Source organism: Lepisma saccharinum, chromosome 7 (genome assembly GCF_977018435.1).
Source record: "Lepisma saccharinum chromosome 7, izLepSacc3.1, whole genome shotgun sequence".
Lineage (NCBI taxonomy): Eukaryota > Metazoa > Arthropoda > Insecta > Zygentoma > Lepismatidae > Lepisma > Lepisma saccharinum.
In genome coordinates this window covers 29213377-29285465 of record NC_139235.1, presented here as the reverse complement: position 1 = coordinate 29285465, position 72089 = coordinate 29213377, and the positions used below count along the sequence as shown (strand labels likewise).

General features: G+C 37.4%; 2 protein-coding genes and 1 pseudogene across 3 annotated transcripts; 2 read left to right on the top strand and 1 right to left on the bottom strand.

Moving 5' to 3' along the window:
* Nucleotides 1-12987: 12987 nt before the first annotated feature.
* LOC145990406 (26S proteasome non-ATPase regulatory subunit 11 pseudogene) lies at nucleotides 12988-14706 on the bottom strand (annotated as a pseudogene).
* A 4335-nt stretch (nucleotides 14707-19041) lies between these two features.
* LOC145990167 (kelch domain-containing protein 3-like) lies at nucleotides 19042-65667 on the top strand. Of its 2 annotated transcripts, none has more exons than XM_083125830.1 (10): nucleotides 19042-19428; nucleotides 21589-21753; nucleotides 32939-33109; nucleotides 40770-40957; nucleotides 42932-43145; nucleotides 49575-49661; nucleotides 50570-50678; nucleotides 60339-60445; nucleotides 62387-62465; nucleotides 64484-65667. In XM_083125830.1, the coding sequence occupies exons 2-10, from the start codon at nucleotides 21603-21605 to the stop codon at nucleotides 64545-64547; spliced, it is 1170 nt and encodes a 389-aa protein (XP_082981956.1). In that variant the 5' UTR covers nucleotides 19042-19428; nucleotides 21589-21602; the 3' UTR covers nucleotides 64548-65667. The 2 variants fall into 2 exon arrangements, with proteins under 2 accessions (XP_082981956.1, XP_082981957.1); XM_083125831.1 differs by lacking the exon at nucleotides 19042-19428 and adding an exon at nucleotides 19690-19787.
* LOC145990069 (uncharacterized) lies at nucleotides 29250-32732 on the top strand. The gene is made up of 3 exons (XM_083125724.1): nucleotides 29250-30028; nucleotides 30095-30273; nucleotides 32727-32732. The coding sequence occupies exons 1-3, from the start codon at nucleotides 29311-29313 to the stop codon at nucleotides 32730-32732; spliced, it is 903 nt and encodes a 300-aa protein (XP_082981850.1). The 5' UTR covers nucleotides 29250-29310.
* Nucleotides 65668-72089: the final 6422 nt, after the last annotated feature.

The following is a 72089-nucleotide window of genomic DNA, read 5'->3' as shown; positions in this document are numbered from 1 at the left end:
ACTATTCTGGAACTGGTTAAGCTTTCAGACCAGGAAAAGTTCCTTCCAGCAGCGCGTGTTTTTAATTTTGTTTGTGCAGGGGCACGTGAACGGAGGGGAACGGCGAGCCCAGCGTTGTCGACTGCTTTCCACCCCACCCCCTCAGCCAGTACCGCGGTAGACAAAATTTCACGCAAGGAGAGGGTGACTGACCGTTGGTTTCGACGAGTAATGACTGTGGCGGATCTGTGCGTTGGGTTGTGTTGTGTTGTGTTGTGCTGTAAAAAACCGTTGGTTTTAATACTGAAATATGAGCGAAAGTAATGTAAAGAACAGAAGGCGTGGTGAGGTTCTCAAAAGTAAAGAAAGGCAAATAGTAATGAATATTTTTGTTTATTTAAAACAGAAAAACCCGGATCGCAGTGTAAGTTGTTTAGCCAGCGAGACGGCGAAAGCAACTGGAGTTTCTCGGGCTACTGTGTATAAAATTCGAGGCGAGGTTCCTCAAGGTCCTCTTGAAACACCAGGTAAGGAACGACCCAGGAAAAGATCGCCAATTACAAGTAGAAATGTAAAATATCATGATTTTGTCAGAAGTGCTGTGCGACGTAAAGTTCACGAATTCTTTTTTAAAAACAAACCCCAACACTTAATTCTGTTCTTGTTGCTGTTAATTCTGACTCCACATTACCGAATTTTAAAAGATCAACGTTTCATGTCTTTCTCAAAGAACTTGGCTTTTCGTATGAGAAAAGGGGCAACAAATCCATGTTAATGGAAAGAGAAGATTTAATTTCTCTTCGCCATAAATATTTAAGAGAGATTAGGAAGTTTGGGCGTGAAAATAGAAATATTGTTTACACTGATGAATCCTGGGTGAACACCGGAACCTCAGTCAATTATGAATGGAAAGACAAGACAATTACAACTGCAAAACAAGCGTTTCTGGCAGGTCTTTCCACTGGTTTAAAAAATCCAACATCTCGCGGAGCGCGATACGCTTTAGTGCATGCGGGTAACGAACGCGGTTTTCTGCAAAACGCCCAACCTGTGTTTCAGTGCAAAAAGAATACAGCAGATGCCCATGATGAAATGGATGGAGAAACGTATGAGATGTATTTTCGGGAACAGTTGCTCGTCAATCTCCCTCCGGGATCTGTTATTGTTGTTGACAATGCCTCTTATCATAGCCGCAAGCAAGAGCCAATGCCGACAACCTCGTGGAAGAAGAATGATTTAAGAGAATGGTTGAAATCTCATGGCATACGTTATGATGACGACATGTTACGGAGAGATCTTCTGGAACTTACAAATATTCATAAAATTAAGTACGATAAGTATAAGATCGATGAGATGGCAAAACAGATGGGACATACGGTGCTTCGTTTGCCCCCATATCATTGCGAACTGAACCCGATTGAACTTGTGTGGTCACAGGTTAAGCATTATGTGCGGTGTAACAACACTACATTCAAAACTAAAGACATTGAAAATTTAATCACTGAATCATTTAAGACAGTAACAGTTGAAAACTGGCAAAATTACGTAAAACATGTCATGGACATAGAGAAGGAAATGTGGAATGCAGATGAATTGCAGGATGACGTTGATCAGATAATAATCCACTTGGGTGAAGATTCCAGCGAGAGTGATGATCTGACAGATGAAAATGATTCTGGTGATGATTCTGCAATGGAAGGAATTAACCCCCTGGAGTGACATGTGAGAGAAAAGTATGTTCATTAAGAATTATTCTTTCAGTTTATGTAATTTTGTGAATTTGTTTCTTGTTTTTAATAATAGCTCACCGTGAACTTATTTCTTCAATTTGTACGTACCCGCGATTCAAGCGCCACGCACGTTTGTTTGGTATTGTACTTTCACTGCCAGCAGATCTGTTACTCGCCCCTGCGGCAAGCGGCAACGCTGTTCTCATATACCCAACAGTCTATTCTTTTCGCTGGACAACCAATAGTAAATACAGTGCGCCCATTTCGATCTTCAGCCAAGAGATCGGGAGAAGCGTGGCGGGCGGCGCTGACGGAGATGCCGACATTTGCGGCCTGTAATGCTCGCTTATTTTTATGAACATATCCAGACATTTATATAAATATTGCAAAACGAGGACTAACATGTATTATAATTCATCATCTGTAATTCATCTAAGTTTTGCCCTTATATACACAAAAAAATACGCTTTAGAAACGATGTTAAGAGCAACAGAAATAAACATTTTAACCATAGTTTTGACCAGTAACGTCCTGCTTAAGTTTATATCCTTGAAAGAGTTTTGTGTTGATGGGGATCGTTTGGAGGTTTCGAATGTGCAACACTGTATCAAGATTACGCTGCAGACGAAACCGTTAAAAGTCAATGGTTTTCATGAGCTTCCTTGTAATCCGAAATCTCCGAGCTCGAGTTTTTTGTTCCTTCGCGATTAGACGAAGACAGAGCTGTGAATATAGTGGCGAGCAGATGTAAACCAAGAGGGTGTTAATTTCGTACTGTGCGCAAGAGTGTTATTCTTGGTTACTTGCTTTTACTTGTTTGTGTTATTGCAGTGTGTATGTGTGTTGTGTCAGTGAGACGATTGGAATGCCAGCTGCAAGGTTGACGTTACAAGGGGGGGGGGGGGGCTGATAAGTTCTCGGCCCGACCCAGAAGGACTTTAGCTACAGGCACGAAAGTTTCAGGCTATTCAACGTATTCTTCCCGAAGGTCTACACACTTGGCACTTTGTTGCTCCAACTTCTCTAACCCCTCCAAAAAAACACACAAAAAACGACTTCTCCTGGTCTGCAAAAAACTGTTCGGCAGCTGCTATAACCTCGTTATCACTTCTAAATTTCTGTCCTTTTAGAACTTTTTTCAGTCTAGGGAAGAGATAATAATCATAGGGCGCAAGGTCTGGTGAGTAAGGTGAGTGGTCAATTCACTGAAACCCTAGGTCCTTCAGAAAATTCATTGTTCTTCCAGAGCATTGTGAACTGGAGCATTGTCCTGTAGAAACAACACACTACTTCTTAATTTTCCCCGGCGCTTTTCTTTAATAGCGTCCTTTAACTTAGCCACAAGACTGCAGTAATCCTCTGATGTTATTGTTTGTCCCTTTGGAAGGTAGTCTGATAACAAAACACCATCCTTTTTCAAGAATATTGAGGCAAGCAGACCTGCGGACCTCTGTGCTTTGAATTTCTTTGGCCTGGGAGATCCTGAGTGGCGCCACTCGCACGATTGCTGTTTGGTCTTAGGATCAAAGTAGTGGAACCAACTTTCATTCTGGGTAACAAGCCGATTCAAAAAATCATCCTTAGAGTTCGCAAAATACCGCAAAATCACCTGAGAAGATGCCACACGTTTGCGTTTCTCATCGGCGTTCAAACGTTTAAGCACCCATTTCGCGGAAAGCTTGTGCATGTCCAAGTGATCATGGATTATTGACCAGACACGTTCTTTGGATATGTGCAAGGTCTCAGCTATTGCTTGAAGACAAATTCGTTTGTTACTCAAAATCAGGTCATGAACCTCATCCACTTTTTCCAGAGTTGACACTGACACTGGCTCCCCACACCTTTCACCATCTTCTGTGGAAAAATCACCTCGCTTAAAGTTTGAGCACCATTTCTTCACAGTGGAGTGTGAAGGGCAATGTACACCCAATGTGTAGGGACATTGAATTTTCGCGATGCGCGAAATCGCGAAAAGTGAAAAAAGATGCAATTTGGAACATTCTGCACGTAACTACACCCCAATGATGAAATATGCATGAGTTTCATTCGCGAAGTAATGCGAAATGTGTGCTTTTCCACGAAATGAACGCTTTTTCGCGAAATGACCGTGAAATATCATCAAATTAAGTAGAAAACACGCAAAAACCAACAATCGAGGTTGTGCGCGCAAAGTGTCGATTTGTAACGAAACGTTTGCTTAAAGTTTCCTACCACTTGCAGCTGAAGAACGTTTTATCTTCGATCACATCAGGAAGACCCTGCAAATTTGGATTTCCCATGCACATAATCTCAGTTCGAAAACTTCGCTCCCTGTCAAGCTGCATTTCTTTCTTCCCCCGAATGTCTACTCAAATTAAAGTTTCATTGAACTTGCTAGCTGTAGCAGCGATAAGATTAGTCTGTTCCCGCACATCAAGGGAAACAATGGTGTCATTTGTGTTCAGTCATGAATGAATTTTGTTTATCATCATGTGATTTTCAACGTGTGTTTGTATATGTGCAGTAGTGATTATTTTATTTGTTGGACAGCAATGATATCCTTTAAATACATACAATGAATAAATCACTTGAGATATGCAATTTAGAAATGAAGTGATTTTGTGTTGATGTTTTCTTTTTGGTTGGACAGCTAAGTACAGTAGAGCAGTGTTCCGCAACCTTTTTTTACTCACGGCACACCCCAGACGGGCCTAGACTCAACACGGCACACCAAAATGTCTGTCGCCTCAAAATCATATGAATCTTAATATAATTACGAAATATTACGTCGTTATGTAATCAATTATTATTATTATTATAAAACATGAATAGACTTATGCATTTATTAAAAAATTATTAACTTTAATTCACTGTAGAAAATACACATTTCTAATACGAATTTTAAAGTAAAAAAACTCTACTCATACCTTCAATGTGATACTGGAGCCTGCTTAGCTGCACACAGACGGCTGATTCGTGGCGGAATCGTTGACAAAGCAAGCCTCATTTCTTCATCGATGGATTTGAGTCTCTCTCTCTTTGATGTTTTAATTGCAGTCAACGTCGAGAAGCCCAGTTCACACAAATAAGTAGTTGAAAATGGTAATAACACATTAACTGCCATCTCGGAGATAGCCGGGTATTCACTGCTTATTGACAACCAAAATGTATCCAAAGGCACTTCGAAAAATTTTAATTTCAATGTTCTGTCTGCTTTCAAATCTGCCAGTTCCTCTTGTAAGCGTAAATTTTTCGGAAGATACGTATTTCGAATCCATACTGAATGGATCACGAACCCATTCAAAATCTTCAACGCTCTCTCCAAAATATTTTTTGAAAGTCTGCTGCAAGAGTACTAAATGTTTTTCTTTAATTAAGTCCATCAACACCTTGTTATCGTCAGCAAGGGGCCATACAGTTTGGAACATCTCACACGATCCATTTTCAATTGTCTGTATCCACAAGTTCAACTTATTAATAAATCCTTGAATCTTATCCATACTAGTCAGAATATTTTCGTTTCTACCTTGCATTTTTCTGTTTAGTTCATTCAAGTGTACGAAAATATCGGAAAGATATGCCAACTTAGATACCCATTCATCATCTGCAAATAAATCCGCATAATTATGCCCCTCAATAGTCAAAAATGAAAGTACCTCCTCTTTAAGTTCAAACATTCGCGTTAACACTTTACCTCGAGATAACCATCGTACTTCTGTATGTAGCAGAAGTGTAGTGTGCTCTGATCCCATTTCTTGACACAAAACGTTAAAAAGCCGCATATTTAGGGGCCGCGATTTGATGAAGTTCACGACTTTTACTTCTTCGTCCATCACAATTTTCAGAGGAGATGGCAAAGACTTAGCAACAATGGCTTCGCGGTGAATGAGACAATGGTCGGTTCGTAAGTTAGGATTTACTTCGCGTACTTTACCCACGAACCCTTTCACTCGGCCTGTCATAGAAGCGGCTCCGTCTGTACAAACACTAACGCAGTCCTCCCACGTTAATTCATTACGGACCACATATTCATTAGTCGTACGAAATATTTCTTCACCGGTTGCTCGCTCGGGTAGTTCTTTGCAAAAAAAGAAATTATTTGCAATTACATCCCCATCAACATACCTTATGTAGGAAAGAAGTTGTGTGTGACCGCCAATATCGGTGGACACGTCGATCTGAAGTGAGAACTTTCTACTGCTCTTTATTTTCTCCTTCATAATGTCTTCGATGTCACTGGACATGTCACTAACTCGGCGGCTGATCGTGTCAGCAAAGAGAGGAAATTTTGAAATTTCACTAGCAGCTTCTGAACCCAGGACTATTTTTACCATTTCTTTACACGCGGGCATTAACAACGTTTTTGCTATTGTGTGTGGTTTTTTGGCCTTTACGATAAGTTCGGCTACCTTATTGCTAGCTTCGTGTACTTTTTGCGAAACACGTACCGACGTAGTCATGAGCGTAACTTGTTTTTTTTATTTTGTTCCAACAACCGACGAAAATAATTCACATCTTTACTTAACAGAGAGGAATGTTTTGTTGACAAATGTCGTTTTAATTTACTGGGAACCATAGTAGCATTACTGAGTTTTTCACCACACACAACACACTCAGGGATTGGGCATGTTTTGTCACCACACCTAAAAAACCAGTAAGATAAATAGTTATCACTATATTGCCGGTGAACTAGCTACTTTCTGTTTCTTTTTTCGGGCTCGATGGTTTCACTACTTGCACTCGAGGACGGACGACTCCGTACAAGGAACTTATCCATATCGAAAAAAGAAAATAGTAAAACTGGGGTAGCAATCCAATATTCGCACTACTGCAGAGCACAGCTGAGATAGAACTGAACTGAAATACTGTAATTGTTGTCTGACAATGTGTGGGTCCTTCGGCGAAGGAAAAGAGCAATAAAGTTTAAGAAGCGCCGACAAACAGGCACAAAACAGCCAGCCTTAAAAAATACACAAAAGATGCAGTGTTACAAACAAAGAACTCGCTTGAATAGCTCTATTGTATGATTGGTGCGGGCCGCTAAAAGACTTGCTAAAAGTCTTACGCGGCTTTCTTTGCGGTAAACACAAAGCTTGCGGCCTATAACTCATCAAACCGGCCCAATATTACAGGCGAAAATACATATAAGATGAGCAAACTATAACAATATTGAGTAAATAAATTACATTTAATTTCTATGAAAATATAACAGTTATCAGCAAGAATAAACAAGCACCTTCTTACTTAAAATCGACAATTCATTTCTTACAATATTACAATAGTAGGTAAAAGTTCGCGTCACACCTTTCACCTTGTGACGGCACACTAGTGTGCCGCGGCACACCGGTTGCGGAACACTGCAGTAGAGCGTCGATTATCCGAAGTAATTGGGGGACATGGGTGTTCGGAAAACTGGTTTGTTCGGATAATCGAACTGTACATGTTTATTTGCCAAAAAGAAGTACTGTACAGTAAATTTATTCATAAAAACAGGCATCTCTTTAAGTATGTATTACAAAGTAACGTACAAAGGCAACTTTAGTAGGAATATATAGTATGTGGTACAGTTTATTAAACAAAAATATGTACATATTACATACGCATTTTGCATGAACAATACACACAGTACACAAAATTAACGTTTAAAAAAATCCTTTATTTTGGTCTGTCTAAGCAAGCCTACACGCTTACGAGCAGCTAAGTCACGTACTTTTTTCATTACAGATATCTGAAAGTGAGCGAGTACACAGTTCGGTTAAGCGGTCGTTCGGTTGACCGACGTTCGGATAATCGACGCTCTACTGTACTTGTATGTGTACAGCATATAAAAATGAAGTAGTTTATCAATTTATAGCTCTTTTGTATGTTGTTTCCTCTCATAATGAAAAAGTGTGTGCCATTTTTTTTATTCACCGCTATTATATACCGCTGATCTAACATTTTATTTACCGCTCTCCTCAGTTTTTATTTACCATAAATTTGTCTCCCTACCAATGTGTCTAGCATGCAACCATGGATTTCCTTCGGCGACTTCTATTACAGGAAAAATAACTTCATGACACGTCGCAACTCCTCCTTGGTAAATCCCACATTTGGCTGCACCATGCTTCAATCAATGGCCTGTAAAGGAAAAACCGTTAGCGATACGATCATCCCAGCTGGCACTTAAACTTCCAAAAGATCAATGGTTCAAATGCAATGCATGATTTCGGGATAACATGTGCGGAAGGGGGTCAGGCCGAGAACTTATCAGCCCTCTCCCCTTTCGTAGAACAAAAATTTTTTATGTATGACACTTGCGTGAAAACAGACTCGTGTCGAGACGTGTGTAGGCAATTTGTACAGAAATTCCCAGGCGTTTCACCTCCACATAGAGATATGGTTAGACATCTTGTCCTTAAATTACGAGAAACTGGATCGTTAAATTGTAAAACACCTAAGCAAAAACGACGGATTCTAACCGAAGCAAAATTCGATGAAATTGGTGCAGCGTTAGAACGTTCTCCAAACAAACCTCTACGCAGTGTTTCACAGGAGAGGAGCGTGTCAAAATAATCAGCACATTCAGCCACTAAGCTACTAAAATTAAAACCGTACAGAGTTTCTATAGTGCAAGAATTACGGCCCCCTGACAACGTAAGTAGAGTAAATTTCTGTAATTGGGTTTTGCAGAATATTGTAGATGGTATTGTTGATAAACAGTTAATATTTTTTTTCGGATGAGGCATGGTTTCACTTGCGTGGTCATGTTTGTTCACAGAACAATAGATACTGGAGCACTGAAAATCTCCGAATAATACACGAAGTTCAGTTACATGATGCAAAAATTGGTGTGTGGTGTGCTGTAAGTGCAAAAAGAATAATAAGGCCTATATTTTTTGAAGACGCAATAAATTCAGAGAGGTACCGCACACAAATACTCGCGCCGTTTTTCAGTTGTTATCAGATAATGTAACAACTTTGTCAGTATATTTTAAACTCAGTATTGGCACAATAGGTAACTATGGTGCTATGTTGAAAAGGAAATTTAAATTTACATATACTGATAACTTTATAATTATTATATTGATAAAAATGAAAAGAAAGAAAAAAAACAACAACTAGAAACAACAAAAATTACAATAGCATCAAATTATGTAATTATTTGAAAGAACATTTATATGAAGAAAACACTTCTTTACTGTCTCCTTGCTAGGCAGAGCAAGTCCTCCTCTAAATATTTGGGCATGTGTCAGTTCTACATCTGAGCACACTCAACATGTCAGATTCCTCAATCAGGTCCACAAGATGGCTTCCTTCAATTTTCAAAACTTCACATTTGGCTTGTTCACATTCAAAATGCAGAAAATATTACACTCACTTAGTCTTATTTCTCATAACATTTCATTTTAGATAATGCAATATTAATTTACTAGCTAGTTAATGCTGATGCCAGCAGATAATAATTTCCTGCTCACAATTATTAAACTAGGCACTTTACACCAGTTCCAAATCTTTTCTTTTTCGTTATACAGATTATTCCATTATAAAAGCATTTCCAAGCTTCTGTTATCAACAAAATGTCTCTATATAGTTTAAACAAACTATTAAAGATTAACTTATCAAGTATAATCTCTCAAAATATCCAGATTTTTAATGATATCAAACCTTCACCAATCGTCACATTTTTACTTATGTCCCATCCATCCATCATCCTTCAAAGTCACAGACAACTAGTATTAGAGCAACTAGTTCAAGCCAGATTTTTTAGTATGTGTTATCTTCAATTGTTTTATATTTTTGTTCATAAGTGCTTAACAGCTTGAATGTTTGTGTTGTAAATGTACATATTTGCTCTGTTACAGCTATTTTACTATGTATATCACAATATACTTATCTAATGATTACAATTACCATTTTTTGAATGTTGATATAAAATACCAAGTATGACATCATATAAGACATTGAACAATTTTAAAGAGTTGACCTTTGTATATAAACCTTGATGTCAATGCAAATGTACATAATTTCAATAAATTTAATTATAAATTTGAATGTAACTTATCTTGCTTGCCTGAAATAACACATATGATTGAAGATATTTGTTTTTTCATATTGTCAGTCAAAAATAACTGTTATGAATATGAATTCAGAATATTGCACAATTTGATAATTTTGTCATGATATACAAATTGGCTTTTTTAAACATCATATTTAATGAAATTAGTTTAAATAGTAATTTCAGACACTTAATTGCATTATATGAATAAAATTTTGAGCAATCATATGACTAAATTATTATAAATATTGCACAAATGTGGAACTTTGGACTTGGCCTAACCATTTTCAAATGTAGTTATGACAATGTATTATATTTATTGTCATACTGGCGCTCAACAAGGGACGAACCCACAACAGATCTGAGCCCTACTGAGACATTTAATATATAATAATTAATATAATGCCTCTATATTTACAATTTGTTTACATGTTCAGCATTATAATCAATTGAGTGTGACTGAATATTTGTTTTCCAACAATACAACCAGAACTTGTTCATCATGAACCAATACATTTCAACTACCCATAATGAACATTTAGTACATAATAATATTGAAAAACAAAAAACATCAAGTTCGACATACCAACAATTATTATCCAGTAAAGTAACCATTTTTACATAAACAATGTACCTACATAACATTATTATTTATTATCAAACAATGAAGCACCATTCAGAACTTCATTCTCAACCTGGAAGCATAATTTCTATATTAATTTTTATTTAGCCAAAAAATATATTAATAATAATTTTCTACATGTAGAGTAAGTTACCTCTGATCTAAATTTCCCTAAATTTCCCTTAGGAATTGATCCATTCATCTAGCAACATCAGCTAACAAGACAAAAATGTAAGTCCCTGCATCGAAAAGCAAACATCCTCAGATTTACGGAGTGCTGAATATAAGATTTTTTACATCGCAAATGAATTCATGCAAGAACTGTATAAATTATGATGTGCACACAAAAATTATAAATCATAAATAATTATTGTTCCCGAACTCCCAGCGTCACAGCACGAACTTACTATTCAGCCCTGTGTGAACACATTTTGGAGCCATAATACATTCTAGCATTTTAAAGGAAACAACTACTTGACTGAAGCTTGGATCAACACGTGAATCTCTTTGCTCTTTGTCAAGTTCATTCCTATTTGAGCCTACGATTCAACTCTTGGAATCTTTGTGCTCTAGTAAATATTTTTCAAGCCAAAGCCAAATCTTAGCATTCAAAATTATTATGCACATGCCATCACATTATATTATACATTTTTTGCACTCCAAAATACACATAACAAAGAATATTTGTTATATTGAATTTTTCCACCGTTCAACACAACTAAGGATCAAGAAATATGAATGAGGACCGATATTGGATCATGAAGATCAACTTAAAGCAAACTCTACAGAAGAAGACTTCATATCTGAACTAATGTTTCTGACTCAAGAAAAGAAGCACGAAAAAGAGAAAATTTTTACATTGACAGCCGACCAGCCGACAAAAGAAAAATTCTGCACAAAGTACTGTGACTCACAGTACCACCTTTAACCAACATTCTAAGAAGAAGAACTCAACCAACCAACCCTCATGGGTATGGTTGTGAAATGAAGCAGTATCTTTTTTCCTTCAAACCAACAAAATAAACAACAAGTTAGCATAAGCAATTTCATAATGCCAAAATTAATATACGAAGAATGAAAAAATAAAGAACTGAGGTCTTATATACCACCCTTGACACTCAGTCAATAAGAAACTCCCAACCAACCAACCCTTATGGGTATGGTTGTGAAATGAAGCAGTATCTTTTGTCCTTCAAACCAACAAAATAAACAACAAGTTAGCATAAGCAATTTCATAATGCCAAAATTAATATACGAAGAATGAAAAAATAAAGAACTCAGGTCTCATATACCACCCTTGACACTCAGTCAATAAGAAACTCCCAACCAACCAACCCTTATGGGTATGGTTGTTAAATGAAGCAGTATCTTTTTTCCTTCAAACCAACAAAATAAACAACAAGTTAGCATAAGCAATTTCATAATGACAAAATTAATATACGAAGAATGAAAAAATAAAGAACTGAGGTCTTATATACCACCCTTGACACTCAGTCAATAAGAAACTCCCAACCAACCAACCCTTATGGTTACTTTACTCTGTGGATGGTAAGTATAGATTAAATTATCCTGCAACAATATTTCAGGAAGTATAGCAAATCAATCTTTGTTAAAATTAAAAAGCTTTGAAAGTCAGATGGGTATACAATCATAATAAGTTGTCACCTTACATGTGGTCAAATGTTAACACGTGTGCCCAAATTACCGCACCTTTATTGCTAACAGTGTATTCCAACAGAAGAATCAGACTGCTGAACAAAGTGAATAAATATGCATGAACCCCTTTATTAATATTCTACTACTCCACCTAGACAACAGGTTACCATCGGGTGTGAGTGTTCTAACTACTCCCCTACCATCACCTTGTAATCTGAGATAAAGGATATTAAATTCCAAATCATTATATTGAACCATTTAAGGCTTGATGCTCCGAGACTTTTCTGTGTTTGGATGAAACCTGTCTTCGGTTTCTTCAACATCCCCTTATAACACTTCGAAGTCGACATGTCTTTACTTCACATGATATCGGAAGCATGTGAACCTATCCTTAGGTCACAAAGTTATACTTTATGTTCACACAGAACAAAGTAAAGTGTAATTCTTTCTTTAAACAAAGAATCTTTGATAATATTTTTCAATTTTAGGGTTTGCATATGTGATTGATTCATTTCAGCATTGAAACAGAACTATATTCATGACTCAACATGTCAAGCTATGTAACCACTGACCTTACTCCATCGACAATATCCAAACTAAAACATATACTGACACTGTCATAGTGAAAGTATTCAAGATAACTCTTAGTATCAGATGTTACATGTACACAATAAAGTTATTTCGCTAAACTGTATGTTTCAAATTCACATACTAATAAAACTATGTATGTTTCATAACATACTTTTTCCAAATATATGCAACCACTTAAGAATGTTACAACAGTCATAGTTCATATTACTGTAATTCTAAACTTAATCATAAATGATAAGCATTATAAGTATGTAACAATCTTTACCGATCAAGTAATTTTCAGTCACATATCTGATATAATATAGTAAGACATGTCTGCGCACTGCAACAATGCCTTTGAAAAGGTACATTACAAGTAAGTAATCAAATGATTGAAATGTAAGTCTACGACATTACAACTTTGAAGTTAACTTTAACTTCATGACATCATCGTGACATCTTCTGCGTACATGTGTACGATGCATGATCAAGCATGCTATCACAATCAAAATACAATTATGAGAGGAGTATGCATGGAATGCTTCTAGACAAAATTTTCTCCTCCATAATTTCAAACATCGCTGCCTGAATGTTCTTTTACGAACATGTTTAGGATGAGTTGTTACTTTTCTCCTTGCACCTGGGCAATTGGTGAAAACAGTCTTATTAATTTCTTTCAATTTAAATTTGGTGCCTTTCCTTATTCTATCCTTCCACTGGACATTTGGAACACTTTGGGGAAACACCCCTTCACCTTGGTCTAGAATACCGTGAAACTCCTTGTCCAAATTCATTTGTGAAAGTTTCTTCTCTACTTGGTTTACAGGTATGTTAATGCATTTTGAAACATAACCCACCTGAACACGAGAATAAGGTTCGATGATTTGACAAAGGTTTTGTTCCAACACTGTGTCATACAGGCTGTCTAAATGTGCTCGAACAATTGGATCATTTTCCAGTTCTTCTTTAAACTTATCCACAGCCTCGTGAAAGTCTACCAGAGATCTTTTATGACTTGCTTGAGCAACACACTTCAAAGCTTCAATTGCACTTCCGGCATACTCCAGAGCCAGTTTCTCGCTTATGATCTTTTGCACATCTTCTGGTGTGTTCAACGTTATTTTCGACAGCAGCATGTACTTCAATGCAGTCCTGGCCTTTGAGCTTTCCACACTATCATAGCCTTCAAATGCTTCATAGAAGTAAGAGTATGCTGTTTTGAAGTCTCTCTCGTTATCAGCATGAAGAATGCCTGACTGCATATCAAGCGATGCTTGTAGTTTTGGAGGGCAATAAATTGAATTAGCTGTAGTCCGAGCTGAGGTAAGTGCTGCACATGCTTTTGGAAGATTACTCAAGGCATGGTAAGTTTTACTTTCTAGAAGTTGAACCTCTAGCAATAACTTTTTGTCACCTAATTTATTCAGTTCTCTTAATAAGGTCGATTCCAAGTGAAGAGCTTCAGTAAACATTCCAGTGTCAAAATACAAAGCTATTAGGCAGGCTTCCAAATACTGCCGGAGGATAGTCTTTTTATCTTGTTTTGAACACTCAATGCACTCCTTGCACAACTGAACTTTGCTGCCAATGGTGGCTTCCAGATCCAAGAACATGCCAACCAAAGCACAAACCAATTTGGCAGCCTTCGCCTTACTAATGGTGCAGAGGTAGGGTCTCGTCTGCTTAATAAGTTCAGCCATTTCTTTTGCTTTGCCATCTTTCTTGTAAGTCTCTCCTAGTTTCAAGATACTTTGTTCTTTGAGAGGAATTGCATCTTCTTCACTTTCATCTCCCTGTTCTTGCAGAAGCCTGGACAGATCATCTATTTCGTCCAACTTATTCGCGACTGACGTTGACTGGGCTCTTACCACACATATAACTGCCGCCATTTTTGTCTTTTTGCCCACCTCGAGTTCATCTTTGATCTCTTCTCTAAGCTCTGTACAAGTAGCTTTGATTTCATCTCTGAACACTCTGACTTCTGAGATACTAGTTTTAATAATATCATTCAGCTCTGTCAATTGAGCATTAGTCTTGTCCTGATTAGCTTTGAGCTCTGTTTGGCCATCCTTGATAGCATTGAGAGCAGCCATAACATCTGCCAAGCAGAAATCACCCTTTGGATCTGTCATATTTAAAGAAATAAACACCTAACCTCAGAAACAAGAACAAGAAGCAAAACAATACAAAGATTATTATAAGCTTGAACCTTTTCAACTAATCACCTGACGTCTCATAATCTTAAATATGTAACAACTTTGTCAGTATATTTTAAACTCAGTATTGGCACAATAGGTAACTATGGTGCTATGTTGAAAAGGAAATTTAAATTTACATATACTGATAACTTTATAATTATTATATTGATAAAAATGAAAAGAAAGAAAAAAAAACAACAACTAGAAACAACAAAAATTACAATAGCATCAAATTATGTAATTATTTGAAAGAACATTTATATGAAGAAAACACTTCTTTACTGTCTCCTTGCTAGGCAGAGCAAGTCCTCCTCTAAATATTTGGGCATGCGTCAGTTCTACATCTGAGCACACTCAACATGTCAGATTCCTCAATCAGGTCCACAAGATGGCTTCCTTCAATTTTCAAAACTTCACATTTGGCTTGTTCACATTCAAAATGCAGAAAATATTACACTCACTTAGTCTTATTTCTCATAACATTTCATTTTAGATAATGCAATATTAATTTACTAGCTAGTTAATGCTGATGCCAGCAGATAATAATTTCCTGCTCACAATTATTAAACTAGGCACTTTACACCAGTTCCAAATCTTTTCTTTTTCGTTATACAGATTATTCCATTATAAAAGCATTTCCAAGCTTCTGTTATCAACAAAATGTCTCTATATAGTTTAAACAAACTATTAAAGATTAACTTATCAAGTATAATCTCTCAAAATATCCAGATTTTTAATGATATCAAACCTTCACCAATCGTCACATTTTTACTTATGTCCCATCCATCCATCATCCTTCAAAGTCACAGACAACTAGTATTAGAGCAACTAGTTCAAGCCAGATTTTTTAGTATGTGTTATCTTCAATTGTTTTATATTTTTGTTCATAAGTGCTTAACAGCTTGAATGTTTGTGTTGTAAATGTACATATTTGCTCTGTTACAGCTATTTTACTATGTATATCACAATATACTTATCTAATGATTACAATTACCATTTTTTGAATGTTGATATAAAATACCAAGTATGACATCATATAAGACATTGAACAATTTTAAAGAGTTGACCTTTGTATATAAACCTTGATGTCAATGCAAATGTACATAATTTCAATAAATTTAATTATAAATTTGAATGTAACTTATCTTGCTTGCCTGAAATAACACATATGATTGAAGATATTTGTTTTTTCATATTGTCAGTCAAAAATAACTGTTATGAATATGAATTCAGAATATTGCACAAATTGATAATTTTGTCATGATATACAAATTGGCTTTTTTAAACATCATATTTAATGAAATTAGTTTAAATAGTAATTTCAGACACTTAATTGCATTATATGAATAAAATTTTGAGCAATCATATGACTAAATTATTATAAATATTGCACAAATGTGGAACTTTGGACTTGGCCTAACCATTTTCAAATGTAGTTATGACAATGTATTATATTTATTGTCATAATAATGAGAGACAATATGGCTATTTTCAACAAGATTCGGCCACAGCCCATACCGCCGCTGATTCTCTGGACGCTATAAGGGAGGTGTTTGATAACAGAATAATTTCTAGAGGTTTATGGCCTTCACGTTCGCCAGATCTTACCGTATGTGACTTTTATTTGGGGGAAACTTCAAAAATAGAGTCTACCGAAATAACCCTCATAGCATCGACGAACTAAAAGACAATATAAGGGCAGAACTTGGAAGAATTACGGAAGAAGAACTTTTGCGTGTGTATCAAAATTTCATCAAACGATGCCAGGAATGTGTGAATGTAGGTGGACATCACTTTGAACAACTCTTATAACACAGGTTAGTGCTCGTTTTGCAATATTTATATAAATGTCTGCATATGTCCATAAAAATAAGCGGGCATTACAGACCGCAAATGTCGGCATCTCCGTCAGCGCCGCCCGACACGCTTCTTCTTCAACGTCGCCTTTCCGCCTGAGGGATTTAGAGAAACCCTATGATATGGCATACCACTTTTACTTGCACGAATTTACTTCAAACAACAAGAGAGTTTTCAGACCGAAGCGACAAGCGATATCGGGATTTCGCACAGAAGCATTCGATCTAAAACAAACCATTCACCAGTCACGCTTGCGCAAATAACAGGCCGGCCCAACACAATGCACGGCATTGATAATCCGGTCCATTCCGAGCGACAAGCGACACCTAAAATTTGCCGTGTCGCTTTAATTCGGAAGGTGTTTTTATTTTTGAATGTTGGTTCCCAAGAAAAAAAACATATCGCTGAAGTCTGAAAGCTTCCTTTCGAACCAATTCATCACGAGAAAATGCACGTGTCGCTTGGACTGGACTGTTGTTTTCTCAGTACCATACATTATGTCGTCTCGGTCTGTTGTACTCGTATGCAAGGTGAATTGTTTCCTTTAGATTAAACGGGCTGTTGCTTGTCGCTTCGGTATGTAATCTCCGTGCCACTTAAAAGTGAATCATCAGTGATCAATGAAATTTTTCGAACCGAAGCGACACGACAAGCTGCACTTGTCGATCAGATTTCCAGGGGTCCCGGGTTCGATACCCGGTGGAGGTACAAGTGGTTCGGATCCCACGTTAAACTGTAGGTCCAGTCCCGATTAGCCTTACTGTGCATAAAGTGGACTTAAAACACCAAATCAACCAACCAAATCGACCAGATTTCCAATGGTGTGTATTGTGCAGCCTGAGGCACGGTTCGCCCTCCCCTTCCGCCGGCCCTGCTATGAACTTGGTCACCCATCAAAGCATGGCAATTTTAACACAGAAAACAATATGCATCGCAGTAAGCAGCAAAAATGACAGCCTCCTCTATGCCATTTCTACAAGAACACGTGCCGGAGCCAAGAGCTGAAATGCGGTTGGAGCCACATAATTTATTTATTTTGAACAATTCCAATATTATGAAATATGAACAATTTGTGAATTAAACCTGTTGAAATATGTAAAATTAAGTATATTTTCCTTAAATATGTAAAAGTAAGTATTTATTAAAGTTAGAAATATGGAAAAATATTGACAATAAAATGTACCTTAAATCACTACAAACATTACTATTCGCAAAGATATCACAAAATTTCAGCGATATTTCGTCAAACTAAAAGTATGTATTTACCTATAAATCCTAGCCCTGATTATAACCAGTAGATAACATTGAACACAGCTATGGGTTCGGTAAATTGTCTACAGTTCAGAAGCACTCGCACACAACGTCAAACCGGTCAAATACTTAGTATAAAATAAAAATATGGTGCTTCCAATCCAACAAAACTCACCGTCACTTTACCTGCCTTTCCCCTTCCGTGACAGAAATAGTGCTTCATTATTACAGTTGGCAACACTAGTTACTAGCTAGCCAATGAACATGCACTGCATAAAAGAAGCAACCACTACGCCGTGCTATATTGCCACATTACCGTCCCTGGCGAACGGTGTGAACCGCGAGCTGGAGCGCTATTCAATTGTTTTCAATGATGTTTGCGCGAGTGTGTCCAGGAATGGAATGACAATGTGGCAACAATAGCGAAGGTTGGCGAGCATGGTAGAACACGTGATGCTAAGAGAGAGGGAGACGAAACGAAAATTGGTATCTACGCAACGGCAACGATATGTGTGTTGTACTCTACCAACTCTACCAAGCACCGGGTTAAACACCAGCGCCTCTAGCGGATCATTTTCGAGTGGAACCAGCCAGAGCGCGCAGAACTGTGCCGTTTTCCACATTTCGTTATTCAAGGCGCTGTAATTGTAACGCAATGCAATGTGCAATTCAAACGTTATTTATTATGATACGTATTTGCCTTGATAAATGAACATTCTGAATGGTACCAAAAAACAATAACATATGCTGGCGCCGTCATCGGAAAAATTTGCACCGAAGACCGAACAACCCCACAAATCCACATGGCGAGTCGAAGCATTGGTCGAAGCAAGCATAGCATAGCATCATATGATAGCATATCGGATCACTGCCCGGATGTCATATCAGAATATTATTTACAATTATAATTATTTTTATAATTACAATTATAGATATTCTAATTCTTGTCTAGTAGCAATATATTAGCATCGAAATAAAATGAAATCTAGTAATGTTAACATGGCATTAACTTTTCAGGGGGGCATGACCCCTCTGGCATCCATATACCCGACCAAAATCCTCGACAGTCTCGAAATCTGAGCACCCCTCTCTCCATCAAATTGCTGCAAAAATTTCTACTAAAATTTCGGGATTCTGTGCACCCGTAGGTATCAAAAATTGTGTGTGATCGACAGTGGATCTCTCCCTCTACTAGGTGCTGTGTGAAAACAATGTAATGGAAAAAGTTTCCAAAAATATTTGGTCGAATAGTGTTTCAAATAAATTATGGATGAAGTCTGTACAGATGTATTAGATTGTTCTGTGTAGTGCCCCCATGTTACGCCTGCTATTGCAATACATACATTTGTATTATGCGCCACAAACTGTTCCAGCAAGAGGGAACTCGTAAATAAACATGGAAGAAGAAAACTCATCCGAAGAGAATTCTGCACTATAAATTGTTTTCCGGGAAACATGTCGATAAACTACAGTTTTGAAAGATTGCAGAAAACTACATAAAGATAAAGTGTTGTCAAAAGAGCTCAAAAATTTATTCAAAACACTCGCGTAAGTAACCAGACGTTTATGTCAAGTTATACAATGATACCTCACGAATAGCAACTTTATTTTGTCATTATCTATTCATAGGTTCAAGACTTTGATGAAATATACCTGCTGAGTTATAAACAGCTCATGGGTCTATGAATAAGGATATCATAAAGGAACAAAATAAATCTGTTCAACGTTTTACATTCCTCTACACAGAAAACGTTGGCTCACCCCGTGCCTTCTCACGTTAAATAGACTAGGCTTTGTCTGGAGTTCGTCGAGAATGTTACACAGTGGGCGATTTTTATGCAAATAATACAATGCTATTATGCCCCCATATCTATACACACTTGAAATGTGGTTAATTTTTAAATTAAGTAAGTAAAATGGTAAAAACAAAAATAAACACATAATGATTGCTCAGGTTAACCTTGAGATCTTTATTTAGCTAGGCCTATGCGAACTTTTTTATTACCACCAATGAATGTAGGAAAATATTTACTCTGCATATCGTTTGTTTTCTTTCAGACTAATTCATGTTTAGTGATTTTGCAGCACCAATATATACATTTTTTTGTCCGGTGTTCCATCTGTAAGTTTTGGAGTATTATGTTGAAATGTGGTTTTATATTTCAAGAGGCCAAAGTAAACCAATATTTTTTTTAAAAAATACAATATGTTTTCTTTATTCGTCTTAGTTTAAACATTTGGCTTGTTGCTATTGAATCAAGTTATCAGCTTGTCATTGCTTAACTGCATATTCAGGACTCTTGGGTTTGTACATTTATGTTCGTCCATGTGTAATGTTATAGATTTCCTTTGATTGCAAGCACACACCATACAAGGAATGTCATAACAGCCAGCATGATTCAGGCTGCTGCTTTGTAGCACCATTAACTTGATAATCAATTTTTGAAACAAAGCCTACAGCTTTCCTGTAACGTATCTTAAATATTGTTTATTAAAGAAGTTACAAATATTAGTGTGCAACATTAAATATAAGGCAACACTTACAAAAGTACGAGGGTCGTTCAAGGAAAAAAGTTTCCCTTTTTTTTTTTTTTGGTGAAAGTACGAGCCCGATAAATGAAATTAAACTAGCAATGTGTTCTTTTGTCTTTCCTCTACATTTACACACAATGCAATGTTTGTGCGGGCTACAGCGCATGCACGGCACATGATTAGCATGAGTCATGCAGTGAGAAACTTGCCCTGGCCATAAGGAGTAGCGAATCATGGCGGAACAACATGTTTTGGCGGTGTGCAGTAAAGAAGAGATTTGTTCTGTGATCCAGTATGAGTGGGCAAATGGTCTTGCTCCTATCGACATCCACAGGAATCTGGTTGTTGTTTATGGAGACACTGTAATGTCAGTGTCAGTCAGGTTTCATCGTGTTGGGTCCCACGACAACTCACTGCAGAACATCTCACGATGCGTATGACATGTTGCCTGGATTCTCTGACCCGGTACCACAATGAAGGGAACAACTTTCTCTGACGTATTGTGACTCAGGGTGAGAGCTTCGTTCATCACTACACTCCAGAATTCAAATGCACGTCGATGGAATGGAAACAGCCGTGAAAAGTGTTCTTCGTTCCCTGGACCCCGAATTTTTTGCAGATGGCTATCAAAAACTTGTGCAAGGATGGGACAAATGCTTGTGCCACCTTGGAAATTATGTTGAAAAGTGAGAAAGGACCATGCTACTTGGTGCAACTTGATTTTTGTTTGTAACTTAAGAAATACATTTTTTGCAACATAGGGAAACTTTTTCCTTGAACGACCCTCGTAAGAATTCTTTTACAAGAAGGTGGAAAGTACTTATTTTAAGAGAAATGAAATCAATTAGAAAAATAAAACGGTGTGAAATGAAGCAAAATGCAAGTATGTTTTTTTTTTTTACCCTACATTTCAAAGTGAGATCTGAACCACCACATGTGGGAAAACAAACCCCCAACCCCTTAATTATAAAGGGACATTATAGCCACTAGGTTATCAAGGAAGGAAAGAACAGAATAAATTCGGCAACTTAAACTACTGATGAAAACAACCAGCAATTTATTATAATTGGTTCTTGCCTGGTCAAATGTCATGCTAATATTGGTATCTATCTAGTTACAGACATTGATATGTTTTGATGAATTACCCATTTCAGTCACTTCATTACAATCTTTCAGCTCGAAAGTGAATCATGTATTGGACTGTACACTTGGAAGGAGGACCACGGAGGGTGAATCATGCAGCTGTTGCAGTGGGTGATAACATATACTCCTTCGGAGGTTATTGCACGGGGGAGAATTATCGGAAGAAGAGGCCAATGGATGTCCATATTCTCAGCACAAGTGAGTAGTGAGAGATATAAGGAGACCCTACAGTTAACTCTCGTTTATCATTACATCATATAAATGCTGTGGTGTATCCTGAAAATTCCTGGTTTACCACAACAATTCTTGTTTATTGTATATATTTATTAAATATTAATTAGATATAATAGAAAAAAGGTACTAGTTTACTATCCTTCGGACAGATTTCTTCATTTCTACAGAAGAAACTACTTACCGTAATAAGTTCCTGTAGTATGTCTAACATCTGGAAGGTGTTTTGTGTGACGTGGGAATGTTTCATTGCGGAAATTCAACCATTGACGCTTAGCCCCACGAACCATTCATACATAGCCCCACGAACCATTTCCGGTAAGGTTAGGTTAGGTAGGGTCACAATAGGTTACAATAGTTAAAAATTGGTTTCGAAAAAGATATGCGTAGCCCCACACACCATTGTTGCATAGCCCCACACACCATTCTCGCATAGCCCCACGAACCATTGACACATAGCCCCACAAACCATTTGCAAAAACGTACGTTCTTCAGTTACAAAAACACTTTTTTAAAAAAAAAAAATTGATCAAAAAAACGTGAGTACACGTTAAAAAATGATCCGCGAAGCAGATAGTTAAGTACAAATGTCAAAAATTGACGAAACCCAGAAGTTATAGGTGTCCGAAGGATAGTAAACATTTACCGAAAAAAATATGCAGTCATGTAAGTAAAACAAAAACAGGATTCCGACAACTTCAAAATTTCTGGTAATTTTTATATTTTTCACAAAAATTCCCTTTTCTCAATAATGGGACCTGGATTTCTCTTCACCCAAGGAAAAAAACCTTCATGTAGCAACACTGCCTCTGTCAAACACAGCACAGAGACAGATAGAAACATGCAGCTTTTTTCCTCCAACACTGTTTCCATGGGTGATACTAACCACACAAGTTGCATGCTTTTAAATAGCCACCAGCCTACTTTCTCGCCCTCCCCATGATCATTCAGAGAGGAAACCCCGTCATCAGAAGGGTGTGATGGAGAACGATCAGTGGCTTACATTATACAGTCTTTAAATTCTTTATATAATTGACTTAAATTTGGGTCAAAGTTTGTTTTAATAGTTTGCACATTAGTGATTTCACATGTATATAAAAAGAGGTACTTTAGTATTATGCGGACTACCTCATTTCAGACCGTCTGTTTTCTGGGAAAGCAAAACAAATGGACGTAATAGGAACATTGTATTTGAAAGTTTACAATATATAAATCATACAATTAGCCTTTTGTTAATTGTGATTTCCAAAAGTCAGCTATATCGACCGAGAAGCTCGTTGAAAGCGTCGACACTGGACACAGCCACCGCCGATCGCCACATGTATTCCGCCAAATAGGATTCCAGATGATGACGATTTCTCGTTGTTTTTAGCATGCGGAGATGTGTTATAAATGAATAATTAGCAATTTTATGAGGTGTGTTTATGACGTCACACATGAGAAATGGCTATGTTGTTAGGTTAGGCCTTTTAAGTTTGGTTCTCTTAGCATAAATATCGTTGAAGTGAATGTTCTACGATATTTCTGATACAAACAAACGAAAAAGGCATTCAATTGAATGCCTGACTTTGAGCAGAAGCAGGGGGTTTGCGCGGTACGGTAAATGAGTCATGTTTGGGAGGGGAATATAATTTAACGTAGACAAATAAGCTAGTCCGTATAATACTAAAGTACCAAAAAATATGATAAAAGTTGTTTTATGGGCGATGCGCATGGTAACATGGAGAATACGCCTTACATAGATGTATTATTGGTATATCTGGTGATTTGATATTGGACCAAAACATATACTTATCCCTTTCTCACCTGACACTTTTGTGAGATGTCACAGAATGATTTTATTCTTGCCGTACTTTTATAACACAAAATAATTATGAAAATTTTATGATGCCTGTATAATTGTGCATGGTAAGGTTTATTTGTTAACATAGTATAGAATATGCTTATTTCTTAATTGATAAAATGTCTGGGATTATTATTTAAAACACATTTTATTTACTAAGTGTGAACATAATACATATGTGCAATTGTGTATATGCTGTTTGTGTGTGTGTTCATTTGCATATTGGGCTGTCCACCACGTGACCTTGTGACCATCAAAGACAATTTTTTACTTATTCCAAATAATCTACAGCTTTCATATTATAGGATGCCAAGGGTCCCGGGTTCGAATCCTGCTCGGGCTTGGTTGCTTGTGAATGTCTATTCATCAATTTCACCATTTCATAACTCATACCCATCTTCGCAAATTAGCCAAGAGGCACAAAACGCAAAGTAAAATAAACTAAATCAATGAATTTCATATTATAGGACTTTATTAAATTCTATATAGTCATATTCAGCATAATTTTTACTGTAAAATCAAATCCTTAATGTTAAATAATCATCTGAATTTAAGTGATATTTTTATATATGCAACACCAATTCTTTTTGTACACAAAATTAGAATTTGAAGTTATTAAAGCAAAAATCAAAGATTTTAGAAGCTTTGAAATTTGTAACTCTGTATAATCTCTTGATATTTTGTCCAGTTTCTTTTACAATAAGTGTTGAGTTGGTATATGAAAACAAAGCAATATTATTATATCCTGTTTTGGTAATAGTGTAACTACTTTAATATGGCCGTATGGCCAACAGTGTTGCCACCTCATAAAGGGATGCAACATAAAAATTGTAGCATAAGTTAACTATGCTTTTATCAGGATGTCCGAGATGATTGATTCTTATGTGTAATTTATTTTCATGTGTGTCAGTTGAGAAATTCCATTTGAAAATGGATCCCCTTGGGACAGAAGCTTTGGAGCCCTGTGGATTACATGTTGTGGTATTCCAATATCCAGTGATCAGAATGCTACATTTTTTAAAAGTAGCTTCGCTACAGCTACTCTTCCAAAATGTAGCTTCGCTACAGCTACATTTACCAAAAAGTAGCTCGCTATGCTGCTCCTGTTTGCTACTCGCTACTTTTCTGCTACTGTATTTCTGCATAAACAACTTGAAATAACCATGTGGCAGGCCCATATCCAAGGGAGGGGCCATGTTCTCCACCTTCCTCGAGCTATGACACATTTTAATTTGAACCTATAAAAACGTACGAAAATAATGTTGATGATTTTTCAAATTTTGCAAGAATTTCGATTTTATGCATGCACAAGTGAAGGCGTGAATGTAGAATATCGAGAATGTCTCTAATTTCGTTAATAATTGGTATACTAACTAAATTTGGCCTTCTAATAACGAATCTCTTGTTAAAATGCTGCGGTCACATCTGGAAATCGTGAAAAAAGCTGATGTAAGTTGAATTTTTTTTAAAGCTGTATCGCATTGTTTTATGAACAAAATTTTAACTATGCTTGCCTAACCTAACCTAACCTTGCCGGAAATGGTTCGTGGGGATCCGTCAATGGTTTGTGGGGCTACCCGTGCAACATATATAGCAGTGGCGGAGCGTGACCTTTCCAACAGTGTAAGCCTAGCATGACGAAGGCTATTTCCCGTTGTGCTTATTTTTGGGCTGACATGGTTAGTGATTTATCCACACACATCGACTCCCCCCAATTTTTTCAGAACACTTTCCTGGAATTTTTCACCAAATCAAAAATTCTGGATATCTGATAATTAAGTCAGTGTTATTCCTATCACAATGAGTAACGTATCGATAAAAAATATGCAAAGGTAGATAAAATGAATAATAATAATAAAGAAACGAAAACAGAAGGAAACAGAAAAGTGCTGAATACTTTTTACAACCGCATAACCAAGTATCAGCTCCGTATCATGAATCGCAAATCGGCGCACTTTATTTTTCGTTTCTGTTACTATGTCTGCTAGAGAAGGAAGGGGTGGGCCTACCTACATCCACAAGTTTCTTCTTTTCAGCAAAATCCTTGCTGGACAACGGCGTCTTCAACAAGTTCTCCACCCCACCGCACAATCACACTCATTTTATTCCATAATGCACTTCACTACTGTATCACACCACATCACAGGGACGACATTCCGCTTTTCAATAGATGGAATTCGCAAAAGCAATACCTCGAGACTTTAACAAACACACAGCAAGAACGGGGAAACAAAAAGAAACCAGATCCAAAATCGGTCACTGCTCAAAGCAGTGATCTTTCGGACTGTGAGGGGAATATCCCTTTCGGATATAAATAAATTCCCTCTCTTGCCTTAAAATTACCTATATTTAGTAAAAAAAAAAAAAAATACAATATAAAATATAAAAGAAATGCTCACAAATTGTAGGGATATATCCAGAAATTTCTATCAAAGGACATGTAAGTGCTTTCTTAGGATAGTATAAAAGCAAATCTAGCACCTAAAAGATCATACACAGGCTTTTCGTACGTTGTTCGAAGAGTGTTTGAATCACGGACTATGTAATTAATAATATTTGGTTCACATTTGACATGAAATTTGTAAAATTGGTTCAATCTTCAGTTTTCATTAACATTTATTTATTTATTTACTTATTTATTTCACTTTTTAGCTCAATTATTACCAGCTGAGTTCATACATAAACGGAAAACAGAGATCTTAATATGTCTAATGTTTATGCTCTCCTACAAGCGAAAAACAGAAACAACAAGAATTTAGCACATCAATGTGTATCTAATTTTCCCGTATCCCGCTCATTTCTAGGTTTCTCCTTTTCCCCCTTCCTGTTAGTTTTTTTGCTTCAGAATTCCCTGTTCCTGGAAAAAAAAACCTCCTTGAAGCACCACCGGCTCAAATTTCCTTTGCAGTCAACCATTCATACCCGACAACGCTGGAGCCCCTCCTCTTGCAGGACCTGTGTCTCGCTGGTGCGTATTTAGCATAATGGTGCTAAATCTCGCAAAAGTTTAAAAAGTCGTTTGTAAGTTGGAGATATAAATAAAACAATAGGTCCGCTTTTCGTTGTGGTTGAATTTTCTCAAACTTTTCACATAACGTGGAACCCATGCCGTTGGTTGAACCATTTGAATTTATATTTGTTTTTGTTATAAATTAATATTTATAATATGAAAATCCCAGAACAATTTAGTAGTATGTAGCATAATTTCGGAGTTTAAACGACACCATGGATGTCCAGAAGGGGCAAGGCAAGGAGACACTTCCTGAAAAATAAATGTCAACCATCTTCACACATACAATTTCATTTCAGTCACAAGGGCCTCCCCGATGGCGCAGTGGTAGCGTTGTTGCCTTGTAATCAAGGGGTCCCGGGTTCGATACCCGGTGGAGGCACAAGTGGTTCGGATCCCACTTTAAACTGTAGGTCCAGTCCCGATTAGCCTTACTGTGCATAAAGTGGACTTAAAACAACAAATCAATTCAATTCATTTCAGTCACATCAAATTGTTAATTATTGTAAGGGCGTTGCAGAAAAATGTTAACTTCAAATTGAATTAGTATATTTTGAGAAGGGAAATATACCTAGTTTACCCCAACCCCTGAAAAAGAATACTTTGCTTAATCCTCCCTGGTGGAAAGGAATACTGCGGACGTCCATGAAGAACACTTTTTCTAAACATGAGGTTTGCAACGCTGCTGTAAGCCTCTGCCCGTAGGTTTACACACCTAGGGTTTCGACGCGCTCTTCTCCCTATATTCCTTGCACTTCTCCTTCCAGATACGGTGGGAGACGGCAGGCACTGCTCCTTCGCAGTCAGAAATTTGTAAGGCAACATTCAGACGGCTTACAACTTTCCCAAAGCAAAAGGCGGGAGTTCTCACGTGCCATCTGGTGCTGAAGTGTTGCAATCTAACGAACAGGATCTCGAAGACTGGTATCGGGCCGAGTTGAACTTTGAAGTTTTTACGAATTTTGCCATATAATTACATACATTTTACTAGAACTAATAAAGTGTAAGCCCGGCTTACACGGCTTACATGGACGCTCCGCGCCTGATATATAGACATAAGTACAATTTTCACACGTGACCGCAGCTTTTTAATAGATTCGTGATTAGAAGGCCAAATTTAGTTAGTATACCAAATATTAACGAAATTAGAGACATTCTCTATATTCTACATTCATACCCAAATGAATGGCTTGTTTCTTAAGAAACAGGTTCCAGGAGTATGCAGTCTGCAATATTTGACAATTCTAATTTTATAACAATTGATGCAAGGCTATTAGACAGTCCATTGCTTTTAATTCATGTCCCGACTTTTTCCGTCTTGGCTCTGACACTACTTGCTGTAAAGGAAGACTCTTGGGCTACTACAGATATTGTACTGTTTATGTAGGACATTGTGCAGACTACTGTGTACATTTTGAAAATTGTCTGAATTTTTTTGAGTCAAAACTGTTGTTTTATACTCGACAAATAGAAATCCATTGATTACACAGGCCTGCGATGAAAAAAATACAAGGGAAGTGATAGGTGAACTTTATGTATTTTGTGGTGCTGAGTTAAAAGAAAATAAAGAAAAATGTCTATTACGTCACGTTTTCTTGAAAAATTTAATTGTACTTGGATTTGTATGAACATTTACCATTAATATGTTGTTTAGGCATGGAATATCTTTCCTCCCTGCCTGACCATCATTCTACCGTGGTGAAACAATACCCCTCGGTGACTCCCCCCATCGACGTCCCTCCCTCCCCGTCGCAATCGCTCTCGACCAATAGCGTCGCGCAAATCCTTACTCTGGTTCGCCGACTGTGCAGGAACGCTCGCTAAGCCAGCGTAATCGGCAGTCACCTTCCAGTTGTGTCGAGCTTTATCTGGATTGATCCTGAACGTGTTATTCGTAAGACTGAATTCTTGCGACTTGTCTGGAGGCAGCAGAAACGATATAAAACAGATGTCCTCATGAGGGACTCAGTTTATCGCTCTTTAACCCAGCAGATCATGTACTTACCATGTTCATAGTAAGATAAAAGATGTGGAAATTTGTAAGTTCGTCTCAATTTGTCTTTCATGTGTAGTGTCGTGCGTGCGCTGATACAGTGACAAGTGGAAACTGCATCACAAAAACAATTGTAACTGGTGTTTTCCTCTGTGCGTTTCGTGAACCATGGGTTCGAGTTCGAGACGTGAAAATGTGCCAGATGACTTTTGTTACATATGCGGCGAATATAGTGCTCTTAAACATCGCATGAGGAGCATTACAAACTATGTAAGAAAACTTTATCTTTCGTATTTTGGCATGAAACTCGGAGACCAGGACAAATCGTGTGCTCCTCATAAAGTGTGTGTGCAGTGTCTCAATGATCTACGCTTATGGCTCAATGGAAAGAAGACTGCTTTACGCTTTGGAATTCCTATGACATGGAGGGAGCCGAGGAACCACTGTGATGACTGTTACTTTTGTGCCTGCCATGTCCGTGGGTATAACCGAAAAAATCACAAGCTAATCTCTTATCCTGAGAACATTCTATCGGCCATACGCCCCGTTCCTCTTGGACCTGATGTGCCAGTGCCTTAAGGAACCATGTTTTATTGGTACAGGAATCGAGAAAAGGACTTTGTTCAGTACTTTGAGGAAGCGGAGAACCTGGTCTATTGTTCTGATGTTCCCGGATTGATGAGCAAATTTAATATCACCTACGATAAAGATCAATGGAGGCTGTTTATAGATTCATCGACAAGGAGCCTGAAAGCTGTCCTTCTTCATCACGGAAGCCAGTATGCATCTGTACCAGTTGCACACTCGGTACATTTACAAGAACGCTATGAAAACCTGGCTCTCGTCCTCAACAAAATAAAATATGCCGACCACAGTTGGACCATTTGCGGTGATTTGAAAGTTATCTCCATGCTTCTTGGTCAACAAGGTGGATATACAAAGTTCCCATGCTTCATTTGTGAGTGGGACAGCCGTGCAAAGACTCAACATTGGGTCAAGAAAGAATGGGCTAAAAGACAAAATCTTGAACCAGGCACCAAGAATGTGATTCGGAACAGCTTAGTTGACCCAAAAAAAGTATTGTTACCCCCGTTGCATATCAAATTAGGTGTAATGAAGCAATTTGTCAAGGCTATTCCAAAAGATGGCGATTGTTTCAAATACCTGTGCAAAAAGTTTCCAGGTTTATCTGCAGCCAGGTTGACAGAGGGAATCTTTGTTGGTCTAGATATCCGCAAGCTCATGAAGGATAAAGACTTTGAGACTAGCATGACAACAAAGGAGAGAGAAGCTTGGGTTGCCTTCAAAGATGTGGTCAGTAAATTTCTGGGGAATTACAAGGATCCTGACTATAAAGCAATTGTTATGAATATGCTGGACAAATTTCAAGCGTTGGGTTGCTCCATGAGTGTCAAACTACATTTCCTTCACTCACATTTGGACTATTTCCCCGAAAATTTAGGAGCAGTCAGCGAAGAACAGGGTGAAAGGTTCCACCAAGATATTAAAGATATGGAGCGCAAATATCAAGGACGATGGGACAAGAACATGCTCGCCGACTACTGTTGGATGTTAACACGAGAGAGGCCTGAGATTGCATATAAAAGAAGAACGTCAAAAAGAAGTTTCAAAGGCAAAAGGGTACGTACGTAAATATAAACTTTGTTTGTGTTTGGTTTTGTTGTTTGTTCAGTTCACAATTTGTGTCAAACGTTCATGTACACATACATTGCTCCTCGTGGTCAATCGTCTATTTTATGTATGTTACCGTAATAAACACAAATGAACATAATACGTTATTGTTTTTTTTGTAGAAACTTCACCATAATGGGATGTAAAAAGTGTAAACGCAAGGGAAGTTTGTGTTTTTCTCTCGACCAGAGGCGGCTTGTGCGATCTGGCAACAGTGGTTTTCTTCCATTTAAACATATAAAAAAATAAAATCAGTTGCCAATAAATCAATTTGCATCACCAAGCATCGATTTTACATAGATTTAAATGGATCAAAACCACTGTTGCCAGATAATGCATGCAAAATTGTTCGCGAAAATTCCTTTTCACTTAGGATTTTAGCAAAAATATTGATATCGATTTTACAAAAAATCCTGACGTGATGGAAAAAAATGGAGGTCATTTTCGAAATCAGCACACCCAAGAACATAAAACTCAGCAAACACGTCTCTTGTATTTTTCAACAACTTCAATTTCGCAGGCCTGTGTTATTGAATGGTTTATTCAATTACAGTGTCACTTATGTTTAACATTAATTTGCATAAAGGGGAATTGTGTATACTCTTTACATTATGGAACAAAGATTCCTCAATGACCATAACCAACCATATGGGGGGGGGGGGGGCATTTAGCTCACCACCCGAACTGCAAGGTCTGGTCCCTTTCTTTTCTGAGTTGCCTTCCTGTTCATTTCCATGCTTAGCGAAAGTTACAGAAGAGTGCCGTACTGAGCACGTTGATTGCTGGCACTATTGCTTTGTCATTGTAGTGGAGAATGGATCGCTCGCTTTTGCACTGCAAGTTGTTTTTTTCACAATAAATTAATGGCATTTTGCTGTCTCTTACACCATGGATATCCATAGGATTTTTTCTCGAGGTGTCACAAACAAGGGATGTTGAGCGATGAAGCTAAAAAAAAAACGTAGCTATTAGCCTGAATATATTCATACAGGGTGTTTCCAGGTGGATGATATAATAAACTTTCAGGGATGTTGGAGGAGGGCACATGTATAAATTTGAGATAAGGAACCCTTGTCCGGAAACTACTTAGTCTAAAGTTATAAGTGAAAATCGGTGTATAAGGATGTAATACTTTTATTACCTACGACTTAAGTCTAAAGTTATAAGCGAAAATCGGTGTATGAGGATGTAATACTTTTATTACCTGTACAAGTTTCACAAGCTGCTACATTCACAACAGTTGTTCAAAATGGCATCCCCCAGCTTCGATGCAGGCATGACATTGTCACACAAAGTTCTGGCGTACCTGTTGGAACAACCCGGGGTCGTTCGAACAATGTCACAGGCAGCGAGAATTGTTGCCAGGAGATCCTCTTCAGTCTCGACAGGTGTCGTACACAAAACTTTTCACAAGACCCCACAAGAAGAAATCAAGTGGGGTCAGATCAGGTGACCGAGCTGGCCACGGAACAGGAACCCCTCTTGCTATCTGTTCCTTTCAACTTGTAAACACAGACTGCAGTCGACCAACCTTCACATCGGGACTGACCATGTCTGAGACGTACACATCATGCCATCTGCAGTGCAGTAGTGGAGTTTCCTGTCCCCACCCCTCATGATTGTGTATGAGACTGAATGGGATCTCCTGGCAACAATTCTCGCTGTCTGTGACATTGTTCGAACAACCCCGGGGTTGTTCCAATGGGTATGCCAGAACTTTGTGCGACGATGTGATGCCTGCAGCAAAGCTGGGGGATGTCACTTTGAACAACTGTTGTGAATGTAGCAGCTTGTGAAACTTGTGCAGGTAATAAAAGTATTACATCTTCATACACCGATTCTCGCTTATAACTTTCGACTAAGTCGTTTCCGGACCAGGGTTCCTTAACTAAAATTGATACATGTGCCCTTCTCCATCATCCCTGAAAGTTTGTATCGTCAGCCCGGAAACACCCTGTATGTGCCTGTTAGTTATCTGGATATTAGAAATATTCAGATATCTGTATTTCCATGTAATAGACTTTGTCTTTATGAACCTCCTGCAAAAGTAAGCATTATTGTAGAATTTTTTTTCGCTGTTGCCAGATTGAAAATTCAAAATTCTGAGAAGAAATGTAGCTGTAGCAAAAATTTTCGCTACAGCTACAATTTTCAAAATGTAGTGCCACTACAGCTACAGCTTCAAATCTTGTAGTTAACTACAGTAGCGCTGCTACAAGTAGTGTGCTACTTCCGACCACTGCCAATGTCATTATTGAACACATGCATTTTCTTGTCTGTCTTCTTGTGGAATGTTTTCTTTGATATTTTTTGTGGTAACCATTTCTTTCATAGAAGTTAGTTGGAAGAGAGAGGCAGATTCTATGTTCCAATTTTTGTGAGTATATTTCCAACTGTTCCAGTCATGAAGGACACTTCCCTCATCACAAACATATGCAACTGTGGAAGTACTCCCCGAAACAAATACATACAATGAAACAAGAGCCAAACGTTCCTATGTATGATGTAGGAAAAGGGTAAAACTTGTATTCTTTTTATAATGAAGAATATTTACCTATCACAAAATTTTTAGCTCTTGTGAACATGAAATTAATGTGTGCATTTACAATTTCAGTTAATTACCGTTGGATAGCACTTCCAATACCAAGATCTGATGAAAAACAAATCTACTGTGTACCATACCAGAGATATGGCCACACTGCTGTTGCTTATGGAGACAAAATCTACGTTTGGGGAGGCAGAAATGATGAGGCAGCATGCAACATTCTCTTCTGTTTTGACACAGGTATGTTGTCGCACACAGTTGGCAGTTAAAATCAAATCCAGAGCTCACTTTTGTGTACACCTTGTATTGAATTCTAAATTATGTTTTGTATATTATTATGAACTAGGCAGATACCAATAAACTACTGATATAAAATTAACTAATAATCAATATTCTACTCAGTGGCGTATCCTGGATTTTCATAAAGGGCATGCTGTACACAATTTTTTTAAAACATATATATTATGGAATGGGGGATAGCATTATATGTATTCAATAGTTGACAATTTGCACATTAACATTAGTAAATATTGCATAACGTTTAAAGTAATGAAATATGGATAATAAAGTTAACTCGCCAGGTTTGATGTCTGACGTGGAAGTCTTCATAAAATTATAAAATCACTTGATATTTATAAACAGTTTATATTTACATTGGAGGTTCACAATTTAGGTTTATTTTGCTTATGCAAATAACATTATAGTAGAGGCCTAAATTACAATCAGATATTCATGAACAAAAGACCAGACTTAATTAAAATAATTTAATGTAAATTCTGCTCTTCTGTTTTGAGTGGTAAATTCCCTTATAACATCTTCGTAAAATGAGGGCAATGCTTTAATTTTCAGAAGCAGCTCTTTTTCAATGGATAATATAGCAAGCGCACTTAATCTTTCTTATGATTGGGTTGCTCTAATATAATTATTAATTCTTCTTAATGCTGAAAAAGATCGTTACACTGATGCAGTTGAAGCTGGTATTGACAAAATGAGTGTAGTCAACGTGTAAGTTTCACTCATAATGTTATGAATATTGTTTGTGTTCATATATGGTACTAGTTCAAACTCGGGGGAAGAATAGAGAGCAATCAACTCAATCTTTAGCTTTACAAAGTCAAATAATAATAATAATCCTGTATCACACCCTCTGTTTCATTTTACGTCATTTTTTAAAAAATATTTCTGGAAAATACTGCACTAAGCCATGTGGAACTTTGAAAGAGGCCCAGAAATAAAAATAAACCAAACTTTAAACTAAATGTGCATTGCACTGTACCTCCAAGGAACATGTTCCAACTGAGACCAAATGAGTCATTTGTTCATGAGCAGCAGATAAAGTAGTAAATTGTCCATGGTCAGTGGCGTATGCTGGTTCTAACGAGTGGGTAATCTCCGACCCTTGATCATCAAACTCCAAAAGTTTCCGTGCAATTTATGTCAGGATCCATATTGGATTTAGGAATATTGTGTCGGAATGTTTGTCTTTTTGCTACGACCACAATCAATTAATTCTCGTTATTGCAGTTTAATATACGTGTAGAATTTCAAATAATAAAACAAGACAGTATTATAAAGCTATAAAAAAACAAGCTGTGAAATATAAAATGAAAGACGTGCACTAGTGAAATATAAACCCGCAATATTAATTTAAGTGCAAATTTCAACTTACTCCAGGACCCGATTACTTGTGCCGTACCACATCCAAAGCATGCTGTTTGTCCAGTTGCACGTCAATACGTGTCTGTGCAAAAGATTGCAGCTTAACAAAGGGAGTTTTGTGACTTTTGGATTTTTCATGTTTGACACAAGCGTTGCAAAGATTACAGTATCTGCCACGCGTCCATACATTCTTTTCAGCCCCGAAAAGTAAGCACGACCAACAAAAAAGCAAAGCTTATTAACACTTATACTTCCTGTCAACTATGGTGTTTTGTCATAATTTGCTTGCGAAAATGCCTCACATATTCGTGATTTTTGTCTTTGTGTGTAGAAATAAGTTCAAGCGATGACACTGACCTACATGTATTAACAATTTGCAACTTCTCCTGAAAAGATCTTGTTCCAAAAGGTTTCACGAGCAAATCTTGAATCACATCCATTACCCTTTAACACAGCACTATCACGACAAACACTAACACCTAAATAAATAATAAACACGAAGCATAGCACGAAGCCAACGACTACACGCATTTAGTTTCACGTGCCAAACTTCTGTTGTTGTGTTCCTGGCTCAGAATGAAATTCCCTATGAATGATAAAAACAAATCCCTTTCCGAGCTCAAAATGACAGGTTTTAAAAGTTCGAATCATTGCAGGCCAGAGCCAGAATTTTATTTCGGGATGGGGATCATCCCTTATTAGCAGCCGCCACATAAAGTTGAAACAGTGGGGTTAGAAGTCCTGAAGATGAATCTCAGATTATTACAACGTATTATGCAAGGTGTTTAATCCTGCTTATGAAGTAAAATTAATTACCACTATACACTTTTTAAATGAGATATTTGTAGGATTTCGGGGAGGGGGGTTTCAGCCCCCCCGAGTCTTCCACCTGGCTACGTGCCTGATGTGTTTTTCGTTTTATGTTTAATTCGTTCATCTTCATCACTATTAATCTAAAGAGGCGGAATGTAGCAACTTAAATTAACTAATATATATATATATATAATTTATTTTTGATATCTTTCCCTTTAAAAAATATTCAGTTCCATGAAAGAAGTATTCTCGCTGCTTTTGAAGATTAGAGAGGAGAAACAATCACTATTTTTGTAAATACAAGGATTGGGGAAGTCAGCATATAGGTGCTTTAATTGCTTAAGCTTTGAATTTTAATTTACTTTGCTTCATCTTCAATATTTAAGCTTTTTCCTTTTGATAAATTTATGTTCAAGTAACAGAAATCAGCAAGACAGAAGCAAATGTAAAGTGAAAATTAGCGTAGTATTGGTTTGCCCATGTTATTCAATTTTCCTGTTCTTCGCACTCTACCGGGTATGTTTTTCCTAGTTCAGCGGAGGGAACGGAAAAGGCTCTGAAGTTTGAGAGTGCGACCGGTGGACTCTCACAAGAAAGAGGTTACCCTGGGCATGGAATCACCATGCCTGAGAAGCAGTGTTTCCTCCCCCTATTTCCTCTCTCCTCCCTCCTCACCAAGGGTTGTAAGGGAAGCGGGAGGAATGACGTCAGGGTGAGATTCCCTGAAGTCATTCCACCGGCTGGATAAAGGTTCCCGGACATTCAGCGGCAAACGGCTGGAATCATTCGCATGCTGGAAGCAAAGAAATGTATGCATCGAAATTGGTTTGGAAGAATATTGCGAAGAAATGTGTGTATATATATATATATATATTTTTTTTTTTAAAAAAAAAAATACAGCTGGGTCATCTGCGATTACCTAGATGACACAGAGTATATGCCGCTGTCCATGGTATACCTCTGTGGCAGAAAAGAAAGTCCACAAATATAATGCCTCGAATCTTGACAGAATAGTTGGCTTAACATTTCATCTGATCCTTTACGCAATGCAGAGATGTTTGATAGGGTCATTACCAGTGATGGAATCTTTCTTCATTATGACTTGAAGGCATGAGTTTATATATCATTCTGAAAATAGGGTTAATAGAGCTCTGGTATCTGTAGGTTAATATGGTACAGTTCCATTCAGGCGTGGATCCACGGGGAGGGCTATAGGGGCAGTTGTCCCTCCCAACTGCCAGGTTTTTGGATATAATATTATGCCTAATATTTTTAAAGACTTTTGTGTCTTTAATCACTGAGTTTAAGAGATTCGAGAATGATTTCTAGTGTTCTACTTATGCCCACCTTATACTCAGATAGTCTAGTCTGAACTGAACCTGCAGCTTAAATTTAGATCCGAAACACTATGCAATGCACCTCTAAAATGGATCAAACCCGAGACCTCTTGAGAGAATAGGTTTTTGTTTTCTTTGTTTATTCACTTAACTCCTCATATCTGATCATCCAGCTTACTGTGGCGATGGAATGATAACAACATGCAATAATAACCATTTATTCCAGCCTTTCATCCCTATTTTTGCAAAACAATACTCTAATCTCTAGAAGGTGAAAGTCCTCTTTGCAGTATTATACGAGGGGCATGTAAAAAAAAAAGGGCTGATTGGTTATTACTAGAGGCATGCATATATCGTTTTTTGACGAAAACACGAAATGTGAAATAACACATTCTAATGTTAATTTTTTCATGTTTCTGAAAGGTGTGAGGTGCATTTTCCTACCCTGTTTTGTCACGAAATGATGCGAAATGAACTGGAAAATGCGAAATAGACTCTTAAACACGAAATTTTCTGTTTATATACCGACGCGACACTTTCTGAAGTCTGAAGTATCCTCCGAGTTATGCAATTCACGGAAAATTGATTAATTCTGCTGTAAATATTTGAGAAGCAAAAATGGACTCCTTTATACAGGAATAAACTCAATATTCTGGTAATGACTTAATGTGCTATTAGAAGGGATATGTTTATTTTGTGTAATAGTGCAGTTTTTAAATCAAATTTGGGATTATATCAACATTTTTTTAAAACCAAAATGTCATTTTATCTGGTGCTTTTTCATCGCTATAACAACGAAATTTCATTTTATTTACTGTTTTTGAACTTGAAATTGACTCCGATTTTGTACCAAAATGTTGTTTTTTATTTACCAAAAATATGTGCTTCTAGTTATTACAGAATAAAATTAAGCGAGAAAATTCTTATTTTGATGCTATACAAGTGCATATCCTGGCTATTTTTCTACAGTCACCATGACGCTCCAAGCAGTTTTGGTACCATGGATCAAGTTTACGTAGACCCTCTGCAACAAATCTGCCACCTGGGGTGTAAGGGGTGACCGACCTTCCACGTAGTACACCCAAATGTCAACCGCACTTCCACATTAGTACACCCTGGACTGAAGACTAACGAGGCTCTGGCGACTGGCCCCATGGCCAGTATAATTTTGTTTGTGATGTCCTTTGTTTTGCCCTTATTTGTGCTGAGTGCCCGTTTACAGCCTCAGCTTTTAACAGAAGTCAGAACATTTTAAGATTTTTAATTATGCAACGTTAGAGTTGTTCTTTGTAATGATAAGGGGGCTGGCCCCCGTATAATGTGACGGGAGCAAAATAGCCTAAGTGCTGACGCTCCCACAATTTTAAAATCAAATTCAAATTCAAAATTCAAAAAATCTGCCACCTGGGATCTCAGCCAGTCGAGAACCGATGTCTTGAGAACCACTATTATCGAAACGTTGCGAAACAAGTCATTTTTTGAGGTGAAGGAACGGGAAGTAATCACTTGGTGCAAGATCGGGACTGTATGGTGGGTGATTAAAACGTTCCCATCGGAATTTTTGAATTATCGCAACGGTACGGTCACCTGTGTGTGGGTGGGTGTTGTCATGAATAAGCAAAATTCCAGACCGTTAACATTCCTCTTTGCCGGTTTTGGATGGCACATCGCAGATTAGCCAGTGTTTGGCAATACACATCTGCTGTGATGGTTCGTCCCGGTTCCACAAATTCCACGAGGATTACACCTTTTTGGTTCCAAAACACGGTTGCCATGATTTTGCGATGTGATGGTGTTTGCTTGAATTTCTTCAGTTTCGGTGAACCGGAGTGATACCATTGCATAGATTGCTGATTCAACTCACCAGTGACATACGATATCCAGGTTTCGTCTCCAGTCACTATGTGAGAAAACAAGTCATCCCCATCCTTCTCCCAGCGGGCCAAAAAATCACGTGCTGATTTCATTCTTTCATCTTTATGAGTGTTTGTAAACATTTTTGGCACCCACCTCGCACACAGTTTGTGACACAGTTTCCGACCCAGATTGTCCGTTACAATTCGGTGCAATGTTTTATCACACACTTCAGGAAACTCCTTGCCTAGATCAGTAATGGTGAAACGGCGATTGGATCGCACTTTCTACATGTTGCACAAGGTCATCCGTCTGAACACTAGGCCTGCCGCTCTGCTCGTCGTCATGAACATTTGAACGTCCTTCCCAAAAAGCACGACACCATTGTCTTACCTTTCCTTCACTCATTACTGTTGGTCCGTAAATGGCACACAATTCCCGATGAATGTCAGCTGCACTCAGCCCTTTGGCGTTGAGAAATCTAATCTGCACTCAGCCCTTTGGCGTTGAGAAATCTAATCACCGACCTCATGTCGCATTTGGTGGGATTTTCTATTACAGCAGCCATTTCAACTTCCTGCTACTCTCACGTATGCACCTCCACACTGAGAAATATACCTCTGTTGCAGGCACAGAATTCTAAAGCATGCCTCCGTGCACGTGCAGCTTTGTCAGTGTTGCCAGTCCGAAGTAAAAAAATATCTGCCCTTTTTTTTTGACATGTGCCTCGTATATTGTTTATATAAAACAGTGCAAGAGTAGTTTAGAAATGGTTCTCGGTGACGTGAGGAACTCTACTGAAATTTGCTCCGCCCAACTGTAACTTCTGGAGATCCACCTCTGGTTCCAATTGAATATAAATCCAAATGAATTTGAAATGAGAAATTTCAAGAATTGTTATCAGTTGAAAATGGCATTGGCTTAGGCCCATGAGAAATGTAAATGTCCACCTCACAGGTTATCTAGTGTCCAGGATATTACCAGTCGCTATTATTTTGAGCTCATAATGTCTGATACTGTTTTCAACTGGAATCACCTTGGTCCTTGATCTAGTGTATTTTCGTTTCCCACAAAAATGATTCATTAACCTTTAGACACCGGACCTCTCGCACACATGTATTCTCGATGGATCCAGTACCTTTTCAAGCACGTGCTTTACAAACTTGCTGCGAAATGCAAAAAACTGAGCTTGTTAATAATAGTAACAATGAATGTATTGTTTTGTAATTCGAGTATATAATACCTTTAGACATAAACGAATGAACAAAAAGACAGAACTGAAATATAGTGTATAGTTTTCAAGAAATGGCACGTTAATTGCTGCCATGTGCTAACACGAGTTCAGGCCAAATTTTGACAATCAGGCCTTTGCTCCCGCATCCCCCCCCCCCCTTGAATCCTTAATTGTTGGATGTTGCTTAAAGTGTCGCTTTTTACTCCTTCTTGCTTGTAGAATTTTATTATTTTCTAAAAGATGCACTAATTTAGAAGTTATAGCCACTTTTATAAATCTATCCCATAATAATATAGTGGTAACGAAGGGGAAATAAGAACTTTTTCAAACTTTGCTTGTTAATAGTGGTAACAACGGATATATTGTTTTGTAATTTGAGTATGTCATACCTTCATATGTGTACTAAAAACCAAAGATGACTGAACTGAAATATCATTTATAGTTTTCAAGAAATGACACACTGACCATCCATCCTCAACGAGTATACATGTAGCAGTCGAACCTTCGACCATTCGGATGCTAGATGTTAATATCTGATAATGTTATTGATGGTCCTCCTCCGTGGCCATGGGGTCTGTGCTGTGCTTTGGGTTCCGACTGCGGATGGCATAGGTTTGAGTCCACCTGGGTTCAATCTCTGGGCTCTCGGCCTGTGTATAGGGACGGTGGCAACCCACCATCGTGAGAAAAATTGGGGAACTATGAGTGAGTAGCGTAACCCAGTCTCGGAAATCTCCTATAATGGCTGGGGGTGTTCGACGTGCTGACCCCACGTCACACCATTACCGGTTGAAGATCTTTACACCTCTAGGTAGGATTGTGGGAGGGAGACTGGCAGTCGCGAGATTATTACTATTGTTATTAATGTTATTGATGGATATAAATTTAGCCCTGACTTTAAAAATGTATTTTCCTTTTTCACAATATTATTCCATCAATCTCTGATAATGTTATTGACCAGTATTAGACTTGGCCCTGGTTTTAATATTTTCCTTTTCCACAGTAACATTGCATTGGAGCCGTCCAGAAGTTCATGGGATGATTCCAGGAGCACGCGACGGCCATTCAGCATGTATTATCAACAATTGTATGTATATATTTGGAGGTTTCGAAGAGGAGATAGACAGGTTTTCACAAGATGTGCACATGTTAGATCTACGGACAATGACATGGCGTTATGTTGTCACACAGGTAAACTATTCTTGTATGATACCCCTTTGTCTCCTTATTACTGTGTACTGCACTGCAGTGCTATTAAACCGTTTCAGGTTATATGAAGTCTGAAGCATTAAATTTTACATGCATTAATAAATCTATTTTCTTAATTTCCAACTATACCTATATATATACCTTAAGAAAAAGGGGGAAAAAAGGTCAAGAAAAAGTTAAGAATTTGGGATTTGTTATTTTGGTAGACACCCTGCTACAGCACCACAGGTCCCAGGTTAGAATCTCGGTCTGGGCATGGGTGTTCTTTGTGAGTGTCTCTTCATCAATTTCATCGTGTCATCACTCATCCTCATTTTTGCAATTAGCTTGAAGTGGCAGAACCACAATTTCTTGCAGATTAGTCTACTTACTAAAATTCATAAAAAAATTTTAAAAAAACTTGCTCATAATGTGTGGCAATTAGGGGTCAAGCAGGAGATGTCAATTTTCAAAATTATCTGAAATTTATGATTTTCTAAAATTTGTTGCATTTGTCCATTTTCATACTTCTCTGTAAATGACGCAAGAAGCAATTTTCCAGAATTTTTGTTTTCTGTACAACGGCTACACTGTTCTTCCTTTCATTGTTATTTTTCCCTCAAGTAGTGTCTGCCTATTTTCAACGTGACTGTACGGTTGTTGTAATATACCACTGCTACATACTACATTTTTTTTTGTTCACTTTGGTCTATTGTGGTAGCCATACGAGGGTGCCGAAGATGAATTTTTGTTTAAAAATTCTATTTTCTTCCTTTTTCAACTTTTATAATTTGGATAAATTTTGTTTAGACTAAGAGTTAGTCATTCTGAAATAGAAACAAAACTGATTTCAACTCTCTACGATAATTAGTTCTCTTCCTGGTTGCCTTCTTTTTTGTACATCGTGGCAAGTTTGAAAAGCTCACGTGTGAAAAGTTTGCTTCCAGAGAGGGTATCGTTCCGGAGAAGCTCCTGTCCATTAAATGTTAACCTATTATTTAGTGTTGTTTTACGTGCACATATAACACATTGATTGTAATTATTTTACAACTTGTATTATGTATATATTCTATAGTTTGTCAAAATAATAAAACATTTAATGTACACAGTTATGTTACGTTATGACATGACTGTTCAGCTTGATTTCAGGCAATACTGAATGCATTGATTATTCTTTAGGGTCAAATCATATTTGTTTCTACATTCAAAATCATCCAGGTACTATTCATTCCAAATTAATAAATTTTCTTACAACTTTTGTAATTAATTTTTAATCTCTTTTTAAAACTGTAACCTTTTTTTTTTAAAAAATGACACAATTCCAATTTTAAGAATGCAATATTTATGATTCTGTTGCTCCAGAATTTTTAAAATTTTTACACATTTAATTAGAGGTATTGAAAAAAAGATTATAGTAGTATCCTAACATTGAAACTGACATTTTCAAAATGTGTTTGTTAAAAACAGTAACAATAAATACAGTGGAACCTCGATTATATGTTTTTCAGGGGACCAAGCTGAAAGAACTTAAAATGCGGGAAAATGTAAAATCGGGGAAAATTTTATAACATTTTGCTATGTTGGGACAATGAAGATTAAATGTATAATGCGGGGAAATGTAAAATCGGGGTTCCAGTGTTTATGTTTTGTCATTAAATTCATATTTGTATAAATGAACAATAATAGACAGAACTGAATTATAATCTGTAGTTTTCAATTAATTACATATTAATTGTTTCCAAGTGGTAATGTTTTCGTTTGAAACCAGCTGTCTTGGAAAGGTCAAGCATTACAATAAACACATTTACAATAATGTATTAGTATGATGTTTAATTTTTCTCTGGCATATTTATGACATCAACAACAAGTGGCATAAAATATCACATTTTCAGCAATATGTCAAATGAAAGATATGTACATGTAACATTATCATAGTCATCATGCAATTCTCTAACACGTTTTTAATCTTCTCAATAGGGTGAACCTCCGTCATATCGGGATTTTCATTCTGCAACTCCTATCGGATCAAAAATGTATGTGTTTGGAGGTCGTGGTGACGTTCATGGACCTTATCATTCGCAAGAGGAAGTCTATTGTAATGAAATAATGTATTTGGATACTGTTACGAACAGGTGGCATCGCCCAGTAACTACGGGATTTACACCTGTTGGAAGAAGAAGTCATTCTGCATGTAAGTTTGCCAGGATTTACATAATCCTTGGTTACATAGTAGTAGAGTAACTAATGCTAATTACTTGACTCAATCTAACTCTTCTTTAGCAAGTTGCTGTTACATGTAGCAGTACATGTTTATAATTACATATGAACAGGCTCTCTAATTACTGCATGCTTATGTGAGTATGTTATGGTGGTCATCGTTTGGTGCTCTTATAAAAATATATAAATAACTTACGTGAGTGAGTTGGAATGTTTCAGAACTACGTTTCGGAAGTCTGTACTACTTCCTTCATCAGGTAATAAAATAAAAAACTTTAGGTGCCAAACATGGTACCACGTTGTTAAATCGTAAGTTGAGGATTTAGGTTGAGGATAGAAAAGGTAAAAAAACTTACGGTGACAGCATAAAAACTCCGATGGAAGTCTTCGCTGGTTAAAAATTCCCTATGTTAAAAACAACAACTAAAACAAATAAATATCCAAGACCTATTACAGTCCCCTAGTGACTTCCTTCAGTGTTGGGTAGAACACATGGACTGTGAGCGCTCCTATCCTGCGTGGAAGGTGAAATTTCCCCTCCAGCATTCCCGTCTTATGATCGTATACGTCACCATTCCAAGGTGAACTCCCTCTCTTCTTCGACGGCCTTCACAACCTCGGGAGTGACATGAAAACCCATTTTAGTGTCGGTATTTACCGCTTTATTCCACTTTTTAAGAAAAGCGATCCACCCTTCCTCCAGATTACCATCATCTCTGTTAAGCTTATTCCTTTTTCCCATGCATATAAATGCTTCATAAACGTTCCTGTTTAATTTATTCTCCTCTTTCCTAATTACTTCCCTTTTTATAATCCTATGTCCACTCATTATGATATGTTCGGATAGGCCTGTTTTAGGTACCCCTTCCTTAATATCTTTATCATGTTCGTCCCATCTAGTGTGCATGTTTCTCCCCGTCTGCCCTACACATTCATTCCCGCATGGTGCTCTTAGCATTATAATTATTAGGGACTGGATTTTAAGGGGCAAAATTATGGTTGGGAATGTGCAAAAGAAGTTCTGAAAATGCTTTCAAAAGGTGCAAAAAAAGATGCTGATAAAATGCCTTTATTTAGGCCTAAAGCAGTTACATTAACATTCTTTATTCAACACTCTAGTAAATAACATATTTAGTTACATAAAGTTACACAAAGTAACTTGCATTTAGGAAGTAAACGTGGCATTTACTGAGTTTCAATCAACTTGTTATACTGGATTACACTTAACATTTCCATGTATTTGAATGTAAGTTGCTGACGCTTTGAGCTCAGCGACTTACGTTATCTTGGGTACTATTAGCGCTGTGATGATTATATTATACCATTTCATAGCTCTCGTTCTGCTCTACAAAATGAGACTAGGATATTATGTAACTGCTCAAGAAGAGTGAAAATTGTTTATTTTTCTGTCCAATGTTTTAACAAAACATAAAAGAAAAGGAAGGAAAAAGATGCTGAACCATCAAAAAGGCATAAAAAGGGAATAAATGTGCTAATCTCACAAAAAGGTGCAACAAAGTGTGTTAATTTTACTTGATTTCATGTCCTAAAATACATACATCAAACAATCGGTATGAAAACAGCTATATTTTTGGAAAGGTGATGCACCTTAAAATCCATTCCGTAATAATTATACTTCTGTCTGCTTCATGCTTTATGCGATTATGATGAGGGGCACTCAAGTCAAAATGGAACTTTTGATTTTTCAGGAACACACATTCATGTGTGTTCCACTATGTGTATTCCCAGCATTTTGCTAATGCTTGGGTATCAGCATGATAGAACGGTTTCTCAGTACACCAGAGCAATGGTTCACCTCTTCGTCACTGCCCAAAATGTTGGCCTCCAAGGAACTCCTTTAACCCTTAATGACCATTTAATGCTAATGCTGTATGTATATGTCACATTTGGCATTTGGCATTTTAGTCTTGCGGAACATACTGCAACTCAGGTAAGGTTCAGAGATGACTTTTGAGTGCTACGTAGGCCTGAGGCATCATCCAATTAGTAATTAGTAAAGTTTAATTTGATTCTGGCTGTATTTGTATGTGGGATGGATTTCCTGCCAAAAACTTTAGAAATCATCTTTTCTCCTAAAGTATCAGGAGCAAGCATGCAATTTACGAGAATGGAGTACCCCAGGCTTGTAGCCTAATCTCTACTGAACAAAACAAGGTAAAATTTATTACTCTAGCATCCGTGGTTACAGAGAGATACATTTTTATTTAAAACCTTCCATAATTTTCAACTTAGCTTGAAAACGCTCAGCGTTGGGGTCATATCTGGAAATATCAGCCTTGGCTTATAAGGGTAAACCAGGGTTTTTGTTGATTTTTTATTTAACCCTCCATCATCCATGCCCTTGTAGTAGCACAAATGTCCCACACACGTCAAAAGCTACTTTATTTAGAGGAATTATTGATGCAAATTGATGTTGAATTCCCATAGTCCTTACTGGAAATCAGGCGATATATATATATGAATGCAAACAGTCCATTTTGGACATTTTTTATTAACTAAACTAAATCTATATAAACTATAAGAATAGAGAAAATATCCCATGGAATTACAGTCTTATATCCTTGAAGCAAATGCACCAAAATATTATTCCAAGAGAGTCATTAAAATTTTGCCGTATAATAAAGGTACTAAAAATTAACTCACCATTCACAATATTTTCAACGTATTTTTCAAAAATGTTCAACGTATTCTTCAAAACGAATTGAAATCGTACAACATACATGTATATAGACTTAGAAAAGAACTATTTCTTCAATATTCTCTGTCAAAATCTTACTGAATCGCAGAAAAAGCAATCAAATAAGTAAAACAACTCAAAAAACTTACAAAATATGAAAATGTTCAAATCTCAATACGTTTTTCCTACTTTTACAAGATATATGTAAGAAAAGACATGCTGACTGAAATAAAAGAGACCAAATGTTGTCACTTTTCAATATCGTAATTTTGAGAACTGTCATTTTGTATGGGTACTGCAATGGTTTCTGCATACAATTAATTTGAATTCCGAACAACATACCGTCGATATATTATTTTTTTTCTGCCAAATTCATGGCTGGCGTGCTATGATTTAAAGTAGGAAACGTTCCCGTGCACAGTACTGAGTGCCGCCTAAGGGGGTACTGGTCACTTCAGAAGCGTGTAAACAACTGAAAGGATGCCAGAAAAAAGATGCGAACACCACTATGTTTTTGTGGGAATAGTGTAGATAGTTACCTAGTTCTTTCCCGACCATTATTGCGCTGGTAAGGAAAAATAATTGAAAATTTTAGAAAGGGCAGGTTACGGAGGGTTAAATCTGATTTTTTTGATTTAGCTAAATCGATTTTTTAAATATTTTTTTTTTAAAAAAAGATAAAAATTGCATGTTTGCTTTTTGGCACCATACTTATAGATAGATGTTTTTTATGGAAAGGCTAAATGGCCCTGTATTGAACAGTTTGATTAAACCAAATAAAATATATACGTAAATATACAATTTTCTCTTTCTGATACTGTACCTACTATGGAATGTTTGTCGAGTGTGTTAATGAAACTAATAATAATTTCAGTAACTCTTCTTCCAGTGAAAATACAACATTCTGGATGTACTCTGTAATTGTAACTTAAAATATTAACTTAAATATTTTTATAGTCTTTGCAGCTGAATTTTGAAAATATTCAGCTGCCATGCTTATTTACAGTTTAGTGATAATGACACTATTTATTGTTAAACATAATTAGTAGTTTGTATATTTTTCTACAAGAAATGTTTGCTATTTTTGTCTATAAAAATTATTGAATTTTGAATCAAGAGAAATGTGTTTACATTTCCTTTCGTATGAGCTTCACCCCATCAGTATATTGCATTTTGTTTCCTTTCTTAGAGCCTAATAAACACCATTAAATGATTACGAGATTAATGTACTTTCACCAAAAGTGATTCTGATATCTACAAAATCCTTATGTGCATTATTCTATAAATTATTTATTGAAAGCAATTTAAATCAGTGATTAACCTCCCCGATGGTGTAGTGGTAGCGTCGTTGACTTGTAATCAAGGGGTCTCGGGTTCGATACTAGGTGGAGGCACATAGTGGTTTTGATCCCACTTTAAACTGTAGGTCCAGTCCCGATTAGCCTTACTGTGCATAAAGTGGTCTTAAAACACCAACTCGATCAATTAAAACACCAACTCGATCAATCAATCAATTAAATCAGTGATTTTTAAAAAGAACTCGCCTGATTTAAATAGCGATTTAAATCAACCTGATTTAAATCAATCCACCTTGGGGTAAACAGATGAAAATCGCTTAGATTGAGGTCATCACTGTAAGGGGTGTGTGGCAGTAACTCCTAACCTAGTTCCTGTAGTGTGCAAATCGTGTGAACAGTATGTGGATTTTCTTGCTGCAACAGAATGCTTTAGGGCCTCCCCGATGGCGCAGTGGTAGCGTCATTGCCTTGTAATCAAGGGGTCCCAGGTTCGATACCTGGTGGAGGCACAAGTGGTTCGGATCCCACTTTAAACTGTAGGTCTTGTCCCGATTAGCCTTACTGTGCATAAAGTGGACTTAAAACACCAACTCGACAACAACAGAATGCCTTTTGATATCAAACCGTGTTTTTTTTTGTGATTTTGTTCAGAATTAAAGGAAAAATGCATATGTCCACAAGTTGGTGACGTGTTATCTATTGATTTTCAAGGATCAGGCAAATCACTCATTGAATGTTCATGGAAATAACTGCAGTGGACTCAGTCATTCCTGGGACCATCTTGCACTCATGTACTCATTTGAATGTTACTGTGGCTTAGTCCCTTCACCGTGCTGTGCTTGATATCTTATGTGAATATCACTCAGTTTTACACAGTCATTCACAAACAATTACATCACAAGTCACTGTACCATGTTTGCACTCACAGGCTTGTCCGCCATCTTGTTTAACAAGTGACTTTTGTTTGTCTGCAGCATTAGCACTGCATGTGGTAATAGACGCTTCTCTTATAAGCAATATATTTTATGTACATCTGGATGTGTTCTGTTAATCTAAAAGATCACAAGTGCTGGCTGGACTTGAACAACCCTTGTAAATGTTTTCTTATCTGATAAAATGACATGTGTTCTGTCATATTGCCACACGATTTCTGAAGTTAACTGTATTTCAGGGCAGTCAGCTAACTTTTGAAGTGTACATAGATGTAATTAATTAGAACGAAAATTGATTCAGTTTTTGAAATAAAACAGGATAATTCTGAATTTCTTTGTAGTTTGGTGGTTGTATGCATTTGTAGGAATACAGTGCACAAGCAGGTGCAGATCAATATTTCTATCACACTTAATTTTGTTTAAAGAGTATGAACTGTTTTGCAACATATTACATGCATACTATATTGTTAGCAGTATTTGGAAGTAAGTAGTTACTTGTAATGCATTTTCAAGAAACAGTTACTTTACAACACTTCAATTTTAAATTGAAAATTTGGAATGTGGGCAACTCTTTTTGCAACTATGTATCTTCTCTGGATGGTAAGGTGAAAGGCTTTTCATGGAATCACTTAAGCCAAGGAAGCTAATCTTACAATATGTTTAGAACATCCACACTTTACTGCAATTCGTAGTTTCTAATTTCATACGAAGACTTCATTGTTTTAGGTGGACTGTTGTATTCATTTGGAATGTGGCATTCAAGCTTGAGAGAAGTCATTGTCGAGGAGTGGATCTTATTGAATTTGGAATGTGAATATATAGAGAGAAATTAAAATTAATGATCTTTCAAGCACAGCTGACTTGTTCCGTCATTTATTTGTTGTAATAATATAAATATATGAAGACTTATATATGTACCAAAAATATAAATAAAGCACATGTAATTCTTCATATATTTATCTTACTACAGTATTTTATTATTTGTTTATTGTCTTGTAGTGGAAAAAGAAATAGTAAAACCATACTGAACTCTCCAAATACCAATAAACATGGTCTGTGTGGAGTAATAATTCAAATTAATGAGTTTGAATTTGATTTTAAGTCCCACTTTTTTATGCAAGTAGACTAATCGGGACTGGACCTACAGTAACTGTAAAAGTAACTTGCAGTATAAATGAGTAACTATAACTCCCTTACTTTTTGAACCAAGTAACTCTAAGGGAGATTTTAGACCGATGCAACACAAAATCCATATCGCTTGGGAACGAGTCGATCAACAGCAATATTTCACACAGTAGCGGCGTGACAGGCTGCAGAAGCATCCATTTGATAGGTGAAATCCTCAATTGACATGTGTCACCTGTCGATTCAGTAGAAAATTTCCCTAACTGTAACTTAGTTACTTCTATAAAGTAACTTTCCAAACATTGAAAAAACACTATTTTTGTTACTGAATGATTTCTTTTGTTTTTCAGTTGTTCATGGAGGTCATCTCTATATCTTCGGAGGTTACAATGGTCTTTGTGACGAGCACTTTAATGATCTGTACAGGTTTACAGTAGGTTGGTATTTTTGTCTCTTACATCCTTATTTTGTTAATGCATGTCTCCTACTTTGAACTACTTAAAAAAAAAGTTATACTCAACTAAATAAAAGAGACGTATTACATTGATTTACACTTATTCTTTCCTTCAGATAGAGGGCACTTACAGGTGGGTACATAAGCCCTCCATCTTGATACAACTCCTCCTGGAGCTGAATACTTTCACCATCTTGTAACAGGCTTTCTAGGTACGGTATTTTCTTCTTTCTTTTCTAAACGTTTCAGGTTTCATGTTTATTGCGAAAACATTGAACAAGCTGGGAAGAAAATGCTATGGAAGCATTTTGAATTTTGCTAAACTAACTTGCTCAGTTTTGGGCATTTCTAAACCAGAAGGTTTACTGCCAAAGCAGCATAAATCTTTCCCTCTTGCCACTGAAGTTCCTGGACTCTAGTCCTGCCATGTGCATGGGTGTTGTTTGTGAGTGTCCATTCATCAAACTCATACTAATTGGTCGGTCAAAAGTGGTAGAACTACAGCATCTTTCTTCCATCTGTCCGTATCACAGGCAAGATCAATCTACTCTTTGCTATTCTTGCCTATTTCTATGAGGTCAGTCTGTGACTTTCATAACCTTTTCATAATAATTTGTGATTGTAATTTGAACTTTGAAGACGTTATTGTTAAAATAGTGTTCCAATAACTTATTTTTCACAGTCTAACACAAACCGTATTTTGAAAGATTGTGCACTGAAATAATTGCACTTTCACTTCCATGGCAATCTAGAGGAATATCATAGTTTCACCACTAGCAAACACCTTATTTAGTCAATAGCTTACCTAGTCAATCACAGTCCATAGATAGAGTAAATTTTCATTTTGTTATTTCGTACTGGAGTGGCTAATATTTGTGTTTTCCTTTGTAGACACAAATAAGTGGTTTCTCATCAGAGTCAATGGTAAAGGGCCATGCAAAAGGAGGAGACAGTCATGTTGTGTTGTTGGCGACAAGGTGTACCTCTTCGGTGGAACCAGGTACGAAATCTCTAATCTTAACTATAACCATTATAATACCAGGGTGGCGACAGACCTGGAAAACTGGGAAAAGTCATGGAATTTGAGGTGTAAAAAAAAGTCAGGGAGAGAGAGGGATTAATTTCCGGAGGGGCAGAAAAATGTGTTAAGCCTCTAAATATTACGTGGAAAATGCATTGAATTATCATTTTTTCTTGTCCATATGGGAGTAGTAAGGGGACAGAACTGTCAACAGATGGAGGGGATGGGAGCCGTTGGTGCCATCCGATAGTTGATTTTTGATGAATGTCTTCAAACTACAACATCCAACAAACATCGCATGCATTAACAAGAAGAGCTTTAGACTGTAAATATGCTGCTGGAATTTTATTACTCTTCTAACTCACTTCACCTTATTTAATGAAGCAGTGCTTACGAAGGTTTTCTTTCATCATCCTGACGTATTACTGGTTTTGCACAAGTTAACATACGTTTACAATGACATTGCACTTTTCTTAGATATCAAGAAGATTCCAACAAAACGGGATATATGTTGAATACTATAACGAAAAGTGAAACATAAATCTGCATTGGTAAACGTTATAAAAATTGGCAACCTCAAATTTACTGCAACACTAGTATTGCAATGAAATTAACACCACTCTCTGTCCTGTCTGTCTAAACACGTGATAGATGGTCATTAATCTCTGAGTGAAGTTAATGTCCAATATTATGAAATAAAATACTAATAATAAATACGTAAATATTTTAATATCATATTTACTTGAAGCATTCAATCATAAAAGCAAATTACTTTCTTCAAGAAATGACTTTTCTCTGACAGCCCTGCTAAATTTTCACTTTCCATCTACTGATTTATACGAGGGGTGGCCAGAAAGTAATTTCCAATTAGTAGGAACATTGGTTTTTCACAAACTCGAAAACCGGGAAAAATGGTAATTGCTGCGAGGTTGTGTTTATGGATGTGCAGTGATGTCTGCACACATTTTTAGCTCGTTCGAAATATTGAAATAATGCGAATTTGGCATAAAATGCAAATTGTTGATGTTTTTAGTATTTTTTTAAAAAAGTCCTAAAACAAAGAAAAATTCCATGAAATCCAACATTGTTGTCTTTTTTTTTTTAGGCCATGTGTGTGTACATAGAATGTGCAAGTTTTCCAACAGTTTATTCATGAGTAAAGTTTAATGCTTGTTATACATGGAATAATTTCGACAGCCACATTAAAGCATGTATTTCCCACGATTTCTTCAACTTCTATCAAAACTATTTGCATCACAGAGCAATGTGGCAGGGTTCTAACAGGAGATCGAGTTCGTATCTACCGTCACACGGGAGCCACATCTTCAGTATTTGTTGTGCGAGATGTGTTTTGAATTACCAAGCTAAGTGCGCACCATCGGCATTTGTCGAGCGAGAAATAATGGAGCTCAGCGTTAGGGCGTCGACCATGCGGGAGACCCGGGGTCGATCCCCTGCGGGGGAAAATCGGGATCTTTTTCACCTATTCAAACTGCTCCGGTGCCCACCCAGCATCATATCAAGCGAGTACCTGGAGGAAACTTTGAGGGATAAAGGTAGCCAGAGCATGGTGCTGATCACATCACTCCAACCTTCAGCCGTGATCAAGAAAGTGTGGGGCCCTAACTCCACACCCCTATACACCTTCATGGCAAAGTGCAGGGGAGCACTTTACTTTTACTTCCTCATAAATCTGTTCCAACATATCAAACTGTCATGAAAATACGTAGACCATGTGACCTACAATTTAAAATAATAGTTTAAAAGCACAATGGAGTATTAAGTTTCGGTATATTTGGCCAAAAAATGTTCTAAAACAAAAACGCGATTTTTGGGAAACGTAACACTAACAAGTAAAAAAAAAGATAATGCCAATTTTTGGTTGCCATAATACAGTGTGTCCGAAAAGTCACGCAACCCAGTGTTTACAACTGTATAACGGAATAGCGAAACTGAATGAGAAGATACGCTTTCTGCCAAGAGAATGCCCTGTATATTGGGAAAATTTAGAGAGACAAACATATGTAAGAACATGCATGTTTTAATAACAAATAAGCAAAGTGTTGTCAAAGGTGGAATTTTTTTTTTCTTCCCCAAATCGTGTGTATTGATACACAGAACTCACTGAGGTAAATTATTGCAACATTTCACAATACCAGCGAACAATTTGGATGGCCATCTATTGAATTTGACAGAAAAAGAACTTTGACGAAGTTTCAAAAACATTGCACAAGGGAATAAATGGGCCAATAGTACAGAAAAATTACGGTTACACATGAACTACTGGGTTTCAAGCGTATACTGATCATTTTGCCTGTTCAAGCGATATTCGCTCATGACGTCATGGTGTTCGAAGAGCTGTCAGTTCCTAACGCTATCTAGTGTCGTCCGTGCAAACTATTTGCCGGTCGAGGAAAAATTGCTCATTGCAGCACTCTTCTATATACCCTTTTCGTCAGCAATAATGGTATAACTAACTGCATGTTGTCAGTTTCACAGTACTTCACTTGGGTATACTGTATTGAAGCAGAAATCCCATTGATAATGTAAGGAAATGTGACACTTTCTTTTGTACAATTCAATTGTTTCACTTATATGTGAGAGTTAAGTTGTTTGCTTTACAGAGAAGAGAGAAGCAACTTTATGCATCGAAAAATAAGTCCGCACTCATGGTTCTTGCAAGCAGAGGGTTTCAAACCTCAGTGGAAATATCAACATATAATACCGGTAATGTATAAGGAGACTGATAAATTACAAATTGTATTTCTTAATCAATCACTCTTCTCTCATTTAGTTGTAACTTTAAAAATAAAACTTACTGCGTATGATAAAATTCCGTAATCCTTCCCTAGTTTGTGAATTGTAATAATTTTCCAAATTCACTATTTTGCTGTTTGAATTCAAATCATAGAGAATAGAGAAATTTAGTCAATTTCATAGAAGATAATATTGGTACTTAACAAATCCATACCTGGATCTGTATGAGTTTATTATTTCCATTTGCAAAAACATCGATTTAGTTTAGTTTGTCAGGGAAAAATGTAAATTTTGTCCTGGATAACCTGGAAATGTCAGGGAATTTCATTTCTGCTTGTTTGTAGCCACCCTGAGTACTAAAACACCATATTTGGCATGGACTGTTGTATTTGCTTTAATGTTTTCAATTGTTGGGAAAAATTGACCGCAGAGCTTTTTCCTGAAAGTAGACAATAGCTGGATCAGGCACACAAGGTGGCTGTGGCATCAGCAGAATATGTTTCTCCACTGAAAATTTGATGTTGCACCTCTGCTTGAATTGTGACATTCCACCACATATTAAGGATAGGGCCTCACTCAGAAATTAGTAATCTAATTATTTTTTTAATATTTATAGGTTTCAAATATGTATAATATTCAATCCACTTGATAACTTTATTATTGCTAATAACACTTAATGTGAGTATTGACTTGAGTTTTTGTGTTAAGTTCACTTTCGTATTAATCCATAAGATTGTATTTTATTTAAACCTTCTCTGGAAGCTTCATATTGACCAGGTCATTCACTTGTGTCGTGTACCCTCTGTGGTATTTCAATATTGCACAGTTAAGCGTTAAGCAAAACTTCCTGATGTGTTGAGGAAACAGGCCTAGGCTTTATGCACAAATTGGTTAATTGGGACTAGAGCTACAGTTTAAAGTGGAGAAACTAATCTAACCACTGTACTTCCACGCTGGGGTTAGACCTGGGATCCCTTGATTACTAAGTGATGATGTTACCACTACACCATTGGGGAAGCCCAATATTTACTACAGTCAGCCTCATTAGCAGAGTGGTCACTGTAAGGTGCTGTTAATTATGAGCTCTCAGGTTCGAACCTTGATCAAGACATGAATGTAATTTGTTTTGTTTTATTTTACTTTGGTTTTCTGCCAATTTTTGTTAATTGTGATGAGGATGAAATTGGTGAAAGGAGAATCACTAAAGGCATGCATATTTCGTTTTTGACGAAAACACGAAATGTGAAATAACACATTGTAATGTTATAACTCCATTAAGCCTTGTTTCCATGATTATGAAAAACTAAATATGCTGACCAAGGCAGTAATTTATTTTATTAAAAACATAAACTAACGTAACGTTTCAACCTTCTAGCAAGGTCTTCTTCAGACTCTGTATCAAGTACAAAAGTAACCAGATACAACAAAAAGCGTAATATATATACACAAACATTACTCCTTCCAGACTACTTAGAAAGTTGTTTGGAACTTTCTAGCAGATGACTTTTACTTTCCAACTTTACTTTCACCTAAAAGGCTAAACACAATTACTTCCAAATAGAATGGGGTTGGACTTTTTAATCTCACGCTCTTTTCCCTTCATTTTTCTTCCTTCTCCTCTCCTCTTTTTCTCTTGTCCTTTCCACTCTTTCCAACATCTTCTTCCATTCTTTGTTTAACTTCAGTCCCCCATTCCAGTTCATTGTGTCTTCTTCGCCTTTCTTCTCTATTTCCTTGGCTTCCTTCCATTTTCTCACTAGCATTCTCTTCTCCCTTCCTATCTGCTTAGCCTCATCCCACTCTATGTCATGTCCTGTTTCTCTCGTGTGTTTAAATATTGCATTTCTCTCTCTCTTAAGTCGTACATCATCCCTATGTTGTTTCAACCTTTCTTTCAGCCTTTTTTTCGTTTCTCCTATGTACACACTCTGACATTCTTTACATTTTACTTCGTAGATAATCCCTTCTTCTTCCTCTTCTCTGTTTTCCTTTTTCTTGTTAGCATTCCTCGCTATTCCTAAGATGCTTCTCCCTCCCTTCCTGTAAGTTTTAATTCCTGCTTTCCTAAGCACTTTGCATATCTTTTCTGTGGTCTTCCCCATACTCCTTATTCCAAACCTTCTCTCCTCTTTTTCTTTCTCTTCCACTTCCAATTCTCCCCTGCCCGTTTTCTTACTTCTTCTGTTTATGTCCAGTCTATCCTGCTTCTCATAGCCATTCTTTTCCAGCTGTTTCCATAGGCTATTTATTTTGCCTTCTTTTTCACATTCTTTCATGCATATTTTCTTGATTCTGTCCTCCATATTCTTTATAAAATTTATTTTTGTCACCTCACTTACATCACTTCTTTTGTGGCAGAATATCCCTGCTGCACACTTCTTCTGATGCCAAGCGGTTTCAATTTCTTGTCCTCTTTTCCTTTTCATCAATATATCTAGATAGCTTAACTTGTCTTCTTCTTCTATTTCAAGTTCCAATAATATCCCTCTTTCTTCATCTTGAATTTCTTTGGCAAAAATGTCAAGCTGCCTCTTGAGGATATTATTGGAACTTGAAATAGAAGAAGAAGACAAGTTAAGCTATCTAGATATATTGATGAAAAGGAAAAGAGGACAAGAAATTGAAACCGCTTGGCATCAGAAGAAGTGTGCAGCAGGGGTATTCTGCCACAAAAGAAGTGATGTAAGTGAGGTGACAAAAATAAATTTTATAAAGAATATGGAGGACAGAATCAAGAAAATATGCATGAAAGAATGTGAAAAAGAAGGCAAAATAAATAGCCTATGGAAACAGCTGGAAAAGAATGGCTATGAGAAGCAGGATAGACTGGACATAAACAGAAGAAGTAAGAAAACGGGCAGGGGAGAATTGGAAGTGGAAGAGAAAGAAAAAGAGGAGAGAAGGTTTGGAATAAGGAGTATGGGGAAGACCACAGAAAAGATATGCAAAGTGCTTAGGAAAGCAGGAATTAAAACTTACAGGAAGAGAGGGAGAAGCATCTTAGGAATAGCGAGGAATGCTAACAAGAAAAAGGAAAACAGAGAAGAGGAAGAAGAAGGGATTATCTACGAAGTAAAATGTAAAGAATGTCAGAGTGTGTACATAGGAGAAACGAAAAAAAAAGGCTGAAAGACAGGTTGAAACAACATAGGGATGATGTACGACTTAAGAGAGAGAGAAAGCAATATTTAAACACACGAGAGAAACAGGACATGACATAGAGTGGGATGAGGCTAAGCAGATAGGAAGGGAGAAGAGAATGCTAGTGAGAAAATGGAAGGAAGCCAAGGAAATAGAGAAGAAAGGCGAAGAAGACACAATGAACTGGAATGGGGGACTGAAGTTAAACAAAGAATGGAAGAAGATGTTGGAAAGAGTGGAAAGGACAAGAGAAAAGGAGGAGAGGAGAAGGAAGAAAAATGAAGGGAAAAGAGCGTGAGATTAAAAAGTCCAACCCCATTCTATTTGGAAGTAATTGTGTTTAGCCTTTTAGGTGAAAGTAAAGTTGGAAAGTAAAAGTCATCTGCTAGAAAGTTCCAAACAACTTTCTAAGTAGTCTGGAAGGAGTAATGTTTGTGTATATATATTACGCTTTTTGTTGTATCTGGTTACTTTTGTACTTGATACAGAGTCTGAAGAAGACCTTGCTAGAAGGTTGAAACGTTACGTTAGTTTATGTTTTTAATAAAATAAATTACTGCCTTGGTCAGCATATTTAGTTTTTCATTGTAATGTTAATTTATCATGTTTCTGAAAGGTGTGAGGTGCATTTGCCTATCCTGTGTTGTCACGAAATATGCGAAATGAACTGCAAACTGCGAAATACACTCTAAAACCGCCAGAACACTTTCTGAAGTCAGAATTATCCTGAGAGTTATGCAATTCACAGAAAATTTATTAATTCTGCTGTAAATATTTGAGAAGCAAAAATGGACTCCTTCATGCACGAATAAACTTAATATTCTGGTAACGACATAAATGTGTTCATGATTGGGAAAAGAGAGACGCGGTAGTATATAAATACGGAGAAACTAGTACTCACTTTTATCCGCGAAGCTGTTTTTTCTTCTTTTTCGATTAATTTCAGTGGCCACTGCCACCATCCTCGTTGGAACTTGCTGCGCTGTTGCTTGGCAACAGCGCAGCAAGTTCCAACGAGGATGGTGGCAGTGGCCACTGAAATTAATCGAAAAAGAAGAAAAAACAGCTTCGCGGATAAAAGTGAGTACTAGTTTCTCCGTATTTATAAATGTGTTATTAGAAGGGATTTGTTTATTTTGTGTAGTAAGAGCAGTTTTTAAATCAAATTTAGGGTTATATTCACAATTTCAAAACCAAAATGTCATTTTATATACAGCTTTTTCACCGCTATAACAGTGACATTTTATTTTATTTACCGCTTTTGAACCCGAAATTGACTCTGTTTTTGTACCGACATTTTGCTTTTCTATTTACCAAAAATATGTACTTCTAAGAATCACAAACATACATGGACAGAACACAACACGAGCCCCTCAAAGGAGTTTGAGATGCCCGAGCCGTGTTAGTCTGCAAAATGCAGTCCAGGGTATCATACATGAACTGTGTTTGTTAGAGATTTAAAGGCTATAGTAGAAGTGTTTAAATTTAAGAACAGGTTACTCTAGTAGTAAAAGTATATACTGTATTTACTCATGTATAATATGCATAATATGCACTTTTTTCCAAAATTTTTGCCCCCAAAACTGTGGTGCATATTATGCACGGAATAATTCAGACAGCCAACATTAAAACTATGCACATTTTCACTATGTCACTGCGTATATCAACAGGTGCAAATACAATTACCAGGTTGGATTTCTTTAGTAATAATAATTAAAAAAACAAACAAAAAAAAAAACATTAAAAGTGAAATGGCCATTTCCCATGATTTTTCACTTCGTAACGGAACATTTAGCGACACTGCCATTCTAGATGAATTTGTTCATGTACCTCTCATCACATGGGATGTGTATCATTGGTATTTGTTGTTGGGCTGGAAATGATAGAAAATAACTTCCTGGACACTGCAAATCCATAACACAATTCTGATCTCACTTTCTCCTACTACAGAATAAGCAAGAGTACAAACATGGCCAAAAATAAGAAAGTGTGAAGATTGCTGGATATCGAGAAAAGGAATAAGGGATTCCTGAAATTATTTCATATTTGGTACAATACTACTAGCAAAAATGTTTCTTTTAACTAAAAATGAGACTTAGAATTGATTCTTTCTTTGATAAGGATGCTGTGAAAAGTATTTATTTAACAAATATAACATACATTTTTTAGACTAAATTATGTCATTTAGAGAAGAATTGTACAGAAATTGGCACTCTGTCCCACAGGCCAGGTCAACAGTGTTTTTCTCTTACAATGTTGTTATTAATATGCTAAATATTTAGGTACTTTTGAAGATGTGTGTGAATGTGGTTGTGGGTCATACAAAATCTCAGTAATTAGTGTAAATTATTTTATTATGTATTTATAACTGTTTTACTATCTCCCATGTAAATTCTTTGTATTTGCTCTGTTCGACAAGGGGTCCTAGACTATTACAGAACAGAGAAGACTAGGCCTGGTTAAATACCATGTATAAGTGTCTAGCCTCCCCTTTCTTTTTTCTTGCTCCTTCTTGCCATCTTCAGGGAAGCCATGTTGTGATTCCAACAGCAGCCAGGTTGCAAACTCATAAGACATCAGGTTGCCAACTCCTGAGCACCATCATCTTTTTGAAATGAACAATTGTATGCATATTTTCTAATTGTTTTTTTTTTCTGGATATAATCTCATGGCTTCAGGCTTCACAGATAGCCTGGCTAGCCTATAATACTTGATCTTTCTAGTTACATGTGATAACTTATTATTCTGACTTTTTAAGTTCAATATGTATGTATGTAGTGTGTCTGTAAAGTCATGGCAGAGTTTGAAAACGATTTATTGAAATATCCTATAAATATCAAACATTTCAAATACATATGAAATCAGTGACCAACTTTAAAAGTTTTTTTTCTTTCTTTCTTATGCAATTTTATGTGGCTTATATTTGTTGCCCTCCACCATTTAATCGGTACACCAGTTCTTACCTCTCATGACTAAGCCTTTCAGTTTTTCTTGTATGTGCGCATTGCTTGCATTGTAGAATTATTTTCCTGTAGTTTACGGTTATTACAAGCATAAGAAAACAGTTCTTCTTTGTGACGTTTCAGGAGATGAAGGGAGCGTGTGTTCTCCTGAAACGTCACAAAGAAAAACTGTTTTCTTATGCTTGTAATAACCGTAAACTACAGGAAAATAAGCCTTTCAGGTCTGACAGATTGAAAACAGCATCTTTCATTCTCATTGTCAAGTGCTCAATATACAGTTTTTGGCAGATGTATCTTCAGACGCAAAACTCTATAAAGGCATGAGGTCTGGCAATCACGGTGTTTATGCCTTTCGTCCACCTCTACCAATCCACCTTTGTGGACATGTCACATCCAGAAACTCACAAATAATATTGCCATAGTGTGGAGGAGCACCATCATGTTGAAAGATGATGCTGTTATATCCAATTCACGGCAGGAGGACGAACGTGCACCACTGATTGAAATTTTGCAAGTTATAGGATGCATTGAACATTCCTTTGAACTGTTCACACCCTCACTTATTGCTTAGCAGGGTGCGTGTCATCAACTTGCGCACACATCTTCAGTCTTCTCTACACTCCCGAAAGTCTTTGAGATGCCCTTCAGTGCAGTGGAATTCTCATGATTTTTACTTTATTTTACACGGATACTGTATCAGTCTGAAACTCTCCACTTGGCTTTACAGACACATTGTATGTAATAATAAGCAGTAATTTGAATATCATATTCTTTGAAGCCCACACCTTGGCGCCCAACCAGCACAGCCCCCAGATGGAGAAGATGCACACGAGGGTTATGATTCAAAACTGATGGACCACAATGATCTTCATGTTCTTGACTTTTGTGAGTAACAAAATTATTATCTATGCATATAATATTCAGGAATTAGTACTATGGTTGAACCAATGTCATCACTAGAGGCATGCATATTTAGTTTTTGATGGAAACATGAAATGATATAATCATTTTTCAAGTTATTGAAAGGTGTGAAGTGCATTTTTCTACCATGTTTTGTCACGAAACGATGCAAAATGAACTGCAAAATACAAAATAAACTCTTATTTAACTCAAAATGTCGAGTTTATTTACCGACATGTCACTTTCTGAAGTCTGAATAATCCTGTGAGTTATGCAAATTATGGAAAATTTATTAATTCCCCTGTAAATACTTGAGAAGCAAAAATGGACTCCTTTACACAGGAATAAAAATTAATACTCTGATAACTACATAAATGTGCTATTAGAAGATAAATATTTATTTTGTGTAATGAGTGTAGTTTGTAAAATCCGATTTAGGGTTATATTAACCATTTTAACACTGAAATGCCATTTTATATACCGCTTTTGATCCCGAAATGTGCCCAGTTTTTGTAACAAATATTTGTTTTATCACCAGAAATGTGTGGCTCTGGCCATCCCCATCATTGACCATTTCCAGTCTCTGTCCTTCCATCTTGCACTTCTTTCTTCACCCCCACTTGTCCTTCTGTACAGTGAGATGTGAGATGCATAAATAATATCAAGAAAATTGTCCATCACCATCTTTTTTGCCTTTGGTTTAGCCAGCGAGAGCTTGAAGAATTTGATGCCAGACAAGCATCTGACAACCTTTGTAGCAGAGTACATAAGAGTAAATTGCTTAAAAACACGTAGGATGCAATTAATGAAAATAGTCGTTGATAAATTGCTGAGCAATACTTGTGCGGACCACCTCTAAATACATTTTTGATCACACTACCTTTAAAACTTTTCATCATAGGTGATGAGAGGGATGGGGAGTGGAGAATAGAAACCCTCTGCCTTCCTTTCAGTGCCAGTCACCTAATCAGTTTGCCAAGAAGGGTGCTAACGTCAGTCTGGGTTTAAAATGTAGTATGCTATGTGACCTAATCGCTCTTCATTTTTAGCCCCCTCCCAAGAAAAACTACTTTATCTGAAAGAATTGAACTAAAACTGAATGAATGAGCGGTAGGAATAAGAAATCCATTGTTATGATTTATACAAGGGCTTACCCAGTATCAACACCGATGCATTAGTATCAGAAAGAATTGGTTATTTAAACACAGATTGTGGCTCGATAGCTTTCCCAAAACCTGGATGTCTCAAGAAGTCCACAAAAATGTTACATGGCACTTTTGCAGAGTAAATATCTTGTAAGTTATGCAAAAATGCATTACTTTCCCCTATTTTTGCAACAAGATTGTTGGGAGATATGGATTTTGTGACTAAATAATTATCTCATGCGTAATTAAGCAAAACTGGTACAGTTTTATTGGAAACGTTATATAAAATTCATCAACATTCTAGACTACTTGCAATTATTACAATTTTCAAGTATTGATGGGAATTGATATTGGTTCAAAGTGGTATTGCCTCAGCTGTGATTTATAGGTCATCTTACAAAAATGTAGTACTGTTGTCAATGCAAGCAACACATGTTTTGTGGAGGGAAAGAGGGTAGCAATAACACTCATTCTGTACTTTTAATGTAGGATGAAATTAAGAGATCCTTCCAACCTACCTGGTCATACCTAGATGGTTAGAAGCACATGGAAAATTGGGCCACATATAAACTGTTGCTGAAAAAGACATTGATGATCGAGTGATCTATCACTACTGGACTCGTTACTCCTTGTTGCACATCAATGTGGGCACACTTATTGTTGCACATAGTTTTTAACTTTCAAGTGTGGGTAGGAATCAGTAAGAATATCAACATTGATATAAAAGATAAATATTATTATTATACATATTAAAATGTTTTTTGTTTTTTTTATGTTGCAGCTCCAATGCTGAGGACATTATGCTTGAAAGTAGTAATTGACAATGACTTGGATATGCGATCTCTTCCTCGTGATCTACAGTAAGTACTGTAAATCTGTGCTCAAAGTAGAAATTTCTAGCGTATGGGGAAGTGTTTGGTGGGTGGATGCTTCTATGATTCAAGATGGAGGCCTTGAAGTAGGTGGGGGCTGGTTACACAAATTATCCTAGCTGTTAACTGTGGGATCCCATTACCACATCTTTGAGCATTGCTGTAGATGAAATAAAATTCATCTTGTGAGACAGATTAATCTGTACTCTGTTGGTGTCATCTGAGATAGGTATATCAGTGTCGGTAAAATTTCTGATCTGGTGTATCTATAAGTAGCTTGCAACTTAGGTTGGTTACAAAGTTCATGGACACTTTCAACATTAATTTCTGTCACATTACTGCTTCTTAAAATAACAGGAGCATGTAACTTTTATGTCCTGTTATACAGCTAGGTACAAGTCTGTTTATTAGTCGATCAACACCTATTTTCTTGTAGTTTTTGCCAACCTCCGTGGCAGAGTGTTTAGTGCAGCAGGCTACGATGCCAGGGGTCCTGGGTTCAAATCCCAGCCCAGGCATGAGTGTTCCTTCATCATGCATCTTTATCTACGCGATTAGCCAAAAGAGGCACAAAAGCGAAGTAAAATAAACCCAATCAGGTTGCAAACTAAAGGAGGATGCCAAGCATCCCTCCGACAACCGTTTCTGGCACCAAAAAGGCAGATCATTATTCAGATCGAAAATGGGGCCAACCTCCATTCTAAGATGCCAGTGGTCCTCCTGTCTTTGAATCTCGGCCTGGGCATGGACGTTCTTTGCTAGCCCTTCATCATATCATCACTCATCGTCATCTTCATGATAAGACAAAAGTGGCAGAAAAGCCAAGTAAAATAAATCAATCAATTAATTGAAAAATTGGATCATGACATCTCTCCAGCACAATTTTCACAGTGATCCAGGCTTAGTCAGTTAAGAGGGCATTGAAGTTTTGCTACATAAAAGCCTACAGTCTTGACCTAATGATATCAGATTTCCATTTCCAATCCAATTTGATGAGGTTGAGTAGCCTATCAGTTTTTGGCATCCAAAGCAGCCATGTGATAGCATTTATTTCCTACATCGAAGATTTGTTTGTATGTTTTTGTTAATAAAAGTTTGGTTTAGAAGTGTCAAGAACTTTTGAATCACCGTAATAGTGCAAAATTTTGTCTGTAATGTATTTTTATAAATTTAAAGATTTTGTAAAATGAAAGTCTAAAGTACCCAGTTTGTGTTCGTAAGGCAAAATTAAAGGCAGTCACCTGGCTACATACATTGATTGAGGAGGTGAATTTTACCATTCATGTTCCAAGGAACATTTGTAAGTTTATAATGGATCAATAGAATATCACTTTTTGGCATTTATAAATTTTATATCAGTACTTTAACAGTATTTTAGAAAAAAAAATCATATCAATTCATCCATCTCAATATTGGCTGTTATATTGATAGAGTTTAGTTGCAATTGAATACTTACATATTAACCCTAGCTTACGTTTGGGGGGGTTATCACTCCAATTCAAGAAATCATTGTTTTATTGAATCACAGCTTTCTTTGTTGTTTATATAGATGCAGTTATATATGCACTAATTACAAAAATTGACATCATTAATAAAAATCAAGAACCAATTATTTACTGTTACTTGAATGAGTGTAACACACATTTTATATCATTCACTACAACTAATGCTTGTTTGTTTACGTAGGTGCAGTTTTATAGTAATTATAATAATTACATGACTGTTTTGTCGATTGGAATTTTTTTATAAAAATGTCCAGTTTAAAAATCTTAAAACAAGTGGTTGTGGTCTTGGCAGGCTCCCCCTTAAGGTAAGCTAGGGGTAAAATTTATAAATATTCTGAACACTTTTAAATTATTACAATGTTCCAGTACATTATTTATTTAGTCCTTAGTTATAGTGACAGAATTAGTTATAGTGACAGAATTGAAGCATATAAGTTTTCTTTCACTCACAATTTGTTGTTATTAAGATTAACCTTAATTATAATTGTATTAAATTTTTAGATTCGACATTCATGCCATGACCTTACCAAACAGCATCAGTCGTCCTCTGAACAACACAGGATAAGAATCGAGATAGAGAATTTCTTCGACACAAGAAAAAAGTTTGCATCGATCGTGAATGAATTTACCAGTGTTACTGGAGAAGGATAATCTTTTGCAAGGAACTTAGATTTCTGTGCTTGCATGCAAGTGATATTATTTATGAAATATTTATGTGACTTTCAAGGTGTGGAATTTTAGTTGTTTTTTTTATCTTGGAAGATATGACTTCATAATGAATTGGAGTAAATGTTAAATTAATGGACTGAATATGTAAGCAGCTTTAGTCTCCTGGATGGCATAGAGTTAATGCTGTAGCCTTATACTCAAAGTGTCCTGGTTCAGTCCCACGGTAAAGACACACAGTTGTTTGAAACTCACTTTAAACTGTAGGTCCAGTCCTGATTAGCCTTTCTGTGCATAAAGTGAACTCTGAAACAAAAGTCAAATCAATGTGTGTGTGTATGGCAACAAATTTCTTTTCATTGAGGCAACAGTCAGAGCAGTTTTGTTTTTAAGTTCACTTTATGCACAGAAAGGCTAATTGGAACTGGACCACAGTTTAAAATGAGATCCCAACCACTATGTACCTCCACCAGGTATTGAACTCAGGACTCTTTAATTACAAGATGATAACGTTACCACTTTGCCATCAGAGAGGTCACACACACACACACACACATTGAATGGGAGTATATGATATTGATAAATACATGACATTTATATAGACCTACACATATTTTTGTCGATATCTGAACATATGATAGCTGTAATGTATTTATGCTCCTTTTGTCTTGTGTATAATAAATAAATAAATTTTAAATACCTTTTTTCCTCTCCCCCTTAGTAATTCTATGTACACTCCTGTTCGCATAAAGTGGCACATTTTATAAGGTTGGACAGTTGTAGAATGTGCCACTTTATCTGAACAGTAAAACCAGGAAGGGTTGTAATGCATGGTTTAAGTACAAGGCTATAGAGGTTAATTGCCTTCCCTCCAAGGTGTCTAAAATTAAGTAAATGAATTAATACCTGATGTATGAGATGATATAAAAATATGATCATATAAGAATTGTTGATTGTGTTTTTTTGTTAGAAGTCTACACATTTTCATACTTAGGTTCTTGATGAATATTGCGCTATGTGTGGGCAGATTATGTTTTGAAATAAAGTATTTTTTCAAAAACTGCAGCAAAATTTGAATCCTTTGTTTTGTATGTATGTATATATATATACATACATACTTTTGGGCCAAGAATCCCCCCTCCAAAGCTAATCCTTCTGACATACATCCCAGTCTCCTCCAATTCTGCCCCCTTCCCCCCATGATCCCCCCTCCCTTCCCAACAACCACCCCCTCGAAAGATACATCACCTCTGTTGTCAACAATGTTTCCGACAGTACATACCTCCAAAACCCCTCTTCCCACCACAATCTAACCCCAGCCCAGCACCAAGCCCTCCGGTCCCTCCGCAACAACCCAGACATCAAAATCCTCCCCGCTGATAAAGGGTCCACCACAGTAGTCATGAACTCCTCTGACTACGTGGCGGAAGCCTCCCGTCAACTCTCTGATTCATCGACCTACAAGCCCACCACGGTTGATTCATCTACCACACACCTAGACAAAATTCGGGATTTTGTCCTCTCCCGAGGACCCCCTGAAGGCCTATCCAATTCCACCATCTCCTCACTCATACCTGACAACCCCCGCACCCCCACTTTCTACCTCCTCCCGAAAATTCACAAACCTAACAACCCCGGGAGACCCATTGTGTCCAGCTACAATTCACCCACTGAACGCATTTCAGCCTTTCTAGACTCTCACCTCCAACCCCTCGTCCAAGCCCTGCCCTCCTACCTCCGTGACACCAACCACTTCCTCAACATCATCCAAAACTTACCATCCCTACCACCCAACACCATCCTCACAACAGTTGATGTCACATCCCTTTACACAAATATTCCCCATGCCCATGGCCTCCGTGCCACGGAATCATTCCTTAACAGCCGACCCAAACCCCACAATCCCAGCACTCACTTCCTGATACAACTAGCCAACCTTGTACTTACCTGCAACAACTTCTGCTTCGGTGACCAACATTACCTGCAGATACGTGGCACAGCTATGGGTACCCGCATGGCCCCCTCTTATGCCAACCTGTTCATGGGCAGGCTGGAACAGGAATTCCTTGACTCCCAGCAACTGAAACCACTCCTCTGGCTAAGATTCATTGATGACATTTTTCTCCTCTGGACACATGGCGAACCCTCCCTCACAACATTCCTAAACCGACTAAATGAGTTCACCACCCTCAAATTCACCTGGTTCCACTCCAAAGACCAAGTGACCTTCCTCGATGTGGACATCCACATTGCGGGAGACCACTTGGAAACATCCATACATATCAAACCAACCAACCACCTCCAGTATCTCCACTACTCCAGCTCACACCCCTACCACACCAAAAAAGCCATCCCATTTTCCCTTGCCCTCAGAGGCCAGCACCTCAACTCATCCCCCTCATCCCGCCAAAACTACAACCTACGCCTGCACCAAGCCCTAACCAACCGTGGCTACCCCTCCACCCTCATCAACAAACAAATCACTAGAGCTAACTCCCACAACCGCACCAAACAACCCAAAACCAACCCTCCAACTCTGATCACCCAATACCACCCTCACATTACGAAAATCAGACATACCCTCCACTCCCTCCTCCCCATCCTGCACAGTGATCCCGAGACCAGAGACATCTTTCGGGAAAAACCTAGGGTCGTCTTCCGTCGCCCCCCCAACCTCCAAAACATCTTGGTCCGAAACACCCCCACCCCTTCCGCACCCCTTCCCCCAGCCCACAGGTGCAACAAACCCAGATGCAAGACCTGCCCCATACTCATCACCTCCCCCACCCTCCTGATCCCTACAGCGGCAGGTGAGTTCACCCTTCACCCTAAGGGCACCTGCCACTCATCCAACCTAATTTACACCCTCATCTGTCAAATCTGCGGCAACTTCTACCTAGGCGAAACCTCCACCCCCTTGAATCTAAGGATAAATAATCACCGTTCCTCCACCCAAAACTCCGATTTCACAGTTGCCATCCACACCAACAGCCATAACACCACCTTCAATAACTGCTTCCGTGTTGCCATCATCCACCTTTTACCCCCCCCGCTCTGACACATCTTTCCGCAGGCGATGGGAAAGGGCCTATATAGCAGGCATGCACGCCACTATACCCCCCAGACTCAACCTAGCCAACCAGTAACTCTTTCCTCTCCTCCCCGAAACTACCCACCCACCTTACAGTAAACACTGGCTAAAGTATTTCGTGTTTCCTTTCAACTGTTTCTGGCAACACTGACCGTAGAGACGCTACGGTCAGTATTCTGTGCCTCTACTCACAGTGTCGTCGATCTTTTATCTACCTTCTTGAAAATGCGACTCAGATCGCGAAATATTGAATTATTTCTATTCGTGTGGTAAGTGTTTACTGTCTCCTTCATTATTTGTATTTATCCGCCCTTCTGGCACCATTTCTAACCCTATTCCTATATATATATATATATATGATATTTGATACAAAAATAATGAGCATCACAGTTATTTATATACACAATCAGCATGTGGGAGAAAAATCACAGCTAGGGTAGAAACATAAAATATTGTTGCAAATGGAAAGGCTCTTAAAATAAGAAACAGGAAAACGCTGTATATTTTTTTGTGTCATTCAGTATGGAGAAAATGTTACTAAGGTGTAAAAAAAAAAAGTTTTGTTCGAAGTGAAGAAAACATGCCATGAATGAGCCGTGGAAGAAAACAGATCTGTCAGTCATCTGGGACCCATGAACGAAATATCGCACGTGCATCGTTCGCTGCGCACCGCTTGGCTTATGCATGTGATAAGGACAGAGGGGATTCAGTAGTGCGGGAAACATAGCTTCTTAGTTTACCTGCTTTCTTTGCTGTTGGTTAGGCTAATTATGAATAACTCTTATTATGCTGCATTAAATGCTCAAAAAGATGTTAACCACAGAAAGACCAAGCGTGTGTGAGGTATATAATAAAACAAACCACTTCATGGGCCTTTCACCTTTTTCTTGGCACGGATAATCTGATATTACATAAACTTTGCGTACCGTAAGCCTCATAATTTTTTTTAATTTTTTTTTTTAGAATTGAATCTACATTTTAAAGTGAGATGCAAAAAACTTATTTCAATTATGATTTATTATTTATACGTGTGTCTTTTCCTCAAGTAAAATTAAAAGCACAATTTCTTTCCCTCCCCCTCTGGAAAGAGGCCTGCGATGCGATCTTTAGCAGTTTTATCTTTCTTCCCAATTACCCCCTTCCCCCCACATCTCCTGCTGGATGCCAACTTCCCTCCAAAACACTCCCCGCCGATTTTCCTTCAATTTCGCAAATGGCTATTTTGACCCTTCCTTCCACCTGCCGCCAGAACAGCTGGAGATACTCTCAGCTTGCACTTGTGATCTGTGAACTTTGCTTGAAAACAATGAACCGGATCTTTTCGTTCACATGACCGATTCGTTCATGAACGATCTCTACTACACACACATATATACAGAAAAAAAACTGCATTAAGTATGAGAATTTTATAACCATACACAAAGCCAGCCCCGATGGTGGAGTGGTTAGCAGTGGCAAAACTAAGGCATAAATACTGGGTAGGCTGTAAAATCTGCTTACCTTATATTTTCTTATACAGCAGGTCCATGCGTCGATTCTTGTTGGTCGCAAAAGTATCAATCACTCTTTCCTTGATCAATAGAAAGTTCTTTAACCAGTTTTTTTTAATGGCTATTGTATTGTGAGAACTTAATCTTTCATTTTTCATTGAATTACGGAGATAATTTTTTACTCTCTTGGGGGTGCTCATACTTCTTTCGGAGGAAGCTGTTGTAACAGGGAATGTCAAGACCAACTTGGTAAGTTGTGTTACTTCTTTGTAAATTGTTTGAAGATTGCTAACTATGAATTTTAGAAGGTCTGCAGGAGGTAAATACTTTTCATCATCAGCATAGATATTCTTTAATTCGTTTTCTAATCGTTCTTTGTTTAAAAATGGATATGTGGACAGAAGGTTATTTAATTTCATCACAGGAAAATGTAGTTTATATCCCCCAAAGCTATTTTGGTCTAGCAATTCAACAAATTTTATCTTTTCAAAACCAAAACTTATTTCCATTTGTACAGTCAGTATCTCCAAGATTTCGTAGGTGAAACATCTGAGAGCCACGAAGTCTTGTTCACTTACACTTATTTCACTGCACATAATTTCACAGTATTTTCGGATCTCATATTCCTTATTACCTCGATGGTCTTCTTGATTTCTGTGTTACACATATTTATGTCTGATGCAACTTTGCATTGAAGGGGTGCAAAATGGTGGTCTATATATGTAAAAATGTCTTTATAAAGGCAAAGCAGGAAAATAAATTTCATTTTATTAAGTGTATTAACCTCTTAACTGGGTATGACGTAATACTACGTTCTGGCTCTACTGATTTATAATGGGCATGACGGGATACTACGTTCTCATGTTCTTACTGCTGATATCTGTTGTGTATGACGAGATACTTCGTACAATTACTTTCTTCTTTGTTTCACCAGATGGCTCTGACTTCCAGACTGTTGTAACCGTTAGAGTTAGCGGGAAGCAACGAACACAGCCCGACGTTCAGTTCTATCGCGTATGCAATAATGGCTCAGGCAAATCGGAAGCGACGGCGTGTTTTTCCTGCTGAGGAAATCCGAGATATATTGTAGTTGTAAATCTCGCATATTGTAAAAAGTACAAGAAGGACCAATAAAAGAATAAACAATACCTAAATGGTATGCCATGGAGCACAGAAATATTAACTCAAATATTGGTTTACGAAATTCATCAATTTATCAACAAAAATTCCCAGGGCAGATTGGGCTTTCGACGAGGAAATTACCCAGTTAAGAGGTTAAGCAGGCTCGAGGCAAAAATAAAGTATTAATGGTAGAGCAATGACATTTCAGAGAATTAAAGAAAAACTCATAAATTTTATTTTCCACACACAAATACACCTCCACGACTACATGTGCCCCATTGGTAGCACGGACAATATCCAGTCTGTATTTAACTTCTTGCCATGTTCTCTCCAACATGTCCCCTGTTGCTATTGCAATCGTATCACGTATGCGGGTATGTAACTCTAAGATGTTATTCACTGGAGTCGCAAACACGATCCTTAACGTAACCCCAGAGGTAGACATCCAGCGGAGTGAGGTCAGGTGAATGTAGCGGCCACCGCATCGGTCTATCGCGTCCAATAAAGCGATTAGGAAATGTCGAATTGAGGGACCTCCGAACATTCAGACTCCAGTGTGGGGGAGCCCAATATTGTTGGAAGATGATGTCCAGTTGTAGAGCAATTACCTGGGGGTACACAAACTGCTCACATGTCCAAGGACGCTGGGCCTGTTACTGTATCTTCATTGAAAACAAACGGACCCATGATCCTGTTCTTCATTAGACCACACCAAACATTCAATTTTGGGCTATCGCGTACATGTTCTCTGTACACATGTGGGTTTTCAGATCTCCAGATCCATACGATATACCGGTTTACAATCCCCGACACGTGAAACGTTGCTTCGTCTAAAAACAAGACGTTGTCCAGGAAGTAAGGATTCATGTCGATACGCTGCAGCATTCCCATACCAAATTCTTTGCGACGTGGTTTATCATCTGGCTTCAATTGTGCACAATCTGCACTTTATACGGATACAACCAAAGTCGCTTGTGCAGAACTCGATGCATTGTTGTTGGAGGCACATTGAATTGCCTAGATGCCTGGCGGATGGATTTACTCGGGTTTCTCTGAAACCCCGCTCGAATTTCTTCCACCTTTCCTCTGACACACGACGGTGACCTCAACCAGATTGTTTTAGGACACTGCCGGTTGTTAGAAACTTACTAAACCACAGCCTAATTGATTTAGCATCAGGTGCAACTCCTCCGTACGTACACTCGTCTGAAATTTGATTGCTTTGCAGTCATAGATTTGGTCTCAACATACCACACCACTGTCTGCGCGGGTTGTTCAACAGTCCCCATTTTTATTTATGCGACCGTGGCGCTGCGTAGTGAGCAAACGGACAACTTCAAGTCATGAAAACAAAACTTGAAGATCTGGCATTTCATTTGGTGTTACAGTTATTTCACAATTCATCGTACTTCGTTCCCAGTAATTAATTGAAATTAGGGAGATTTGAACGGAACACACTGTATTTTTCATAAATTGTATGCACTGCTCGGGAATTAACATTCCAGCGGGTACTACATGTTTGTGGCAATCTGAATCCTTTACTTTCTAAGAGTACTGTTCTCTTTGAGGATTTACTGAAAAATGTATGGAAAGCTGCAAGATTATAAATGAAAAGCCTGACTTGTTTGATTGTTTTTGAAGAATGTAGCAGCACTAGATTTAATTTGTGAGCATAGCAATGTAAAAATATAGCTCGTGGACATACTTGCTTCAAAAAGTGTTGCACGCCTCCACGATC

Excerpts from the sequence above, each read along its gene's own strand:
- LOC145990167 (XM_083125830.1), top strand. The coding sequence starts at position 21,603 with ATGTATTGGACTGTACACTTGGAAGGAGGACCACGGAGGGTGAATCAT. Across the intron at positions 33,110-40,769 it reads TCTCTTCTGTTTTGACACAG|TAACATTGCATTGGAGCCGT; the intron begins GTATGTTGTCGC and ends CCTTTTCCACAG. Across the intron at positions 60,446-62,386 it reads TCTTCATGTTCTTGACTTTT|CTCCAATGCTGAGGACATTA; the intron begins GTGAGTAACAAA and ends TTTATGTTGCAG.
- LOC145990069 (XM_083125724.1), top strand. The coding sequence starts at position 29,311 with ATGAGCAAATTTAATATCACCTACGATAAAGATCAATGGAGGCTGTTT. Across the intron at positions 30,029-30,094 it reads GGACAAATTTCAAGCGTTGG|GAGCAGTCAGCGAAGAACAG; the intron begins GTTGCTCCATGA and ends CCGAAAATTTAG.